Genomic DNA, 72,089 nt, shown 5'->3' on the forward strand with positions numbered 1-72,089 from the left:
CGTACAAGATGGGCCCAGGTGACGACTAAAACTTCCAATTTGCAGGCGAAGCCACACCCACGATGTGGCCACCCTAAACGAACGGCCGAGATCTCGAACTAGCATGCGACGCTGGCACGTGTGGCAGACTTACGCGCGCAAAAGCACCCTCTGCGTTTCTTTACCGTATTTAGGTCGGTTCGATTGTGGCTAACCCCAAAGGCCCTTGCCCTCCACTCGCTCTCGCTCGCTCGATCTCTCTCTCTCACCAAACTATCAAAAGACTGCCCTGTTTTCATTTCACAGCAGCAGAAATCTCTCTCTCTCTCTCTCTCTCTCTCTCTCCAAAAAGCTCTTACAAAAAATCGAAAAAAAGAAAAAAGGAAAAAGGAAGAGAAAAGAAACCTTTCCGCTATCGATTTCTTCCAATTTCTTCTTCTTCTCCGTCTTCCTGTATTCGATTTCTGTTTTTTTTCATCTTGTGCGTTTTTTCTTTTGGAGTTTTGCTATTGATGGGTTGAAGGAAAAGCAAACAGAAAAAGAAAGAAAAGTCATGGAGTGGGACAGCGATTCAGAAGCAAGCGGCTCGGAAGAGGGCTTTCTCCTCAACGATGGGGGCCCGCTCTCTTTCACCGTTGGGAGTCTGCTCCATTCAGCGCCGTGCGGGTTCGTCGTCACCGATGCGTTGGAGCCCGACCACCCGATCATATACGTCAACACCAGCTTTGAGCTCGTCACGGGGTACCGCGCCGAGGAAGTTCTCGGTCGGAACTGGTATGTTGAAATCCTTTATTCCTTGACTTGTTCGATCTTAGATTTTTGCTAATTTTTGTTTATTTCTAAATTGGGTGTTTCGATCTTCCATAGCTGTATTTTTTTTGGTTTCTTGCAAATTGTTGGATTTTTTTTCTAATCATGATATTGATTGGGGGAAGATATGATTTCTCTAGCTTTAGGGTCTTTTTTTTTTTTTCCTGTAATAGTAATTAGGTGCACGTTTGGATGCTCAATCGAACTGAATTGTATCAATTCAGCTCCATATAGAAGAGAACCGTAGGGGTCGTCTCAGCTTCTTATAGTGATGAACAAAACCTTTAATGTTGTCTTCCAATTGACCCTGGAATTTAATTGCGATTTGGGGGTTCTATCTTCATTAAGAATGGAGCGGCACTTCTATGCTTTTATCATTTCCACTTTAGTCAGTTGAGGTATTGCAATTCGAGTCAATGGTGCGTCTAAATATGGTCTAATGTGTTTTTCAAAAAACGCTTGACTCACACTCATTTCGATACCAATTAGAAAAAAAGCCTGTTCGGCTACACCTGAATTTAAATGGATTTTTGAGTGCGTGGGAAATTCTTTATTAATTGAGGGTTTGGGCGATGGCTCGATTCCAAAATGGTTTAAGAACCCGTGAACTTCTGTATATTCTTCTGCTGGATTACTTGTTTTGAATATGTTTCATTGTAATTCGGTTCTTCAGTTATGTCCTGATGATTATGGGTGGGTTTGGATGTACGATTGAGCTAGATTATGATAATGAAGTTGCCAAAAAGTGGATTTGAGTGAATAGTGAACTGTGTCTTTCCAGTTAGAAATGTCGGCCCTCTGGATGTTATTGCAATTGTTTTCATTTCAAATCCAATTTGAAATGACCATGATCACAATCTGGGTCTTAATACTCACTCCCAAAAACAGGAATAATCAAATTCTGAATATTACAGAGTTTTACTTCCAAATGTAGCCTAACACTTTGTTATATGAAACAAATGCTGAAGCGGCAACTTGAACTCCCGAATCCTGGGGAGGTCTTAACAACCATCGTAAAACTAAGAGTTTCTGAGTTGCATATTTAGTTGAATTACAAGGTTTCTTCTGGTGCATTTGAAAATTGGAACATAGTCAAGCACACTTGTTGTGTTTTAGCTTGTTTTCCATGCGAGGACCCAATCTTGCTTCTAGATTACATCACCTAATCAAAAGAGACTAGAGCAGGATATTTGAGGCTTGTCAGGGGACACTCGATAATGTTCATGTTGTGTATGGTTTTGTTATGGAGAGATGATGACATGCTTAATGCTACTTTTTATCAAGAGATGTTGGGTATGAGTGTTTGAAATCCGTTAGGGGCTTAAGGGGGCATTAAGAGAAGTTTGTCTATTATGTTTTGAGAGTGTATGCTAACGAATAGTTCTTGGGATAGAACATAGAAGATTTGGCTCCAATTATCACATGGACGGGGTTGCGAGTGTCAAATTTCATGTGTTAAACTATCTCATTGTTTGGAAACTTAGCTGTGTAACCTATTTATTAATTCCTTAAGCTAACTTTGCTGTAGTTCTTCCATGTGAGAACAATGCCTTGCTAATAGAGTCATCCTTAGATGGCTATCACCTGGTTATGGATGAATTAGCAAGGCATTTATAGGAAGAGGTCCTGTAGTGTGTCTTATTTGCAAATGACATGTTGTGATTGACGGAACGAAGGAGGGGGTAAAAGCAAAGCTCGTATGGAGTGATGCTTCAGAATCCAAATGCTTTAAAATCAGTTTGATTAAAACGGAAGGCTCAGTGGTAGATATTGTGTGTTTCTACTCTGATGTCATGGGTTCGAGAACTTGTGTGGTGTGTGTGTGTGTGTGTGGATTCACCTTTCAAAAAAAAGAAGAGAGGAGTATGTTGAATGCAATTTTGTACTGTTAGGATTGGAAATGATGCAAACGAGGAATTAGTGAAGATTGTGTTTTAATAATTGAATTAGTTAATATTGTTGACCAATAAGTACCCCAAAATGACCTTTTTTGATATCTTAGCTCCATAATTCATGGGAGTGGAGAGATTGAGAAGATGTTGCTCATAGAATTAGAGCTGGGTGGGTAAAGTGGAGATGTGCCTCTAGAGCAATGTTGTCAAAATTGTTATTGTATCATAAAACATAATAAGGTTGAATTGTATTGATTTCAAATCTTATCGCAAGTCGTAATATTTTAATGGTTTTCTTAAAAATTGAAAATTTTGAAAACACACACACACATATTAACTCACCAATCATCCATTTCAGTCCGCTTTCTCTACAATTAGCTGCGCAAGCAAGAATCTGATCCGAACTTCAATCTTTCTTTCATTTGGAAATATGAGCGCCCCAAAAAAAATTCTTATGTTTGGATGGCTGGCAGGGAAAAAGAAAATTCTGACCATAGACAATCTTAAGAAGAAAGGTATTGTCCTTCCCAATATATGTCTATGCTGTATACGCTCGGAAGAGACTGTAGATCACCTTCTGCTTCATTGTTAGTTCGTCCAATCCATCTGGGTAGAGATTATGAACATTTTTAACTTATTTTGGTGTTTCCCGGGAGGGACAAATCACTTCCTCCTAGCGTGGCACGGGATGTACTTTGGTAAGACGAAAACTACAATATGGAGAATGGTGATCCTAGCAGTTTGGCAGTCAGTGTGGGGGGAAAGAAACAATAGATGCTTTAGAAATCTCTCCAATTCGGCTGGGTTTGTAGCGTCTTCGGCTAAACGTCTTATCATTGAATGGGCTCTGAATGTTAAGGATTTGTCGGGTCCTGATCTTTTTCTTAGGCGTATAATCTAAGACCTGCTTTCTTAGCAGCCTCCCCTTTTATTTTCTCTTTCTCTTAATGAAATCTCTTCATCTTTCAAAAAAATAAAAATAAAATCCAACAAGCATTACCATATCATGATAGTTAGAGGATTCTTGTCTTCTTCTTCTTCTTCTTCTTTTTTTGATAGATGAAATAGGAAAACAAAAACAAGAACAAGCGGAGAAAACAGCAAACAACACAAAAACAAACACTACCCTACAATCTAATCCACCCTCCTATATACAAATTCACCCTACCCCCCCGCCCCCCCAAAAAAAAAAAAGAAAAAAGAAAGGGAATTCCTAACATTATGAAAGTATCGACTATTCCTCTCTAACCAAACCGACCAAAGGATAGCTAACATCGTAGCCCTCCATTTCGGGATCCTTAATGAACCTCTCCCTCGGTGCCAAATTCGATATACAGAACCTATCGAACGAGGCATCACCCAATAAACATTGGCTGATCGAAGAATGCCCGACAAAACTATTATGGAGAGAGCAGTGAATGAACAAGCAGTTGATGTAGGACAATTAACCACTCGCTCTAAAAGCTCGAACTGATAGAGCATGGCAAATTAATCCTTTTATCTCATAGCTTATGCCCCAAATCACATGGGTTAGGACCTCAACTGAACCCCCCTCGTGAGCCCCACTTCACATGAGTTCTGCTTCACATGAGCCACCTGCCTCACATGGGCTGCCTACCCCGAGTGTGCTCTGCATCCCATAGGCAACCCCACTCAAGCCTGGTATGAAAATGCCCCTGCATTAATTACCCCCGATGAGGAGTCCCAAATATGAGACCTCCCGCTTTGATACCACTTTGAGTATGACAATTAACCACTTGCTCTAAAAGCTCGAACTGATGGAGCATGGCGAATTAATCCCTTTATCTCATAGCCCAGGCCCTACATCACATGGGTTAGGACCTCGGTTGAACCCCCTCATGGGCCCCACTTCACATGGGTTTCGCTTCACACGAACCGCCTGCTTTACACGGTGAGGCCCGCCTCATATGGGCCACCCACCTCGAGTGTGCCCCTACATCCCACAGGCAACCCCACTTGAGCCCCGTGTGAAAATGCCCCTGCATTAGTTGTCCACTAATTTCTCTGCTCTTAAACAAGGGGGCAAGCATTTGGAATATAGAGGCCTTTTTTTTGGAGGTTGTCAATAGTCAAGATTCGGTTTCTCCCAACTAGCCAGCCACGCAAATGCTGCAACTTTAGGGGGGAGCCCTATAGAACCATAACTTTGCCATGTGGGATCCATCTCCTTAGAGGATTCTTGTCACTCCTTTATTTTTTATCTTTCATGAAATCTACCTTAAGAAAGATAACATAATCCTTTAATAATTTATGTTATTTTGCCTTTCTTGAGCCTAAATCACGTTGGAAAAAACGGCATATGATTTTGTAGACTGATGAAAAAAGGTACTTTGATTTTTAACCATCATTGCCTTTTAATTTTTTTAAATACCATCAATACCACACTACATGTAGGTCATCGTGATCACAACCATCTGTAAAAAACATTCCAGATTATTCATACATCAATTTGCTGTTTCAACCGGTTAAGTAGTACATAAGAAAATGCAACACAATTTAACGTCGAAGAATATCTATCATTTAATCTCTTATTAAGAATGAAATGAAATGAATGACCTCTGCTAAATGATTCTTAAAGCCCACACCAATGCAAAAACATAAAATGAAAGCTAAGTAAGGCTTAAAATAGAAGAGAACAAGTATAATTTCAATTGTAAATTGTAGGATTCAAATCATAGAATCATAGGATTCATCTAAAAGGGGATTCAAGCTGGGATTCAAATTGTTTTGCTTAAGATCCAACTGAAATAATAGATCATAGGATTTTAACAACTACCATCTAGAGTGTTTTTTTTTTTAATTTTTTTTTTTTAATTTTTAAATTTAAATAATCGCCACACCTACCAAAGTAAAGTGGGATTTTATAGGATGGCTATAATACCGACCATATGTTATGGGGCAAATGGTTGGGCTATCAATGAACATGTTTGTATGATGTGTAGCGGAAATGAGTATGTTGAGATGGATGAGTGGCAAGATGAGGAAGGTGGAATTAGAAATCAATGCATTTAAGGGGACATTAAGCATAGCACAAACATGTAAGATGCCTGGGAAATGAGGAAACCAGCAGCTGCCTCTTTCTTCATTGCTGTTATGCTTGTGTTGTTCAGTTATTATTTCTCTCCATTTTTCACATTCCCTGTGTGACACCCTGCTTGATTTCTAGCTTGCTCTTTGCTCGGCATGATTGCAGAGTAAGGATCTCATTATAGTTTGCTGTTTGGTTGCAATGGCTACTTTGCAGGGGTTTGGAAAGAAAGGAATAGCCACACCTTATGCAACATCTCCTCTTCCTCTTCTGGAGTTGCAGGCTTGGTTTTTCGGGACATCAAGGCATCGGCTTCTTGTCTTAGTTATGTCGATAGTTTGTTGATTTCTCATATGCTGGTCTAATTTGGTTGTTGCCTCTCCATTTGGCTTGGAGCCTCTGCTCCTGTTCTAGTTTAGTCTCTTTCGAAGTCCCTATTTGGGTTGTATAGTTGTTTTCTAGGTTTTTTTTTCATAATCGTTTTTTTTGTTTTGTTTTTGTTTCGGGCGGTCTTTCTTTGTTTTGTCTTGTTTTGTTTATTGGGTTGCTGTTGCTCCCTTCATAAATTTAATCTACAAAAAAGAAAAAAAAGAAGAAAAAAGGTAAGACGGTGAGGGAATAATAAGATGAGGGAAAGTAGACTTAAATGTTTTGACCATGTGCTGTGGAGACTAAGAACTATAATGGTGAGAAGTGAGTCATTTCAAGTTGAGGGCTCTAAAAGGCCAAGGGGAAGGCCCAAAGGATATGGATGGAGGTAGTAAGAAAGATTTGATGACCTATGGTTTAATCGGGAAATGATTGTTGATAGTGGAATGGTGGAATAGGATGCATGTAGCCGACCCCAACTAGTTAGGATAAGACTTGGATGATGTTGATGATCTTCTTAGGTGTTTTGTGGAAGTTTCTGATCACCTGAGTTTGAGACCAAGACCTCACCGGTTGATCCTTGGATTGAGGGGCAGTTGAAAATGTCATCTCTTGAGTTAATATAAGGTGAGATCGCCATGGAGCTTATGCTATAGGTTTGCAGAAATTTCTTGAACAATTAAAGAGTTTGAAATACTTTATAGAGTTTGGGCCTTTGGTTATGGAAGAAAGGCACAACCTAAGGCTTATGAGTTGGTTCGCTTGGGATCCACTCATCCAATCCAGTGTTCGCAATATCGATATTATCAGCCGATATTATTGTTATCGCCCCCCAGCGAGACGAAACCCGCACAATAACCCCCAGAAGATACCAAAACCTCCAAAATCCAGATATCGCATGATATATCATCGATCGCACGATGTATGGTCGATATCGCACGATTTCCTCCATTATTTTTGGATTTCGACAGACGCACTCGAAAAAAAGAGAAGAGAAATCGGAGAGTATCTGTAGGCTATAGTGAAGATTGGTGATCGGAGGTGGGCCATTGTGCAGATTTCTCGGAGATTTCGGTTGGAAATCAAGCTGAATTGAGGAATGGAACGAGAAATCATCGCCATCTCTTGCTCCGGAACCCTCGCGTGCGTGAAGGAGGGGCGCGAGAGGGGTGAAAAGGGGATCGGATTACGTGGTGGGTCACTGAGCATGCTCTTATCCTACTCAGTAAACTCAGTTGGGCCCACCTTTAATGTATATGGTCTATCCACGCCGTTCATCCATTTTCCCATCTAAATTAAGGGGTTGATCCCAAAATTTAGGAAGTTTAGTGGATCATACCACAGGAAACAGTGGTGATACTAATTTCCACTGTTGAAACCTTTCTCAGCCCTGATGTGATGTTTATTGGTCATCCAAACCGTTAATAAGATCATACAGACGTGGATGAGGGGAAAATACGAATATAAGATTGATCCAATCATCTAAGACTTCTGTGGCGCTCAAGAAATTTTCAACGGGAGATGTTCAATTCAAGTCTTTTCTACAGTGTTGCTCATTTGAACATTGTATATACTTTATTTTTGGGCTAAAGCCTTGAAATTATCCACTAAAATGGATGGATGGAGCGGATAAAATACATAAATCATGGTGGACCTCACATGAGTTTACTCAATACGCTAAGCGTAGTGAGTAACTCACTAGGCAATCGCATAAGTGGTGTCACCAAGTTCTGTGGGTCCCATGGTAATGTATGTGTCGTATCCACACCGTCCATTAATTTGGAAATATTTTTTTAGGGCATGACACAAACAATGATGTAGATAAAAATCTTTAGTGGACCTCACCACAGAAAAAAAGTGGAGAGAGTGACGCCCACCATTGAAACTTGAAACCTTCCTAGGGGCTATCATAATGTTTATTTGTGATCTAATCTGTTCATAAGTCCAGGAAGATATAGACTAATGGAAAACACAAATATCATCTTGATCATCCATCCCTTGTGGCCCTCAAGAAGTTTTTAATAGTGAACGCCACTCTCTCCACTGTTTTCTGTGGTGGGGTCCACTCGAGCTCTGGATTTGACTCATTTTTTGGTTCATGCCCTAAAATGATCTATTCAAATGGATGGATGGTGTGGATAGAAAAAATACATCATGGTGGGACCCATGTAACTTGGTGACGTCACTCGTGATTGTGAGGGGCGTGGATTTCCTACGAAAGCCTTTTGCAAAAAGTTCCTGCGCAAGGATCTGGGTGGGGCCCACCAAAATGTTTTTGAGATATCCACCCCATTCATTCGTTTTATGAGATCATTTTAGGATGTGCGACCAAAAATGAGGTGTATCCAACACTCAAGTGGGCCATACAAGAGGAAAAAGTAGGCATTCAGTGAACACCGTTGAAGCGTTTTTATGGCCATAAAAGTTTTGTATCAGGCTATAATATGGTGTTTTTACTTCATCCCATTGGGAATGACCTTGTAAAAGGTTTGGATATCATATAAACATCAAGGTGGAGCCCAATAAGGTTTCAACGGTAGAAATTTCTTGCCCCAATTTTCCCTCTCATGTGACCTACTTGAGTGTTGTATCCACCTCATTTTTGGTAGAATGTATTAAAATGAGCTCGAAATACGGATGGACGAAATGGATTTATAAAATACATTGCAGTGGGCCCAACCCAACATCCTCGCGTAGGAACTTCCTGCGAAAGGGTGGTGCACCACACACCAGATATATAGCGGAAACGGATTAGCTACTCCCCCTGACACCAGCCTTTCGCTGGTGGTCGGTGCTCTGTGGGCCCCACCATGATGTATGTGTTTCATCCATGCCTTTCATCTATTTTTATAGATCATTTTATAGTGTGAAACCAAAAATGAGGTATATCCCAATCTCAAGTGGACCACATTACAGGAAACTGTGTTGAATGAGCGTTGACCATTAAAAACATTTTGGGGCCATTAAAGTTTTGGATCAAGCTGATTTTTGTTTGGTCCCTTCATCTGGGCCCGTATGACCTAATCAATAGATTGGATGTCAAATAAACAGTACAGTGGGCCTTAGGAGGATTTTCATGGTGGATATCCAATCACTATTGTTTCATGTGGTGTGGTCCACCTGAGATTTATATCCGTCTCATTTTTGAGATCAAGCCATAGAATGATCTGTAAAAATGGATGAACGGAATGGATGAAACAAATACATCATGGTGGGGCCCACAGAGCACTGACCACCAGCCACGGGGCTGGTGTTGGAGGAGTAGCCAATCCGTTTCCTACAGCTGCTGTAGGTACGTAGGACGCGGATTGCGTCCTACCCCTGCCTATCTCTGGCCCCGAACGGGCAGTTCTGTGGGCGGGCCCACTGTGATGTACTTATAAATCTAAGCCGTCCATCCCTTTTTCTCAGATCATTTTAAGCATGAAAACAAAAATAAGGCAGATTCAACGCTAAAATGGACCACACACTCTTGCATTTAATACAACTAGCATTTGATGCTTTGTACATTTAATGCAACCAAGCTTATTATTTGGTGTGGTCCACTTGATCATTGGATCTACCTCATTTTTGTGTTCAAGCCTTAAAATGATATGAGAAAAGGGATTGACGTCTTGGATGTACAGATACAGCACGGTGGGCCTACCCACAGAACTACCCCATCATTGATATGTATATTTCTCAAATTTTACTTCTTCAGTTCTTCTTTTGCTTTTCAATGAATTGGTTGTGTTTTCATACATGATTATGATATATTTATAAATATCAAGCATTCAATTTAAATATCGTTGCATTAGTTCAGTTAAGCATCGCATAACTTAGGACCCTATATGAAGGAAATTTATTATGTGCATCTTTTTTTTTGAGATGTTATGTTTTAAAAGTATGTATTAAGGGCTTTTTTAACATTCCCCAAAGTTTCATTAAAAAATTCAACCATTTTCCTAATGTTTCCCCATGTTTCTCAAAAAGTGTGATAAATTATGTGATACAAATGATATATCCCGTCTCGTGTGATAACCGACATGTATTTGTATCCCAAGGGTGCGATACTGATATTTCGAACACTGATACAATCTACACTTTTTGCGTATTGGGATTGCCTCCCATTCACACTCTTAAGTTCGAAAGTAGTGGTATAGGTTTCTCTTGTTTTGTTTGCACTATTTTCTTTTTAACATATCCTATTTGCCTTTGAAAAAGAACCAATTCATTAACTATGTTGTTGTTGGTATGTACTTTGTAAGGATATTACTTGAGATTGTGATGGGATTGGTTTCTGGTTATAGGGAGCTTGATAGATGTTCATGGTGTATGAGCTTCATAAGTTCTTACTTTTGTAACTGTAAGTGATTAAAAGTGAAGTTGTTCATAAATGCATAGGCAGATGCACAGGGCAAGTCGAAAGAGGAAAAAGTTTCAACTTTCAAGAGATTAAATAATGAAAAATTTGGTTCCATTGAAGAGTGGAAGAGATGACTGACGTTGATGGTCATTGAAGAGTGGAAGAGAGCATGGCCTATTGCTTGATTGGAGGTTGGAGGGACCAGGTAAAATTTTATAGAAAATTCGAGCATGGTTGTTAATGCGGGGACATTTTCACACCGGGCTTGAGTAGGGTGGCTTGTGAGATGCAGGGGCACACTCGGGGTGGGCGGCCTGCGTGAGGCAGGTGGCTCGTGAGATGCGGGCCCCACTTGTGTGACTCGGGTGGCTCGTGTGAGGCGGTACCCATGTGATTTGGGGCCCACGATGGGGGTTCGACCGAGGGCCTAACCCATGAGACGTGGGGCCTGGGCAATGAGATAAATGGACCAATTCGCCATACTCTAACAGTTCGAGCTTTTAGAGCAAGTGGTTAATTGTACTACATCAAATTGGTATCAGAGTGGGAGGTCTCATGTTCGAGACTCCTCACCGGGGGCGATTAATGCGGGGGCATTTTCACACCGAGCTCGAGTGGGGTGGCCTGTGAGATGCAGGGGCACACTCGGGGTGGGCGGCCTGTGTGAGGCAGGTGACTCGTGAGATGCGGGCCCCACCCGTGTGACTCGGGTGACTCGTGTGAGGCTGTACCCATGTGATTTGGGGACCACGAGGGGGGTTCGACTGAGGGCCTAACCCATGAGACGTGGGGCCTGGGCAATGAGATAAATGGATTAATTCGCCATACTCTAACAGTTCGAGCTTTTAGAGCAAGTGGTTAATTGTCCTACATCAATTGTTTTGGGGTGGGGAGCCTCAACTAATCAAGGAATGGTGGGAAGGTTTTTAGGTGGAGGGTTTCGCGGGATTCAGACATTGCCACAAATTGAGACTCCTAAAAGATAAAATCAAATCATGGAAGTTGACATAGCTCGGTAAAAGGGAGCTAGAGACGAACTCCATCCTATCAGAGTTACAATCAATCGTCGCAAAAGGGGAGGAAGGTTCTCTCTCAATAGAAGATTTGTGCGAAAGAGTGCAACTGATCCAAAAGTACTCTGCAAGGGTATCGGAAGATGAAATTAAATGGAGGTAAAGATCGCGGAGTATGTGGATCAAAGGAGACAAAAACACCAAATTCTTTCATAATTTAGTAAGCGCACGAGCAATTATCAACAAAATCACAAGCATTTTGGTGAATGGAACTCGAATTGAAGATAAGCAAGGCATCTTGGCAGAGATTATCTGGTTTTTCAGCAATCTTGTCTAGGGAGAAGGATGGAATAGGCCTAATCTAAATCACTTGCAGTTTGAGAGGCTCTCCAATGAGGAAGAAAACACCATTGAGGCCCCTTTTTCTGTGGAAGACGTGAAAAGTGCGGTGGATGCCTTAGGAGGAGATAAAGCCCCTGATCCAGATGGATTCCCGATAGCATTCTTTCAAACTTTCCGGGATATGAGGGATGATGTAATGGAGTTTATGAATGAATTCTATGAAAGAGGGCGGCTCTCAAAGGAACTTGTCGCTTCCTTTGTGGCTTTAATTTCAAAGATCTCAGGAGCAAAGTTTTCGAAGGATTTCAGGCCGATTAGTTTAATTGGTGGCTCGTATAAGATTTTGGTTAAAAGTTTTAGCTTCTCACCTGAAGGGGGTCCTTGGTAAAGTTATATTTGAAAATCAAAGCACTTTCATCCTAGGAAGGCAAATTATCAATAGCACCCTCATCGCCCATGAATGTTTGGATTCAAAGCATAGATCGAGGTCTAAAGGTATTGTTTGCAAGTTGGATTTAGAAAAGGCCTATGATCATGTTGATTGGAGGTTCTTATTTTTATTTATTATTATTGTTTTTTTAACAGTATATGCTTCCGTGGCTTGGGTTTGGAGAAAAGTGGAGAAGGTGGATAGTGGAATGTGTGGGATCGATGCATTTCTCGATTTTACTCAACGGATCTCCAAAAGGTTTCTTCAACAGTTCCAGGGGGTTGTGGCAAGAAGATCGATTATCTCCCATTCTCTTCTTAATCGTCGGGGAAAGCCTTGTCAAGAATGTTGAGTAAAGGCTAAGCTGAAGGTATTATTGACGGTTTCAAGTTGGAAGGAATGGAATCTCCGATATCCCATATTTAGTTCACGGATGATACGCTTTTATTTTGCGACGCCGATCTAGAAAAAGTTAGTAATTTGAGAACTATTGTTCGGTGTTTCGAACTTGTCTCGGGACTCAGGGTGAACATGGCAAAGAGCAAGATGTTTGGGGCGAATATGGAGGAAGAAGAATTAGGGTAGCTTGCCAGGTCTTTTGGTTGTGTAGTGGGAGCTCTTCTGACTTCATGGGCCTTCCCCTTTGTATGGGAAAGCCCCCGAAGTAGATGTGGGACAAGGTGATGGATAGGTTTGAGATGTACATAGCTAGATGCAAGTGTAGATACTTATCTTTTGGTGGGCGCGTTACTCTTATAAAGGCAGCCCTCGAAGCTTCCTCTTTTCTTTATGTTAGTCTTCAAATGTCCGGTTTCAATACTGGCAAGACTAGAGAAGTTGAGACGTGATTTTCTTTGGCATGGGATAGAAGATACGAAGAAATTCCACCTGGTGGAATGGAGGGAGGTATGCAAGCACTATGAAGAGGGAGGGGCCGGCATAAAAGACCTCAAGAACATGAACTGTGCCTTATTAGGAAAGTGGATTTGGAGACTCGGGACCGAGAATGAGGCTCTCTGGAACAAAATTATCAAAAGTAAGTTTGAAAAATCGGAGTGAGGCTGGTGGACTAGATACTCTTCCTTCTATAGATCCTTGGCACTTAAAGGTGTGATATCTATCAAGGCGGAAGTTTCGGAAGGAGTATGTTTCTCAATTGGCAACTGTGAGAGTACTCGATTTTGGGAAGATATTTGGGTGGGAGAAGCTCCATTGAAAGACGAGTTTCTGTGAGTTTTCTGACTTGCTCCTAATCTGTCCGTTGTGGTGGCTGACTGTTTCTCTTTGATATGCGGAGAGGTTGTGTGGAATCCTCCTTGCAGAAGATATTTACGGGATGAGGAGGTCCAAGAATTTGCGGCCCTTCTTAATTGGATTCATCTTTGTCTGCTGGATCCAAGTTCTTTGGACAACTTAGTCTAGAGGCATCGCAAGTCTAGTGTTTTCTCGGTAGGGTCCTTCTACGATCTCCTTGGCAAGGATCATACGTCAAGATAAGAGACAACGACAAAACATGTGTGGGAATACAAAACTCCGAAAAGGGGGAATACAAAACTCCGCCCAAGATCGTAACTTTTGGATGGCTGGTAGGCAAGAAGAAAATTTTAGCAGTGGACAACTTGCAAAAAGGGGGAATGATCATCCCGAATGTCCGCCTCTGTTGTATGGGAAGCAAGGAATCGGTGGATCACCTATTTGTCCAGTGCAATTTCATTAGGTTGATTTGGTTAGATATCTTATCAAGATTCAATGTAGTCTGGTCTTTTCCTTCATCAGCGGGCGATCTTCTGAAGGCTTGGGCATGGAGTCAAATTCATCAAACATATGACTGGTTTATGGAGAATGTCCCTACTGGTTGTTTGGTGGTCAGTGTGGGAAGAAAGAAACGGTAGATGTTTTCGTGGAGAAAGTAAAGTGGTGGAGACTACATCTCAAAGGGCGAGGTTATTAATAATTGAATGAGCCTGCAATGTTGAATATTTTGAAGGATGTAATTTTCTTTTTCAAGGTGCTTAAATGGATTGCTATCTCAACGGTTCAGTCTTTTCCCTTGTAATTTTCTGTTTTGTTCTGTTTTGTTTAATTTTATTTAGTTATCTTTCCAAAAAAAATAAAATAACATCAGATAATAATAGTTCTAGTGTACTCCTTAACAGTAGGATTATTATGCTGCAAATCGAAGAGCTTGAACATTTTGGATTGATAACTTGATGACAAAAATCTTTGCTTCATCTTAGCCGTCATCTCAAGTTGCTCCAGCACTTCACAGTTTGGTTTGCCATGTAATTTCAATGCTCCAAATCTTACTTGATTTCCTCTGCCAATTGAAACCACTCAAAATAGTTTTCCATCAACTCCAACTGATTATGAAAAATGTTAGGGTCTACGCTACCACTACAGTCTATGATCTTTGCCGTCACACACCTAATTGGATCTTCTGCTTGATGATGATGGTGGCCTCAACATAATCCAGATACTCATGACAAGGCTGTAGGTGCTCAGGTTCCTTGTTGATGATATCAGAGCTGCTGATATCTCGGGTGGGTCTCGACTTACATCTGTGATTCATGCCATACTTTACCTGGTGTCAGAAACCTTGGTTGCTTTGGGGATTGATTGCCTAGTTCCACAAATTCTTCCAGATCGGCATTAACCCAAGGTTTAGCAACGTTCCTCCTGTTTTCTTCCAACATGGGCATGTGGCTTTTCAAATCCTTTATGCGATCTCTCAATTGTCAGATGACTTTTAACAACGCTTAAACTGTCACCTGTCACCTTGGAACTAAAGGAACTCCACTTCTTGTAGGCATGAGCTATTCAATAGTGTTCGAAATATTGATATCGTGTTACGTATCACATCCTTGGGATATAGACACGTATCGGTTATCGTACAAGATATATCGTTTGTATTGGGTAATTTATCACACTTTTTAGGAAACAATGGGAAAATGGTTGAATTTTTCAATGAAACTTTAGGGATTGTTAAAAAAGACGTTAATGCACACTTTTAAATCATAACATCTCAAAAATGAAGTGTACATAATAGGTTTTCCTTTGTATAGGGTCCTAAGCTATGTGCTGTCTGACTGAACTAATGCAACTATATTCAAATTGAATGCATGACGTTTAGAGTGTATGTGATGATCATTTCATCAAATACTAATAAATACTTTGAAATTAATCTCAATTGACAACTGGTTGAAGGGAAATTTCAAAAAAATTAATATTTTAACAATTTTTAATTAAAAAATGATTTTTATTTTTTGAAAATTGATAAGGACTTAACAAATCAGTAGATCAACCCTCATACATGCTTGATTTTATGTTTAGAGTGCAACATTGCAAGTAATTTGGGAGAAATTGGGAAAATTTCGAATTTTCCCTAATTGGGCCCACCTACACTCAAAATTTGAAGTTAGAGTTTATGTGATGATCATTTCATCAAATACTCCTAAATACTTCGAAATTAATATCAATTGACAGTTGGTTGAAGGGAATTTAAAAAGAAAAAAGAAAAAAAGGAGAACATGAGGAACAAATGGATATCAAAATCAAAGCTCCAACTCCATGATTTTTCATGCAAACCGTGAAAAACCAATGGATTCGTAACCATTTGACATTGATTTAACATAATTTGAACAAAAAAAAGGGATCGGAAATTGAAAATGCTCACCGGATCGAACATGTGGGATATATCGGCACTACCTGTGCGTTTCGTATTGCCTAGGTAGGATACAAGACATCGTGGGATATATTGACCGATATCGTCGATATTTAAAACATTGCTATTCATAATATTTGACTTGAATAGGGAAGATCTTTAAGTGAAGAAGAACTCGGGGTGGGTGGCCCGCGTAACCCATGGATTTGTGGCCCATGTGAGGCGGAGCCCATGGATTTGGGGCCCATGAGGGGGCAAAACCCATGGATTTGGGGCTCATGAGGAGGGTTCGGCTGAGGACCTAACCCATGGACTTGGGGCTTGGGCTATGAGATAAAGGGATTAATTCACTATACTTTAACAGTTTGAGCTTTTAAAGCAAGTGGTTAATTGTCCTGCATCAAATTGGTATCAGAGCAGGAGGTCTCGTGTTCGAGACTCCTCACCAGGGGTGATTAATGCAAGCTCGAGTGGGGTGGCCTGTGGGATGACGGGGAACACTCGGGGTGGGTGGCCCGCATAACCCATGGATTTGGGGCCCATGTGAGGCAGAGACCATGGATTTGGGGCCCACGAGGGGGTAGAACCCATGTATTTGGGGCTCACGAAGAGGGTTCGGCCAAGGAGCTAACCCATGAACTTGGGGCCCGTGCTATGAGATAAAGGGATTAATTTGCCATGCTCTAACAGTTCGAGCTTTTAGAGCAAGTGGTTAATTGTTCTGCATCAGTCTCTTTTGGCTAGTGGTTCACTGCAGATAGGGTAGACCAAGGACAGGGCTTGGGTTTGGATTTGGGGCTGTTTTAGGTGTAGATAAGGTGGAATTGGGTTGGATTTATGGGTTTTTAGGGACCAATCTCCACTTGTGATTAAGTGTGGTCCGACTGCTTGTGCATGTGTTTGGAATGAGCATATGTAGGGTAGTGTGTGATTGCATCTCTATGAGATTCCCGAGCTTTTTAAGAATCCGCCTCCTTGCATACCTCCCCCAAGTTATCATCTTCAAACCCTCTAGCTGCTCCTTGGGATCCAGAAATTGCTCCATTTCCACATTGCTCAAACCTCTTACAGAACACTAGCTCCCACATCACCTAGTTGTGACATTAGGACACAATAATCTCTCCCTACCACTTGGTGTGGCCCTGTTTAGGCTTGATTGAGAAGACTATTATTGCAAGCGTGTCCTCCCCGAAATTGCATCTCCACCCTACATACAGCCTTCCGCAAGCTTGACGATCTGTAAAGTGATTATGTCTTGGTGAAGCAATCCCCATCACTTCATACTCGCACACAATTATTTTCTACCATAAATTACCTTATTTAGCCGCAAACGTTCACAACCATTTTCCAAACAATGCACTATTCATTGCTTTTAAAGTCATTTCAATTGTTCTCTCCCTGATTTTTAGCTCACACAACCTTTCCCTGCAAGTGTATCCTTGATTTTCTTTTGAAAGATTGGAATTTATGATAATGACGACTCACCATTCCTCTCAAAGGTAGTCTTTTTGGATTCTTTCTAATGTATGAATCACAATTGTTGGACATTCAAAGAAGCATGGGGCATATGGACATATTAGGCAAGCGTGCTTCGGCCCCTAAGAGACTGATAGGTGCCTTTCCACACTGATTACTTCCAATCCTTTCAACTATATCATTCCATAGATGGGCTGAATCAATGTTACATTAAAGAAAGTTTTTTGAGAAACTGTTAGTGCTTTGAGTATGATCATAAGCAAAGATTGAGATTTAGAGGTGGATGGATTCTTTGTGGCTTGTTGTCTAGTATTTTTTTTTGGTTTTCTGTTGTTTCTGTTTTGTTTTGTTTTGGGCTGCTTTGGCTCCCTTCTTTAATGAATATATTCTATCTTTAAAAAAAAGAAAAAAAAGAAAGGGACTTTATTTTTATATTTTTTTGTGAAGCTTCGTTAGAAGAGTGGGCGATATGCTGTGATGGTTGTGCTATGATATTGAGTCAACGCGGTGCAAGAGTAACCATTGATTTTGGTTTGGCACTCATGCTATATACACCATTTGTTTGCAAATCCCCCTTTATAGGTGCGGTAGTTGTGCTGCGTGGGATTGGACTGTGTTGGCATGCGAGTTATGTTAGTGATGTATTTGTTGGTTCCAGGCTATTTTGTGCAGCCAACTACTCGACCATGACCTTTCATATGTATAGGTGCTTTGTGCTTTTAACAGTTTTCTGGTCAATTGCTCCTCCATGGAGGATGATCCTTCTTTGCTTGCTTGCCCTTTGGGGCATGCATGTGATTGTTGGGTTGGGGGTTAGTTCTTGGTGTTATTGTGTTGGCATGTGGGTGGTACCGTCAAGGTGTTCCATAATGGTAACGGCGGCCATAACGGCCACCACCGTTGCCTTTACGATACGGGGCATAACGGCTGTTACGGCCCCGTAATGGCCGTTACAGTCTCTCTTTTTCATTTTTTTTTATTTATTGAAAAAAGCCCTGAAAAACCTATATCTGTCCCGTAATGTTGATTAAAAAGTATGAAAAACCTGTATTTGTCCCGTAATAGACCATTACGGGGCTATTATGGCCTTTATAGGGCTGTAACGTGCTGTTAACAACAATTACAAGTCATTTTTTTCCATAACGGCTGTTATAGCTATTACAACCCCGTAACGTGTAACGATTGCTACCGTTACCTTTATGTAACGGCCTTTACGGCACACCATGGGTACCATACAATTGCCACTCCACTTAAAAAGCTAACCCAAATATTTGTTGCAAGCTTCTTCCAATTCGGGAGGAACTACTTCTTTGTCATCTTCTTCCAATTTGAGAGAAAGGTGAAGATGATGATAAGAATGATGACCTCTAAAGATTTGATGATATTTCTTCTTCTTCTTCTTCTTCTTCTTATTCCAATTTGGGAGAAAAGGCTAAGACTTCTTTGTCCATTTTGGGAGAAAGTCTTAGATGATGGTGGGGATGATGATCTGTAAAGATTCGATTATATCTATGGAGTTCCATGATCTTGATCTTCTTCCTCTTTTCTTGGGTTTGGCATATTATGAGGGTTGGTAGGGTGTAATTAATTTTGCAGAATTTAAGGGTGGTAAAGGGGTTGGATTGCAAGGGCCAAAAGGAAACTACGTTAGGATAGATGTGATGTGGTAGAGATATTGTTGTAGAATTTAAGGGTGGTAAAGGGGTTGGTTTGGAAGGGCATATATATGGTTAGGATGGGAAAAGAGAAAATGGCATTAGGATAGACATGACATGATAGAGTTGTGGAAGATACCAGGTGACGGGGAAAAAAAGGAAATGGTGTTAGGATTGACGGGGTGTGGTAGACATGTGGAAGATATTGGGTGAAATCAAGTTAGTCAACTAGTCTTTTGAACAAAGTTTCCTAGACAAAGTGTCAGATGGGCGGAGCGAAGCATCGTGATATCTATTTGCAAGGAGATAAAAGAAGTTGCACCGTCGTAGTATAGAACCTTATGAGTCATACCGTGAAGCTCTGGTAGAGGGTGGTGGAGCAAAGATTGAATGAAGGAACACTGGTATTTGAGAACTGGTTTGGCATTGTGCAAGGAAGATCTACCATGAGGCTCTTTTAGTACTGATAATTGATGGGAGAGTGTTGATAGAAGAGGAAGGTTCTAATGCTTTAGATACGGAGAATGCATAGAATCGAATGCCTAGAAAGTTTATGCGGTTGGTGTGGGCATCAAGGAGGAAAGGGTTCCACGAAATGCATCGATATTACCATATATATTTACAAGGATGTTGCCAATAGAGTGAGAACATGTGAGATGAAGGTGTTCCTTGTATCATTGGGTCTTCAGGGTCAACGTTAGGTCTATACATTTCTGTACTTGTGATAGATAAATTAATCACTAGTATCCAAGAAGAGGTATCACAGTCCATAGTTTGCGAATGATGTTCTGCTTGTTGATGAGACTAACAAGTTTAGAGGAAAGCCCTAAAGTATCGACGTTTAAAAACTAGCAAAACCGAGATTATGTGAATGCAACTCTAGTAGGAATAGTAATACAAGTGAGTCTTTCGTTCAAAACAAAGGCCAAGGGATTCCTTTAAGTGAATTGTTTCTTTTAACTGCATCTATTGTTGAAAAGACAGAGTGATCAATGAGGGTGTTTCCATTAATGTTGGGTGGATGAAGTGGAGGTTTGTTTGTGGAGTGTTGTGTGTTCACCGATGGCAATGAACTTAAGGGAAAAATTGTATGAGGTAGCTATTTGACTGGCTATGCCGTTTGGATAGTCTTTGGCAAATTGGATGCAAAATAAGCCAATGATGAGTGTTACTAAGATGGGGATTTTGAGATGGATGCATGGAAAGAGGAGGAATCATGAATTTGAACATCCAAAGCAGTGTAAGAGTAAGCTCCAATTGCTGATAAAATGATGGAGAGCCAATCAAATAGTTCATCCACTAGATGTGGAAGTCAGTGGTTCCCTAATAAGGTGAACTTTGATTAGTGCTGAAGGGGCCTGGTAAGGGGTCAAGTGGAGGACTGAAAGGGTCTTGGATCATGGTTTAAAGTATTGGTATCAGTGTGTGCATTGGCAGGTTATAGACCAAGTTATATTGACGATACTGATATGAATTGTTTGATACATGGTGAGTAAAAAGAAAAACCCCAAAAATATTTTGAAAAATTAGTAAAGTAGAAGAACTAAAGAAACTAGAAAACGATTAAAGATGTTCTTTTGTATCTTTTCCCTCTTGTGGTTGTTTGTCTTCTTCTCTCTCCCATGTCAATTCTCTCTCTCTCTGATGCAGGACATGAAATTCAAATACGATGCGCAAAATTTCAGGCTTAAGATCACGTTAGTTTAGAAACAATTACACAAATTTCATATCCCACACAATAGTTCAAACATTCAATCAAGGGGAATCTATACGGGTCCAAACCTACATATGTTAGGGCTAGATCAATAAAATTATGGACCAAATGATACTCAAAGGGAAGTAAAATCATCCACACATGCACAACAATATGTCCCTAGTCCAAGAGATTCACAGGTTTTAGTCCAGAGAACCCTAGGATTAGAAAAAAGGCAAACAAATTGAAAATAATGCAATTTAGGGTTATGGAAAATAGGTATGAGAGGGATGAAATAAGTAGGAAATCTGAACCTGGAGATAGTTCACGCATGCGGATAGCGGGCCAGACCTGATGCACGTGCGCAGGAGCCTGACCGCACGTGCGAGGGGACTCCGATTCCGAAAACCGACTCCTTGAGTTTGGTCGGCCAGGGGAGGGCTCCAACACCCCCGAGTTTCGGGCCGATGCGATGTGCGGTTTGTACGTGGTGCTCCGCCGAAGTTTCAGCCCTCCTGCAGGGCCCAGATTATAGAATTCTGATGTAAAGAGGAAAATTGCTGCAATAAAGGACGAATTTGAAGCGTAGATGATTGTATGAGATGAGAAGTATGGATGGTAGAAGATGGAAGCGAATCGGGATAGATGTGGCTTCGCACCACGGTAGTCAGCCCTTCGAGGAAGGGAGGGTTTCACACCCAATTGGATTTCCACAACTCAGAAGCTCAGAGGAGTAGAAAAACGCAGGAAATTTTATTAATCTTTAATGAGGAAAAAAACTACAAGGGGTGCCTATTTATTAGAAAATTCTATACTCCAAAACTCACGCCATGTGCGTAACCTATTACTTGGCGATGAAGTAATCACAAATTACAACTAATTAAAGTAATCTAAATTGTCCATGATACTCTTAATAACAATAATAAACGAAACCTAAAATACGAGATTAATTAGACTAGTGGGCCATGATCATGAGAACCCATGGTGGGCTTTACATGGCTATCGGGTCTACTCCAACCAACCAAAACACAGTTCTCTAACTAGGAGGCCCTCCCTGGATGTTGTCATCGATCTAGATCGATGGTGGGGTCCTCTTCCTCCTTGTGTACGTGCGTAAGGGGGCGTGCGTGTGCGCGTGATGTCCCCATCACTCTCTCTCCCACATCAACTCTCTCTTAGTCACTTTCACAAGTCAGTTTTCTCTTCCTCTCAGTCACACACCATTTCAACTCCCTCTCTCTCTCTCTCTCTCCATAAATACAACACCTTAGTGAAAAGACTCCCCATATTTCATAAACACACCATCCCCTCATGACACAATATTTTAGGCAACAAAGACTCTCCCCTATCTCTTAGTCACTTTCACTAGTCAAATTTCTCTTCCTCTCGGTCACTTCACATCATTTCAACTCTCTCTCTCTCTCTCTCTCTCTCTCTCTCCATAATTCATAAATGCACCATCCTCTCATGACACACCTTTTTAGTCAATGACTTGCCTTGACTTGTCTGAGTTTACACCAAATCAGGGTGAGTCATCCCATTTATGTGTTGAGGAGGTTTGTCTCAGGGGTGCTATTTACTAATGGTTTGACAACATTAGTTGATTAAAGGTTTTAGGAGGGTTTTGGATGTCTCACCTATAGTTTGTTGATGGTTTTTGTTGTATTGTTACCTTTCAATCACTTTATTAAAATTTTTTATCAGATCATTTTGTAGTTCGCTGTTCAATAGCAAATGTACCGAAGCAGTTTCAAGGGGACTGTAGAAGCATGAAGGGAAACAACAACAGATTCGGTCACGAGTGCAGGAAAATGTTGATAGATAAACAGCTAGGAGCTTCACATGGGTAGAAGGTTCATGCAACCTTTAAGAGTGCTAGAGTTTAGTTCGATTGCATCTCTGAATGCGATCTTCTGAGGAATATTCTTGACAATTGGGGCTTTCAATCTCCAAAAGATGCGGTTCTATGTTATGCTGAAGAAGTGAAAATTGACCATCTTTTGATTTGTTGGTCATGCATCAAAGGAGTGGCAGTTTCTCTGTGGATTGTTTTAGGAAGGAGTTGGCAATGCTTTTTTACTGTCTAAGAGTTTCTGAGTGCTGGTCACCATGCCCTTTGTCATGGAAATGAGGCATCCTTTAGCGGGTCTGCTGCCCTGATATGCAAAATTTGAGTTTTTGTTGTAGTTTTAGGACATCTAGTGTTGATGCTGTGATTGATTATATTTTGAGTGGAGGAATAATAAGATTTTCATTTGTGTGTATAATCAAATGATTTTGAAGTGGAGGTGCAGGCATTTTTGGAGAGCATTTGAATGTTTCTTTCCTCTTTGCCCACTTATTGCTGAAGAGGTTTCTTCAAATATTGCAAGAAGGGAAATTGAGTTACATTCTCCTCGAATACAAAAAAAAAATCTTGAGATGTTCTAACGCAATGCCAGGCAGAAACTCAAACCAAAAAAAAGGGCGAACTCTAGGAGGAAATTGTGCGTTTCCAGAGGCAGCAGATGCTGCCCATTCTTTTCCTTGTATTACAGTTGTTTTTTTTTTTTGGGGGGGGGGGGGGGGGGGACTGGTTGTTGCCTTATTAGCTGTTCTCTGGGCCGAAAGAAACAATTGATGATGTTTCTGCAAGAAAGGCATTTCTGCTGCTGGGGTCTTCAATTGGGTTTTGTTGTATATTAGGGACTAGGTCTCTTGAGGGTCTGTTTGTTCGGTTGGGACTGGACAGTCAGAGGGCTGCTTTGTTTTTTGGATTTTCTTTTTCCGTTTGTTGTTTTTGGTTATTGTTTTCCTTATTTACTGTTTTCTTCTGACCCTGGCCTAAATAAATTGCTTCATCTTTCAAAAAAAGAAAAAAAAAAGAAGGTTAAAGCTTTTTAATGCACTCAGATGTGTTGAAGTACAGTTGCTTTGAATTTTCATCGCTTTGCATTTTCGCCTTTGTAAGTACAATGGCTTGACACAACTGGCATGGAAAAATGACTTGATGTAACAGCTGGTTGAGAGGCAGTTTACTAGTGGCTCTGTTTTCTCTCTTCGATTTTTTCCCCCTTTGATGTCTCAGCCAGTCTTTACACCCCAACTTTTTGATTTATGCACTGTTTTCCCCCCATTTGGTCTGTTATTTAATCCTCTGGCTGCGTATGATGCATTGATGCTTGATACTCAGGCACTTAGAGATGGTACTCATGGCGTATGGTAACCCGAATTGAACCGGCTAAATTGTGGAACCCACTGTAACTAAGTTACAGTATAAAAATCAGTTTGGTTGAACAGCTCTAACCTCTTATAGGTGGAGTCCGTGGACATCCTTTTTTTTTGTAAATTTTTTAATTTTTTGAAATAAGACCGTTGGATAACTGTCCAATAAATGTTCAGCAATCTAAATATTTGTGATCAAATAAGAGCAATCTTTTGTTCATGATACATCTAAACTGGTGCTCATACTTTGGATGGTTTAGTTTGAATGATTTGCATGCCACGTAGGCAATTTTGGAGTGAGTACTAACTGCCTGTTTATCAACCATCGCACTCTGCGAGAGTTCTTTTTTTTTTTTAAAGACAAGATATCGATGTTAGAATAATCTATATTTTGTACATACTAGTCTAGGAGGCTAGGACTAATAGTAGAAAAATGGATGGAAATTTACTGAAAATAGAGGGTGCAAGTATCAATTCTCTGTCATTTTGTTTATAAAATAGTGGTTTTTGTGGTGAATTTCTTTGCTGGTTACATAGAAGAAAGCATGCTTTAGGTTTTTGGAAAAATTATTATGTTCTTGAAGTTTCTAGAAATTATATATTAATCAAACACATACTGAGGCTGTGCGGGCTTTTTCCAGCCGGTTCTTGCAATGCAGAGGGCCGTTTGCTCAAAGAAGGCATCCGTTGGTTGACTCTGCAGTAGTTTCTGAAATACGGAGGTGTCTTGAGGATGGCGTCGAGTTCCAAGGTGATTTGTTGAATTTTAGGAAAGATGGGTCTCCATTGATGAACAGCTTGCGGCTAACCCCAATATATGGGGATGATGATATAATTACTCATGTTATTGGCATCCAGTTCTTTAAGGAGGCAAATGTCGATTTGGGCCCACTGCCTGGTTCTGTGGTGAAGGAATCTGCAAGGTCCTCCGATCGCTTTCTTTCTGATCTTACCTTCTACCGCCCAATTTCAGCGAGCCATGGAAATATTGGTCGTGAATATTGTGGTATGATGCAACTGAGCGACGAGGTGCTGTCTCAGAAGATCTTTTCAAGGCTGACACCAAGAGATATCGCATCCGTTGGATCTGTGTGCAAGAGGCTATATCAAATAACGAAGAACGAGGACCTCTGGCGAATGGTTTGTCAAAATGCATGGGGCACTGAAACGACTCGCGTGTTGGAGACAGTGCCCGGGGCAAAAAGATTGGGGTGGGGCCGGCTGGCTAGGGAACTAACAACTCTTGAAGCTGCAGCATGGAGGAAGCTAACTGTTGGTGGTGCTGTGGAGCCATCTCGTTGCAATTTCAGCGCCTGTGCTGTTGGGAATCGGGTTGTGCTTTTCGGCGGGGAAGGGGTCAATATGCAGCCGATGAACGACACATTTGTATTAGATCTGAGTGCCAGTAATCCTGAGTGGCGGCATGTCAAGGTCAGCTCTCCCCCTCCTGGTCGGTGGGGCCACACACTGTCCTGCTTGAATGGGTCTTGGCTTGTCGTCTTTGGAGGTTGTGGAAGGCAGGGCTTACTAAATGATGTTTTCATACTGGATTTGGATGCTCAGCATCCTGCATGGCGTGAAATCTCTGGGTTGGCCCCGCCGCTCCCCAGATCATGGCACAGCTCTTGTACTCTTGATGGCACAAAACTGGTTGTTTCTGGTGGCTGTGCGGATTCCGGAGTACTTCTCAGTGACACCTTCCTGTTGGATGTCACGATGGAAAAGCCTGTTTGGAGGGAGATACCGGTAACATGGACCCCGCCTTCTAGGTTGGGGCACACTCTCTCTGTCTATGGTGGCCGGAAGATACTGATGTTTGGTGGTCTTGCTAAGAGTGGGCCTCTTCGGCTGCGTTCGAGTGACGTGTTCACGATGGATCTAAGCGAAGATGAGCCCTGTTGGAGGTGCATCACTGGGAGTGGAATGCCTGGTGCTGGAAATCCCGCTGGAATAGCTCCGCCTCCCCGGCTTGATCACGTGGCTGTAAGTCTCCCAGGCGGCAGAATTCTGATATTTGGCGGGTCTGTGGCGGGCCTTCACTCTGCATCCCAGCTCTATCTCTTGGACCCGACGGAGGAAAAGCCAACATGGCGGATATTAAACGTACCTGGTCGGCCCCCAAGGTTCGCTTGGGGACACAGCACCTGTGTTGTGGGAGGAACAAGAGCCATAGTTCTTGGGGGGCAGACTGGGGAGGAGTGGATGCTGAGCGAACTGCATGAGTTGTCACTTGCAAGCTCCGTCATATGATACAGAACAGAAAGCAAGCTGGTGTCCGTCGACTGTCTCTTATCTAGCGATGAAACGATGAATGCTTGATAAGCTTGAGTAGTCATGAAGTGGTTGTCTGTTAGATAATCAGTGCTGCTCTGTGGTATTGTTTGCTAGGTCTCCATTAACAGATTTCTGTAGATGGGGTTGATCTCTTTATGGTGGTCGTGGGTTCCGTTTATCTGACAACGGATGGTCATGACTGGGACCGATCTGTTTGTGGGTAACAGAGACTGATGGTCTGTATTGGCCAGGCATAGGTGAATTCTCCCTCCCTACCTCCTGTCTCTGTCTGTCTGTCTGTCTTTATATATATATAATACACACATACATGGAGATGCATACATATATATTAGTATGTGCTATGCTGTGGAATCATTATTAGGTCAGTATTATTTAGGGGTAATGTTATTTACATGGCAGAGTTTTTTAACTGTTAATTCGTTCTTAGCTTTATTGCGTTCGTTCTTGTTTGTATTTTCAAAGGAATGAAGGGTGCCTGTATATATTAGTGAGTATTTTACAGTACACTGAGCTTTATATGGTTAGCTGACCTCTTCCTTTTTTTTCTTTTGTATCTTTTGTTGGTTGTGGTCTGCATCAAGTAGAACTGAACTGTGCGTTTGGTCTTCTTTGGTAGTTTCTTTTTTGGACATGCTCAGGCACAGCCGATTCAAAGAAAATATTACATGGGTCAGATTCTAATCCTTGTTTGGATGGATGGTTTTAAATGTTTATGCTGCATGATATGGTTAGTTCCTATGATGTTTCTTGTGACATTGGATTCGTGTACAATGGTAAATGCTTTTCAAGTCGTTGGGCTTATTTGGGTCTTCTTGCATGAATTTGGGTTTGGTGCCGTTTGATGGATCGCTTTTGCCTAGTATTTGGGATGCCATAGGAAGTGGAAATCCAATTGGCTTCTGATTTTGATTTTTTTCGCTCGCTCTCGAATTCTAATTTCATTGAAAGGGAACCCTTCTGTTGGGATCTCATTGTGTTTTCTGTTTTAAAATGCTAATATCTTTTGCCGCTATAATGTGGTTGGGTAGATCCCACTAGTTTTCCCCCATCCTGTGCTCCGTGCATCGAATGGGGATTTGGTTGACATCATCTGTTTAAACAGAGTCCATTGTTTTTCCTAAAAATCCAGAACATGTGCACGGACTGGGCACACTGATGAGCGGCTTCAATCCCACATTCTTGCTTGGAGATCTGCATGAGAGGAATGCAGAACCCAAGCGAGTCAGGCAGCAAGTAGGTTAATCACTGCGCATGCGGAAAATGCAGAAGCAACCATTTCATAGTTGCTTGTATTGTCATCGGCTTCTATTTATTGGCTAAAATCACAATTCTCCCACAATGCTTGTGGATCCCAACATAACAGAATCACGTGTCAAGATCCGACTCTTCAATCAGTTTGGCTAACACCGGGTAGATCTTATTCCTCCAAATCCGGCCCGCTACAGTCTCACCTACCTTAAGAAGGTACTTCAGTCACTAGGTTGGGTTGCAGCAATGCTCAGAGAATATAGATACATGTGTTGGGCTCCACCAAATGAGTGGCCCAAATCCCAGACTCTTCTATCACTATCCTGGCGGTTGGAGAGTAACCCATTTTGAAGAGCAACGCATCTGGCTAACCTTTCATGCAACTGGTCATCACTTAAAAAATCTATTACAATCTAAGAACAATAAATCTCCCAAATTGGGATTCCAAGAAAGTAGAAAAAAACCCATTTCTATGAAACTATAAAAAAGTTATTACTGAGTCATCCGAGTTGTGACTTGACTCACGACCAAAAGACTCGGTAAAACCTTGGCTTGAACAGACTGGAGCCTTATGATTATTTTACTGCCCTTCAAATGAGCTAAGCCATTTCTATTTCATACTTCCTCAGGTTGTGGTATAATTGCAATCGATCTCTCAGTCGAATTTGTATCGCTTTCTGTCCACGCGGTGACAACCTCTTTGGAAGGCATCAGATGTTGGAACGGGTTTGGTGGAGCGATGATCTCCATTTCCCCTTCCAACATCTTCACCACACTGCTCATAGGAGGTCTAGTCTCCGGCTTAAACTGAACACACCACAAAGCAATCACAGCCATTCGCTTGGCTGTCAGTCTATCCTTCTCCTCGATCCCGTAAAGCTCCATTGCTCCCACCAAATCCCCATTTTCAAACTTATCCCACACCCACGTTGGAAACCACTTCTGGCTCTCCGTTGCCTTATCGTCGAAGTTCCGCCTTCTCCCGACAATCTCAAACAAGAACATCCCGAAACTGTACACATCACATTTATATGTGATTGGATAAGGGGCCCACATCTCCGGTGCTGCATAACCAGGTGTCCCCTTAAATCCGATATTCGTCAACTGCGATCGGTTCCAGCTACATATCTTCGACAAGCCAAAATCCGCTACCTTGGGAGTGAAATTCTCATCGAGAAGAACATTCTCGGGCTTAATGTCGTAATGAATTATCCTCGGTTTGCAACCCTCGTGAATGTACGCGATCCCCTTTGCCGTCCCTACGGCGATCTTATGCAACACGTCCAACCCGATTGGACGGTCCTTGTTGAACAATAACTTGTCGACCGATCCCTTCCCCATGTACTCATAAACAAGTGCTATCTTTGCAGCATCGAAGCAGAATCCATGGAGTTTGACTAGATTGATGTGGTGGGTCCTACCGATTGTTCCCACTTCCGCCATGAACTGCTCTTCTACTACTTCATTCAACCGCCCATTGAGGACCTTAACGGCGATTTGAACCCCGTTTGGGAATTCTCCTTTGTAGACTACCCCATAGCCGCCCGAGCCCAACCTTGTGGTGTAATTACGTGTGAAATTCGCGAGCTGGTGGCGTGAGAAGCGGATCAACTTCTCCCTTGCTATGCCATCGATGAATTCCTCCATCATGGCCATCTTGAGCTTCGAGTCTGGGATCACCTGCATGGCGACTTGCATTGGTGGCGCCGGAGTATTGTTAGGGATCCGTGCGTTGTAGTTTATCCATATCGACATCCCTGCCTGTCTCCACCTGATGACTATGAGCACCACTACTACCAGCGCCAGCAGACCGAGTAGAGAAAAAGCTCCAACATTCTGGAAGATCATGAGCACCATTACTACCAGCGCCACCAGACCGAGTATAGAAGCAACTGCAAAATTCGTGAGAAGGTCAGAAAACTAACGAATGGGGGCACGTTTGGATGTTCAGTTCAACTGAATCGCAATCCTGTCCAGGAGAGAGAGAGACAATTCCATTCAAGCCGGATCCAAATTTGGGGATCAAGACCGTCTATATTAAAGGCCACATCTTGGATTGGGGTTGCCTGAAAGTCAATAATTACCACATCTTGAAATGGTGTTATTGAACTCCCACAATTGGAATAGAGGATCTAAAAAATAGCCGCACAGTTGGCACTAGTTCTTGTGAGAACTTTTTGAGAACTCATAATAAGCTATGTTAGTCCAAAATCTGAATGGTCCACATGATGAAGCATCCCATGAAACCCACAGGGCTCAACATTTACATTGATCCAAAACCTTCGTGGGCCATGTCAAAAGAAAACAGTTTTCTCCTTTGATTTTCATATCACTTTTCTATGGCCAACCGGAGTTTTAGATCAGAGTGAAAATTAGTCCCTGGGGTTTTAATAGGATGTTTCATCACATGAACTGTTCGGATTAGAGTCCCATATCACGTGTGGAAAGGATCGCACGTGCGCACGTGCAAAGGTGAGCATGCGTACGAGTAACACCTAATCCACTCCCGTTTTCAAAACAGAAAAGGAAACATTGCGATCAAAACCTACCGTTCTGGGGAGAAGTAGAGAGGGAGGGCGGTCGTTGCAGAGAGAGAGAGAGAGAGAGAGAGAGAGAGAGAGAGAGAGAGAGAGATTGCAGAGAGGGAGGGCGGTCATTGCAGAAGGAGAGAGATTGCAGAGATGGAGGGCGGTCGTTGCAGACGGAGAGAGATTGCAGAGAGGGAGAGCGAGAGATTGAAGAGAGGGAGAGTGCATTTCTCCATCTTCCCCTCTTTTTAAAAATCCGACCGTTGAGCCTGTAAGTGGCTTATAAGGAAGTGACTTCTCACCCCCATCGCCCTGCAGTTTTTTGGTAGATTTGCCTGTAAGTGACTGACAGGTGAGTTTTCTCTTCCAAACACCACCTGTAAGTGACTTCCCTATAAGTCACTTCCCACTTACCCAACTTACAGGCATCCAAACAGGCCCTAAAGGAGCTACTAACACTAAAAAAAAAAAAAAGAAAAAGCTTTCTCTAGAACAACAGAGAGCAAGAAAGAAAAAGCAAAAGCTCCATATCTTATATCATGGGGAGGAGAACAACACTAAGAAATGTGACATGAGAGTTGTAAATCAAGTTTTCAGAATCTCACTGATTGAGTATATGAACGCCTTGCTGACTTGTTTTCGTCCTGAATTCGTAAAGTCGGAGTTCCCAAGCACGGTCGATCCGGACATCTTCTCGCAATCCAATTCGAATGGATGGGCAGATACAATGGAGATTATGAAGAAGGAAAGAAGCTAATGAAGAGATGATTATGGCAAGTCATAGTCTTCTATGAAAGGGATGTTCAGGGTCAACCCTTGTGGCTGAAATGGCCAGAAGTTACAAACCGTCTTATCTCATGGGACTTTACCGTGGTTACCCTTATCTGAAAAAACCAATATGATATGGATATTCCAGCATATGAAGGCTGTTAATGGGCCGGGCTGGGACTAAAATTTTAGACCCATAGGTGGGCCGACTCGAGCTGTCTAGGAGGGCATGAGCTTGGTCCATCCTTACCCTACAAAAAATTGGGTGGTCCGGCTTGGGCTCGAGCGCGACCAGAGTTGGGCATGTATAATTATTACCAGTCAGGTTAAGCACTATTTCTTTTGGTGCGTTATGGCTAGAGTTAGGCATGTTTGGCCCGATCTGGTGGATCCGACCCGATTTGAACCAGACCGACGGCTTGGATTGGTGAGGATTGAGTTGAGCCATCCAGGTCTGAATGTTTTTTTGGAGCGAGTTCGGATCGTGGTCAATCCGATCTGGAGTAGATAAACCACGTGCATTCACGGTGGGCTCCATAGAGTTTACTCAGTATGATATATAGCCGCTGCCTGCTGTAGGTATGAGTCGTGCGAAGACGAGTTCTGATGCTCCTCGATCTCTGAGTTGTACGAACGGTTCAAAGGAGATCAGAGTTATATGGGCCCCACAGTGATGTATTTATTATATCTACCCCGTTCATATATTTTTAAAGATCATTATATAGTATTATCCAAAGAATGAATAATATCCAAAGATCATCTGGACCACACCACAGATAATAATCGCGATAATGGTCCACTTTATAGTTATGGATGGACGGTTTGGATATAACACATACCCTATGATCGGACCCAAATAACTTGCTAACGTCAATCAGCAATGCACTGTACACAACTGCACTTTCGTGTCGTGCACGTCACTCCGCTTTCGTGTACAGCACGTCACGGTCGTGGATTTTTTCCTGCGCAAGTGTGCTGGGTGGGGCCCACAGCAATATATGATAGAAATTTATTCAGTCCATCGGTTTTGAGAGCTCATTTTAAGGCGTGGGACAAAACATTAGGTGGATAGAAGATTCAAGTGGGTCACACCAGAAAAAAAAATTGGGAAAAGAAATTTCCACCGCTAAAACCTTCCTGACTCTTATCTTCAACTTGTTAGATTCAAATTCAGGATTTACTTCCGCGGCCTCCTAATAAATGTTTTGTATTCAGTTCAAGATCTTACCGACAGAGATGGAATTGGATGATTTGATAATCCTCCACTAATCTTGACAATCTTCAAAGAAAGATTTAGTTTGCTCCTCTAATGATCTAGCAACGTCAGGAAACTCGTCATTGGACGTGAGATCACCGGAGGGGAAGACTTTGATTGACATCTCTGGATGGAGTGAGTTGAATCAGTTTCATTTATAATGTTTCAGGCCTGGCCGGGTTAGGTCAGGACCTGACCAACTAAATTTTGGGCTTGGGCTGTGGGTCGGGTCTTAAGCGGGGCCGGTCAGACCCAGCTCATTGCCCCCCTGAGGTTAGAGAAGTGGGCCAAAATATATAGATAAAATCATCATATGACTTGTTCCGGTCCACAAGTCAGTCTTATATTATTGATTTAAATGTCATTCCTGAAATCTACTCTGTGTCAACGGCAACATCCTTGTCTTGAGCCGGTCCAGAAAGGGAAATTCCTTTTTGTTTATTACCCTGGAAACTTTTAGGATCCAGACATGCTTACGTTTAACTGAGTGCACCATAAGTTGTCTTCTACCTAGTCGATAACTTCCTACTAATCATGTATGTGTGACATCCACCCCATCCAATAGGTTGGCCCCACCATGAGGATCATCTTGTGCAAAAATCAGATCCCTCCACTGATTAGGTGGACCACAACATAGAAAATAATATATAGCAGATGATAAATAACAAAATAGGGGTGTGGCCTGCCTGATGAGGGGATGGGTTTAATTTGGCTACTTGAGTTCATCCAAGAATCAAACCAATAAGCCAACAATTATCTAACATGTGTTGGCTCAAGCCAGTAGCAAGTCGGAATTGTGCTGGGCTTAGGCCCAAAGCCCAGTTCAATAACAATGTAGGTCCACCGTATTATTTACGGTGCAATATTTTATTACATTTGGTGCAACCAAACACAAGGTTAGGTGGATTTGTATGACTTGCTTAGTCCTGGACTCTTAGGGGGGCTTCTGGATGGTAATTTACTCATGCCTCTAGCTCATCTTAGTTTTTACTCATTCAACGGGCATTTTCCGTAACTGACATATTTATTAGCTTCTAGTGCAGGAAATTATATTTCTTTTTCAGCATCACGTAAGTAATTATCCATTAACTTTATTCGACTCATCCTTAATATCCATGGTTTATCATATAAGGCCTATCATTAAAATAAATTATTTATCATGTTGTTGAGGGTTAAATATTGCATATTAGACCCCATTTGCTACCTGATTTTATGAGCATAATACTGTTTAACACTCAGCTTTAATTATTTGTGATGCAAAGTGTATTTAGGAGCATGGACTGAAAAAATGTACTAAAAGAATGGATTTAATGCTCACAAATCATCAAGGCAAGGAAAGGACTTCAGGGGACCAAGATCAAAGAATTTACGTGTCTGAAAAAATCAAGCCACTCACGTTAAACAGGTCTGAAAATCATCTGGAATGCAAGATCACAGGATTCTCACCATCCATTCAGCTCGAAACTTTATATTTGGCCTGATAACCATAAATTAACCATACACGTCGAATTTCATCCCTCGGATTCCTGTAAAAGTAGTCCAACGGACAAATCAGCCCATAAACTATTGATTTTAGGCACACTTGATTTCTTGATATGCTTCAAACTTGGGCTAGACCCATTAAATTAGCTGAAAGAATGGTTGAATGGATTGGATTTCTCATAACCATTACTGCGGACCCCACCTGAGTTGCGTGTGCATTGTGCACATGTGAACCAGATGTGCACGGCTAGTAAAAGACGGTCAAACCGCCTTGGACCCGTAATTCATTCAAAAAAGTCAATTGCCATTTTCTCTAGCGTCAAACAGGGGCGCCGTTTGATCATTAGTGGCCTCCATCATGGCCTATGCAAACGATCTGAGCTGTCCATAGTGTATAGGGGCTAGATCTGGTAAAAAAATTCTGACCTTTGTCAGCCATGCACACGCACTTGTCGGCCACAACAATCACAAAAAGCCTATTTTGCAACGATCAAACCAGTGCAGTGTGATTTACTTCCTTGGGCCGCATCAAAGGACAACCAAAATCAACTATCCCGCGCCTAAATCTCACCACGAGTACAATGGACGGAGTAGATCTCAATTTGGACGCTGATCAGGGGCCCACCAAGCAACGCAGTAAGGTTCAGCCCCGTTTTCACGTCCGGACGCTGTCCGAGTTTTGCGGGTTGTTGTAGCCCACCAAGAAAGTCCGATTGCAAAATCCGAACCGTTCATCGTGTAGGCCTGCCCAAAATGTCCCAGGGGATGTTGTCCTTTTGGAAAGAAAGCAAGGAAGAGAAGAGTTTGAACGCTGCCATTTTGGCTGCGTAAAAACTCTACGCAGGGGAGTGCGTAAACGCACTGACTTCTCTCCTTTCGCACCGACTCCTCTCCAGCCCGACCGACTTTGCTAAGCTTATAAAAGAGAGGAAGAGAAGGATGTGAGAGCATCAGCTGTGCCGTGGAGGCACCATCAGAGGGGCAGTAATCTACTTCCCTTTTCTTCTTAAGTTTTTTTTTTCTTTCCTGTGATGTTTGTTAAGAATCAGTTAATCATATCCATGGCCAGCTAAACCTCTTAGCTAGGGCTAAGAGGTGAAGCTGTAGTGTGACGGGTAGGTTCCTATTGCTTTGATTCATGCTTAGACTGAACTGATGTTGATTCGGGTTTGATTGTAAGGAATGCTTCTAGTTTTTAATGGTCTGTTGTGACTGAAATTATAATAGATCTGTGATGGTGTAACGCTCCGAATTTCAAGGGTCGGGTAAAGGCTCAACTCCTGAGATCCGTTGCACCACTTATGCAACACAGATAATGATGATTAAATATTGTCCATATTAGTACATTAAACATGAATGAGATTACACTAAATTGGCATATCATACTCAAGAGAGATAAATTAAGCAAGCGGAAGATTGTGATAGATATATAAAGTATATACGTGTTTCATAACCTCTAGAGTATGAGTATGTTACTGGGTTGAATATATACATGTTTTGTTCCAAAATATACAAAATGACAAAATGTGAATGTCCGACTAAATCATATAATCCCTGTAATTTCGACGATCAGTACATGGTCTACATAGACCCGCCTGATAGCTGTACATAGGAGAACTCCTCATCGTCATAAAAGTCTGGCTTAGCCTCGTAAGCCGTATCATTATCTGCAGCTAAAACAGAGTTTGGTTGGTGTTTTAAAACATCGACCCAGAGTGGGAGTGAGTGATCAACTCAGTGGTACTATAAGACAAAGGTTAATATGTTATCAATTCAGTCAAGTAGTAATAATAAAGTAATACAACAAACATTCCCTAACTACTCTAGTTAATGCAAGGATGATATGTGGTAATGATGCATGCCCTCACCTGCACTCCCTCAGCGACACCATCTCACGGTCGCACATGCTACTCCCACCGTGCTTCCATCGCCTAAGCACATGCAGCGCAGTGCATGATCGTGTTAGCCGAGTACTTGATTAGGCCTATTCATACAGCAGATTTGGGAAGCTAAGGTACCTCCCTTTATATCATTTACCCAAACAATGATCCATCTAGGGTTGTCAATCCTAGTCAATCACATATGATAGGTAGTTATAGGGTAACATCACCCCTAATTTAAAAGCAGTGGATAGGCAAGTTCATGAGTTTACACTCGAGGTCACTACGGGAGGCTCGTCACCATCCACGTAGGCCTATTTTATACACGAGGTCACTACGAGAGGCTCGTCACCTGATCGTAAGCCGACAGCTCGAATACAGTATCCCATACCACCGTATTTGACTCACGAGTTTGGGTTGCTCACTGGCCACTACAGGGAGTCTCGTCACCCTAGCGTAGGCCGACAGCTCGACCACTATGTCCCATACCACCATGTCCAGCTCATGAGTCTTAGCGGATCGTGATACCAAGGTTAAACGGCCTTTACATTGATAAACGGTACCTTAGGTTCAAGCAGTAGCATTCATACATGGTAAACATGCAATAGATCAATCGGGTTACTTGACAAGTTCGATTGGTACGAGCGCACACTAAATTAATCGACATGGAACACATATACACTCCTCGTGGCCTAACCACCGTCGATAATCACCGTACGACTCGGATTCATCGAACGTATCTGTTGTGGTAAGATTAGTTCGGCCACTCGATTGGAAACAGTTACCGATTGCCTAGACTTCGTATTAGTCCCAATCATACTCAGATATAATAGGCATTCATATGTGATAGTCAAAACAACATTTAACAACCAATTCAAATACAATTCTCATTTGAGCATTTTAACAACCATATTACACATGTTATCATACATATGCATTTCATCCATAAATCACGTAGTAACTGTTGAGACTCAAATATTGTCTTAGTTTTATGAACATGAATTCGCTTAATGTTCTATTTTACTCATGTATGTGTTGTAAGGTGAATTTAAGAGATTGAATTGAAAAAGAGTGCTAAAAAGCATGAATTTGATGCTTAAGAATCACCAAGGCAAGGGATGGATCTTAGGAGACCAAGATTGAAGAATTCACATGCCAAATATTCAAGAAAACTAAGTGAAGAATGAAGAAAATTGAAGATTTGAAGTGATATATCGAAAACATCGTAACTAAGATCATATGGCAGCAATCAAGTCAGACATAAATCATTGCTGACATTGAAAGCCTTGAAAACCATAACCTAAACATTTATAGTCTGCACCTTTCGTTAGTGTGCTCGTTACGAACTTGGTTTGTACACCACGTCTTTGTCTACGGCACAACAACTACCTAAACATTGAAATAGGTTAACTATTTCACCGGTTTCTCTATTTGGATTCCTAAAACAGATTAGGGTTAGGATTTCTTACCTAAAAATGGAGTTGAAACGAGTTGAGTAGCTAGACGTAAAGGCGATTCGATGAGTGGAGTTGTAGAACAGGAGTACTGTAGCAAACCTCAAAGGTTTCCCTTTAATCTCCACTCTTTTCTCCTCTTTTCTCTCTTCTCTCCCCTAGGGTTAGAGAAAATTTGTATGGAATGAGAGAGGGGTGGGTTTAGGGCATTATATAGGCCCAGAAGTGATGTCAATGGCTCTAGGGCCATGGTATACTTAGGTTATAGTTAAAAGGCGTCTGTTTCGGGCCAACGGAGCTCATCTGGAGGTCCATTGCTCACATACAGTCCATTGCTCATATGAAAATTTTTCTAATCCAAGGGTGTAGTTAGGTCAGAATCTGATGGTCTGAAACTTTAAATTTGGCCTGCAAGCGAACAGCCCAATTCACTTAAGTTGGAGTTCGTTTTCTAAAGATATTCGCGTTTCTCACATACTTCGCTCCAGGCTTAAGTTGTGCCTTTCTGGATACTATTTGGACTCGATTCCCGTGATAGTTGTTAAGCCCAGTAAGGTGTTCATAACCTTATAGTTTCGCAGTCATCGGACTTTCGACGTGTGGTCCAAGCCCGATACGGAGTTTCAATGTGCTCCCGAGAGCAATTTGGTTTTGAGATTGATCCTAGGTTTCTAGGTAATGTTGGGTTAGCGATTCTAATGGTTTTGGGTCTTACAGTTTATATAGAAAGTGGTTCGAGCTAATTCTCTGATTTATTTAGTTTAATACTTAATTAATTTTCGCCTAATTTCCACAGAATTTGATCCTTAGTGATTTCCACTTGAGGTGATACTCGGGTCTTTGTACGGATTTTTCCGAGACGTTAGAGATGGCTTTGAATATTTCTTTTTCATTATTTTGATTGTGAAGTCAGGAAGCCCTGTTGTTCACCATTGCCCCTTGGACATGATTGGATGATGGAATCCTTCCTAACATTCATACATCTCTTAGATTGGTTGTAGATTGGTTAAATTCTGTTTTTGCTTTGTCTCATGGGCATGGTTTTGTGATAGAATCAAGACTAATTTATATCTTTCTTATTTCTTAAAGACTGGATCAAAAGAAGTTTATAGTTGATTTTAATGAATTATCTTCCTACTGGATGAAGATAGGATTTTGATTCCAGTTGTGTTCTTGAATCGAATATAGATCTCCCTAATCCTTACAAGTGGATCCTTGGCACCCTAGTTTCTCACCTTTAGATTTTTCAAGTTTTAGTTAATAATTCACCATTACTCTCTTAAGTCTTTCTGATTTAAATTACATATTCGCCTAGTTCTAGTTCTAGTTACTTTCAGATTATGTATAAGGTTCAGTCCTTGTGGGATTCGACCTTAGTCTTACCAAGATTATTACTACATCGCAACCCTATACTTGGGGTGTGAACACATGTGTGGCTCACCTTCAATGTCCATCACTCATCATGTAGAGTCCATCTTTGATGTCGACCATCCATCATGTAGAGCCTACTTTTGATGTGGGCAATTCATCATTAGGGGCTTACCTTTGATGTGGACAATCAATGGGTCATCCATAAGATGTGGACTGCTTATCACGTGAGTCCTCTTTTAAACCATTCATCACATGGAGAGAGATAAGTAAAAAAAATAAGTTGAAAATTTAAAAACGAAAAAATAAAAACTTATAGGAAAAGTGACTTCCATCATATAAGTTACTCTTTGCCGTGCTTATCAAATTAACTTAACTTAAAAAGATAGTGTAGACACTGAAAATCGGTGCCCATGCTGATTCGCACGTTTGTGCATTTTTGGTGAGGGTGATTAGGCTGATTTCTGAATGTTGGAGTCGCCACTAGCTGAATAATCTCAGAATCCCGCGGTCAGCTAGAACCATGGAATACGTAAGGTTAGAGAAATCCAAATACTCTTCTACCTTAGGTTGACTCCTGGTCTGCGGGATTCCAGGTAAGGGATCCCAGTTACAAAGAGGGAAGGTGTTAGGCAACCTCTCTGCTCGTATGATTGTACGGTCTCTACTTAGTGTGGTATGGGAATCTCAAGGGATGAATGATGCAGTCAAGATAGGACTAGGCACATGTGGATTTCTAATGCGGCAAGATCCAAGATTTCGGTAAGGCACAGAGCATACGTCCAACAACATGTCTAGAAGGCGGATGTGATGATGCTTATGCAAAAAAGGTAATAAAAAGTAAACTAGATCACTAGGAATTTCTGATGTGACAGGATCCGATGTACGACAAGTCACAGAGCATACGTTCACTAGAGATCTAAAGAAGCAGGGGGGTTGAGAAGGGAATAGATGTCATGATGAATGCTTGCATGTAAAATGAATGGATCTTTGGCTTGATCTTGAGTAGGCTAAGACATGAACTGAGCCATGATCAATCTGGGATAGACTTGGGGATCAAGATGGTTTGAAGGTAGGGAGTCGGCTAAGGGGATAGCTGAAAAATCTGGACTTGGAGGCTTTAGAGCTCCTCCTCACTCTCACTCTCTTCCTCCCTCCCTCTCTCTATCTCTCTCACTTAGCTTTGAAAATGAGAAGTGGATGCTTGAAATGTGAAGAGGAGAGGGCTATTTATAGCCTTCTCCAATGGTCTTTCGATAATTTTTGGGTTTGAGGAGGGTAAATGCTGATGTGGCAGGTGGTGATTGGTTGGGGAGAGAGAGACGCGACATGTCGCACTCTCATTGGTTATTGGGATTGGTAGAATGGTAAATAAGCTTGAATAGGGGATAATTTTATGAGAAATTTGACTTTCGGACGTTGGGACAGCTGTCCTCAGAGGTTCACACGCGGGCTGAGAGCGGTGGCAGTCTGAGTACCTCCGGCAGTAGTCAAACTACTGCTCGAGCTGCACTCGGGCCGGGCTTGAGCATGTGGGCTTTGTTTGACGCATTGGTTTGTCCGATGGTCTCCTCTTGGGGTTTTTGCGGCTCAGATAGGTGGGCTTAGGTTTGGGTAAAGGGTTCTAGTCTGGATATATGGTACAGGAGGGGACTATATGTGGACCGAACGGTTTGGATTACGGTTTCTGGTTGCGGATTTTAAGGTTTCGAGCTAGGGTTTAAGTTTTAGGCTGGGATTAGGGTTTGGTTTAGAATATGATCATGGTCCCTGGATTGTCTTAGCCTTCTCAAGAAGTTAGCTTGGGTGGGGTGTCCACAGATGCTCCTCTTTGACCGAGGTTGTGGGCAACCAAAGGTCAAAGCGAGTGGACACCCCACCCTTCTGGTCAGAAAGGATAGTGACTCAAATCTATTGTTTACCATTGTATCATTGTCAGTTGACTGTTTGAAAAAAGATGACTTGCACATATCACGAGGGTTGAGGAAAACGTTGTGATTGTACCTTGCGCATTCGTCACGGCTTTACGGGTCACCAATCACAACCTTTTCTCGTCGGATTATCAATAGCATTAGAGGGTAAGTCTGAAAAGTAGGGCCTTTGCGCATTGGTGCGGCTTTACGAGGATTCCCGTATTGTTTAATTTGTCGTTCCTTTGCTACGTAATCACCCTATGAGTATTCGTTTTGTTTGATTGTCAAAGTGGTTAGCTACCTTGCGCATTGGTGCGGCCTTACGGGGAACTCACTATGCCGACTTGGACTCGATCAACTTTTGTGAATATCCCGGACTAGGTATGTGCAGGTAATTCTTTGTCGTGCAAGTAATTCTTTGCCGTGCAGTTTGCTGATTTTGAAACTTTGGTTACAATGTATTGTTGTCACTTTGAGTTTGATTTTTCTTCCCAAAGATAGATCCAATCATTTTTTACTAGCATTCGTACGATTGTCTAGATATAGAGATCGGGCCAATCGTACATGTATCATGTACGAATTCGATCATCCTCCGGGGAGACTGGAAGGGATCGAATATTTATTTAGCTGTTTGCACTGACTGCAACTGGAGAATATGGAAGATTTCTCAGTGTACTGCGTTAGATTACTGTCCTGGTGGGGTAAGACGCAATCTGCCTCCCTGAAATGAGCTGGAAAAACATACGGACAGCTTGGATATATATATATATATATATATATATATATATATATATATATATATATATATATATATATATATATAGGGAAAATTTCCGTTTGATTTCGCGGGTGGGCGTCGTCGTTCGGTTTTTATTTGCGAAAATTGACAGATGACCTCTACTAAGAAATTAATGGGACTTATGGTTTGAAAATATTTTTTTTGGATTTTTGAGAGATCCGTCCGATCTCATGGATGGTCATGATCGTCCAGTTTTTATTACAAGGAAAGTTAGATGGCCCCCACTAATAAATTAATGGGGCTTTTTATTTAATTTAATTTAATTTAATTTTTTTTTGGATTTTTTGAAAAGATCTGTCTGATCTCATGGATGGTTGAGATTGGCCGATTTTTATTAACTAATAGATGGCCTCCGCTAATAAATTAATGGGGCTTTTCACTACCATTCACTTGCATTTTTCCTCTTTTGTACTTTTCAACAATTGTTGAGATATTACTTTATTGAACTTCTCATTTTCTCATGAGAAATTGAACTTATCATGAGATTTTGAAAGAGAATCTTTGCTCTTTTTTTTTTTTAAAAAAAAATCTTTTTCCTTTTTTGTCTTTATGTGGAGTTATTACCAACGGATCAGAGAAGGATCCGGTTGGTCCAACTCATCATGGGGGACAGGTGCGCTGCCCCATGCACTTTAGGTCGGGGGCGGCAGTCCGACTGCCACCAACGGTAGTCCGATTACTGTCGGTCCGTTAAATGGTCCACTGGTCCGAGCCGTGCGTTGGTCCGGACGGTGGTCCTTCATCCTCTATTTGAAATGAGTTTCAGGACGTCCAGGGACTCCATTGTGGTCCCTGGAAGCTATCTTGGTGGAGTTTTCTTGATTTTTTGCTTGTATTTGCTCTTGTGAGAGACTCTCTCATTTTCAGGTGATTTGACCATCTATTTGAGGAATTTCGTTTGGATTTTGCTGGATCACCATTTTCTTTTGTTTGAGGGAACCATTGATGGGTTTGGATCTTCTCTTGGACTTTTGGGAGGACCACGATCAGGACCATTGATCTATTTTGAGTCGATCTTAATCATTGGATTTTGCTGGATTTTCTATTTTGGGCCAAATTGTTGGCTGGATTTTTTTTTTATCCTTTTTTTTTGTTAGAGTGGGGTGTGATAAGAAAGGGGCCCCACCTTTAAAAAAAATCCTCTTGTTTTGTTGTTGTTGTTGTTTTTTTTTTTTGAATGATCTGGACCGTTGGATGATGATTTGGGGTCCACTTGAGTGTTTTAATAGTGTAGGTTTTGATGATTGGTCATTTTTGTGGATGATGGATGGATGAGATTTTTCAAGTGGGCCCTATATCATGATCTTTGATGTGGCCAGATACATTTATTTGGGCATGTGGTATCAAAAATGAATTTATGAAGGCGGGCCTGAGTTATGGACATGTAGATATGGAGGGTGGTCCTTGAAAGTGGGCCTTGGAAGTGGGCTTTGACATGGGCCTTTAATTGGGCTTTGGTGAATGGGCCTTGAAACGGGCCTTGAAAGATGGGCTTTGTGAAGTGGGCCTCTTAAAAATGGGCTTTTTGAAAATGGGCCTTTAAAAATGGGCATTGGAATGGGCCTTTTGAAACGGGCCTTGAAAGATGGGCTTTGTGAAGTGGGCCTTTGAAAGTGGGCTTGGGCCTTATGGGCTTTTTGAAAATGGGCCTAGGCTGTTGACTTGTACTTTTAGACTGGAGCCTGCTGTCCTCGTGGTGAGAAGGATACTACCTATGAACCTTGTTTGTGCAGCATGCCTTGCCGTGGTAGGAATGAGGCTGGTCCCTCTCGCCAGTTGACCGATCCTTGTTATATTCCTCGCAGTGTTCGAGTTGTTGGTATCGCTACAAGTTTCATTGGCCAGAGATAAAGATATAATATCGTTATCGCAGATAATATCGCCGATAACCGGAATTGCAGGAAAAAAATGGGGAAACATGGAGAAAATGATGGAATTTTTCAGTGAAACTTCAGGACATACATGAATACATATTTACATATTCAAGAATTGAAAAATTGCAAAAAAAATACATTACATAATAAGTTTTCGTTTAATGTGACAAAAAAAGTACGCGATGCCATAAAAAATTGCTTTAATAACAACTAAAATGAGTTTATATATTACAGATGAAGTTGGCATATAATAATTAAGACATGTAAAAGTGAATGAACTCAAAGATGCCAAATCAAGGATGTATTGGATTATCCAATCAGTATGGTTTTTTGCATGATAGAGATGTACGTCACAAATCCACTCCTACCATCTGTTTTGAAAGGCCACAATAGGATAATGTTCTAAAAGTTAGGCAGATCCAAAAATCTGGTGGTGGGCCATACCACTGTTTTTAATGGTGGGCATTTAATAACCACTGTTTCCCTTAGTGTGGTCCCCCTGAGATGCAAATCTGTCTCATTTTGGACTCATGCCTTAAAATTATCTATCAAAATAAATGGACGGCATTGATAAAATATTTATCACCCACAGAGCATCGACCCATCAATCCAAAGATACAAACAAGTGACACATGCGCACCATATAAATTAGTATGCTTATCGTATATGTGGGGCCCATTGTGATTTATGTATTTTATCCACCCCATCCATCCATTTTACAAGATAATTTTAAGGCTTGATCCCAAAGATGAAGCATATCCAATGCTCAAATGGACCACACCACAAGAAACAATGTGAATTGAACATGCCTACCGTTGAAAAATCATTAGGGGCCACAAAAGTTTTGGATCCATGTCATTTTTGTATTTTAACTTCATCCATCTCTATGTGATCTTATGAACAACTTGGACGACAAATAAATACCACTGTGGGCCATAGCTCTTAGGAAGGTTTCAACTTGGATGACAAATAAACCTCCTTGGTCCAGCATGATGTTTATATACATTCAAACAGTTCATGGTCCCATTCTTGCTGGGATGAATTGAAAATAATAATAATAATAATAATAATAAATAAATAATAGCCCCCTCCCACCCACTTAGTGGTGCAAGGGAGTAAAGTGGATTATGTGCAACCTTAGCCTTCAGTAAGACAATACAACACTTATGGTGGGGCCCAGCTTGATATATTTATTGTATATCCATCTTGTTCATCTATTTTTAAAAATCAATTTAGAGTATAATCTAAAAAATGAAGCAGATTCAAATCTTTGGTGGACCTTTACATAAGAAACAGTGGTGATAGACCATTAAAACCTTCTCATGGATTACAGAAGTTTTGGACCAACCTAATATTTGTTCTTTTCTATATAAAGGTTCACGAGACCTTATCAAAGGGTTGGATGACAAATAAACATTACAAAAACATAAAAACATTAATGCAGGCTCAAAGAAGTTTTTAATGGTGGAGGTTCAACCACCACTCTGTCTTAAAACATGGCCCAGCTTAGATATCGATATGCTTCATTTTTTGGGCTAGTGTCTTATAATAATCTGAAAAAACCTATGGATGGCGTGCATAAAAAATAAATACATCAATGTGGGCCCCGCCGTGAGAGATGCACCACTGTTTGTAAAGCCTCGTAATTGCACCGAGTTCATTCTCCAAAAGGGAGCTTTCGTCTTGGCTGGTGTACCAAGTATCTGGGTGTATTGACGTTAGCAAGTTCTATGGGTCCCATCATGAGGTATGTGTTATATCCAAACCGTCCATTCATTTTATGAGCTCGTATTAAGGCTTAAGCTGAAAAATAAGATAGATATAAAGATCATGTGGACCACACTGCAAAAAGTAGTGGGGGATTAAACGTATACCATTGAAACCTTTTTTGGGGTCACATAAGTTTATATTATATGTGTTTTTCCTCTTAATCTAGGTATTTTTGACCTTATGAATAGATTGAATTGAAAATAAAATCATTACCCACTGCTATTTCTGGTGTGGTCCATTAGAGATTTGGCTATAATTTATTTTTTGATTCATGCTCTAAAATGATTTTGAAAAATGAATGAACGGTATGGATGTAATAAATACATCATTTTGGGGCCCATTTAACTTTGATAACCTTTGAACCATTCGTACAACTCGGAGCTCGAGGAGCTTCAGCGCACGTCATCGCATGACACGTACCCACGCTGGCAGTCAGCTTGCTTCCTTTCTTCTGGACGCGGATTAGATACTGACAAGTTGAATAGCGAGTCCGCTACTGAAGTGACGTCACCAAGTTATGTGGGCCCCACTATGATGTATGAGTTGTATCCACACCGTCCATCCATTTTGAGATGTCATTTTAGGGCATGAGCCAAGGAATGAGGGAGATAAAAATCTGTAGCGGATCGCACCACAGAAAGCAGTGGGGAGAGTGATTCCCACCGTTGAAACTATCCTACAGCCCACCATAATGTCTATTTGAAATTCAACCCGTTCAAAAGTTAAAAAATACCTGAAATAAGTGAAAACATAAATATTAGCTTAATCTAAACCTTTTGTGGCCTTTAGAGGTTTTTAATGGTGGACGTCACTGTTCCCACAGTTTTCTATGTTGGGGCCCACTGGATCTTTGGATTTAACTCATTCTTTGGATATTGCCCTAAAATGATCTCTCCAAATGGATAGAAGGCGTGGATACAAAACATACATCATGATGGGGCCCACGGAACTTGGTGACGTCACTTTAGTAGCTAGTCTAGCTACTCAACCTGGCAGTAGCTAATCCGCGCCCCTTTCGTCTCATCTTCAACGAAAAAGCTTCCATCGTTTTTTCCGCCTAAAAAAAATTCCAAATTTCTTTCCCCAAATTTCTCTCCTTTTCAAATCCCAACTCAAATCCCCTTCAACCTCGCCGAAATTGGTTTTCTTTCAAACCTATTCTTTTCAAAGAAAAAAAAGAAGAGATTTCTTACCTCTGAAAATCCGGCGCTATCACCCGTGATTGGCCCACCAAATCCATTCGAAAGCCACTCCCACGGGCAGATTTTGAGGAAAAAATGGTAAGAGATTTTTTTCTTTTCTATATCTGTTTTGTTTTTTTTTTTTTTTTAAATAATAGGGAGAGTTGTCGCTGATAATTATTTTTTCCCAATAAAATTGAAAATATCGCCGATATTTCGTCGACATTAAGAAGAGAAATGAATTTTTGGTGTTTCGGTGTCGCTGGTCCAGTGACACCGATAATATCGGCGTTATTATTGATTTTTCGTTGACAATGGAAACATTGATTCCTTGAGAGGGCCGACACCTTTCTGATATAGCCTGGGAGGGTGGCGCACCTTCGATCTTGAGGGGACGAGGTATCATGACTCACTGGCCAGATTGGTTCCATGATCCGCAGCCATTGTTCTTCGAGGTGTTGGAGTGCACTCCATTTGCTCACCTATTTCGGATTCGTCTGAGCAAGACGAAAATGTCCCTCTTATCCGCTTTGGCCGAACGATGGCAACCTGAGACCCATACCTTTCAGCTGCCTTTTGGGGAGTGGGGCATCACTCCTTATGACATATACATGCAGCTGGGTCTTCGATACGACGACGGATCTGTTCCTTTCGAGGAGGATCTACCAGTACCTTTCGAGGATGACTAGATGGAGTTGCTAGGGATGATGCCGGATGCTGCAGATTTCTCCGGTCATCGATTCAAGCTGCTTTGGCTGTCCTCAAACTTTGCCAGGTGCGTACCTGAAACCGAGGCCGCGGCGTGGTGAAAGCTCGTGCTCTGATTTTATACACCATGGGAGCAATAATCTTCTGTCACGGGAATGAGTTAGTGAGTTCCCATCTATTATCATTTATGGCTGATATCACCTTTCCCAAGCCATGCAATTGGAATGCGGCCCTCTTTGCCCATTTGTATGAAGGGCTCGACAAAGCTATCCGCTGCATCAGCCAATCTTTGACTGGTTTCTATCCAGTCATCGAGGTACCTTTCACCTATCCCTTTTGCATTATTCTCCATGGGGATGGTCTGGTGTGCCTTCTCTGATTGTGGTCTTGCACATGTCTACTTTTTTGATCATTTTCCTCATCTAGCACCCACTTTGATCGATCATTCACCTCCATTTCCTCACATGATGCTGTGTTACAAGGATGACCGCAGCCATACACGCATGTTTTCTGATCTCGCTTGTAGGTCAAATATCGATGCCCTCATTCCTGATGATGTGAGTGGTTATCTTGCCCTATGCTGCCCATACGTTGCCTGTTTTCTGCTCATCTTCCTCTCCCTGACCTTTCTTTCTTCTTGCAGTTCCGGACCAGGCCGTATCTCCGATCGAATGCGGCTCTTACTCCCGGGGCTCAGGAGGCTTTTCAGGCCTCACGACGACGTCACATCTTGGAGGACCCTCGTGTGACGAAGTGGTACCTTGAAGAGAGGCTCTTTTAGCAGCTGACCGGCAGCCCATTGGTTCCACTTAGTCCACTGTCTAGTCCATCTGATTGGAGGTCAGTGCCTAAATGGGAGTTGACCACTACCCTGGAGGGTTTTGATGCCAGCGTCTTCGTTGACCCAGAGAGAGAGAGTATAACTCCTGGTGCGAGCAACACGGTATTAGTTTGATTTTACAGCCTGACTATGCTCTAGGTGGCGGCACACGTTTTGCTGGAGGAGGGATCTTGGGGCCTCACTTTCATCGTAAGGATACGAATGCCTATCTCCCTGACGATGATTAGTTCCGTTGTATCATGTAACCATGCACCATTAATTGTGTAATCCTCTGTTTATATGAAACTTTAATCACTCAATGTTGCCTTCTTGGATCATTTCTTGATCATTTTTGCAACCTAATTTGCGCATTTGGATGTACATTCCATGGTCCTGGCCTTCTGAAGTGGACCCTGCCCTGATTTCGCCGGAAAGTGGGCCTGGGCGGTAGTCAGACTACCGCCCGCTGACTTTTGCCTGTTCTGCTTGTTCTGTCAGGTGCCGCAGTGATTCAGGGATGTCAGTTTCTGCAACGGTACTTCGAGTACCACTTCCATCTTTTCTTCCAGCAACCCTCTTCTTCTCTGTTCATTCTTTCTGTCCCTTTTTTGATACTCTTGTCTGCTCAAGCCGTCCGATCCTCCCTTTTGTTCCCTCCTCCTTTGTCTCTTTCTTCCTTGTATTCTTCTCCTTTTGTCTCTTCCCTTTTGTAGCTTTTATGGCTGGCCTTGATGAGGGGATTGATGGGTTTATGAGTGAGGTTGTGGGTCCATAAATGATGGAGGGGATCCTTTAATGGTGGTTGGTGGTGAGGAAGTTAATGCCATTTATGACATGGTTCCTACCACCATTGGTGAAGGACATGAGATTGGGTTGGATGGGATGGATGGGCTTGATGGGTTTGATGGACTTGATGGTTTTGATGTTTTCATGCTTGGTGGGCTATTGGATATAATTGACATGGGTGGGCCATTAGATGGAGATGGTGTTGGAGGGATGGTGGATGGTTCGGATTTTGGTGGGCCGCTTTTGGGTGTTGGGGATGATATGTTGATAGGAGTGAATGGTGTGGATGGGATAGATCGGGTCCAGATGGGTGGTGGACCCCATCTTGGTGATTCGAGTGGTTTGGATCTGACGGATGATGGATTCCTTGTGGATGGATTGGGTTAGATATTTGGCATGGATTTCGGGGCAATGCTGGGACAGTCAGCTACTGTCGGGATCCCGGGCACAGATCTTATCGGCTACTAGGGTTCTCTGAGTGCTGCAGCTCCAGGGGTTTGTGCATTTCAGACTGCTCCTGATGTGGCGATTGTCGGCGGCTCAGGCCCACCTGTTGTAACTTTTCAGGATACTTTGTGAGATGCGATGGGTGAGTCTGGCTTCTTCCGTCATCATGAGATAAACTTGCTGGACGAGGGGATACCTATTTTTGATGATTCGCCTGCAGACCCTGGGTTCCAGATTATTGAGGGTGTGCCTGTACAGACTTGTCGGTTGCAGCCATGTGACACCTGTTCTAAGCGACTACACCTCTAGATAAAGAGCTTGAGTGAGTCTGAGATCTTTGAGCTGGGTTGCTTGGGCTTCCGGGAGGTCCTCCACTTCCATCAAGTTCGCCTAGACTGGCGGCAATTGAGTGCGGCTTTGTACGATTGGGTTCCGACGCTGAATCTATTTTCCTTCAATGATCTGTAACTGGCCCCATCATTGAAGGAGTTTGCATGCTTATCTGGCCTCCCTCTCACCCGTGAGCCTTATGTTCCTTCATCTGAGCCCGATCGTCCCATTGATCTGATCTCCTGGTTTGGATTTCTTACGGCTCTTCCTACTACGGAAGGTAAGGTTGGTGAGCTTTCACTTGAGCTCTTGTATGATTGTTGTTCCATTTCCCGAGGAAGTCCTGGATCAAATCGCTAGCTTCAGTGTTTGATGCACTGATATTTTGTGTTTTGACCGACCTGCTTTTCTTGGGGTGGTGACAGTCATCACTGGTGGTTTTGTTGGACGTATTCCGCCTCGTCTTGCATCATAGGAGCATTGTTTCTGTGGTGCTGGCGGAGCTCTTCTTGGGTTTGACCGAGTGCTCGCTTGGGCAGGGGTTGCTGTTCATTCTTTCAGGTACTCTTTGCTCTAGTTCTTTCCTTTACTTTGTTTTCCGCTTGCAACTTGAGCTTGACTTGCACTTTTTTCAGGTGTGGCTGTGGGAGCATCTTTATATGACTCCTCTGCTTGTGTGGCCCGATTCCCTTTGCGGTGATGTGATGTCTTTGTTGCTTGATGGCCTTCCCCTTGGTGCTGAGGCTATTGAGTCGCTTTATCGTCGCATGCTCTCCCAGCTTCGAGGATGAGAGATTAGTTGGGAGGCTCTGTGGCTTTGTCGCTCACCGTTGATATGCAGCGTGGCTCGTACTCCATTATTGTTGCTGGGCCTTCGGGGGTATTGCTCTTACCATCTCGTGCGATTTCTTCATCAGTTTGGTTTTTGGCAGGATATCCGGAGTTCGCCTTTTCTGGATTTGGGCATGCCCCTCTTCCTTTTGATTTGACTACTCTATACAGACGAGTCTGAATTTCCTGGCAGGGATCTTTGGATGCGACGATTCTGGCACTCGAGTCTTGGGCTCCTCCCTTGGCTACAATGCCATACCAACGATGGGTGGCAGAGCAGTCACGTTATCGTCAGGTTCCAAGCTAGCATTTGATGGACGAGGCTGCTGATCAGGACATGGTGGGCGATACTGCTTCGTCTTCCTCATGTGTTGACGACTCGTTCGAGGCCTTCGAGGAGCGGCCTTTTATTAATCTGTCTTTCTTGCTTGCCACACATGGTCACCTGATCTCTGAGATTGCTGTCCTCCGTCACACATGTGAGGATATGGCCCGTCGATTGGCAGTGGGACGACGGTACGATGAGAGCATGTTCGCGGTGCATCGCTTGGACAGGGATAAGGCCTTCTACCTACGCATGGAGATAGAGCGGCTTAGGTAGAGATTATCAATGTATGAGAGATAGGAGCTTACCTGTGGTCCCCGGTGTTGATCAACTGCTTAACATGTATGCTTGAATTTTTTTTTGGTTTTTTTTGAGAAAAAGGAAAAGAAAAGCAATGTACTTGTAAAATGATTTTAAAGAAATGAAAGATTTTGTTTGTGCCAAATTTGGAGGTGTTTGCTTGTGTTTGGATTTATGCTTTGGATGATTGGGATCAGAATTTTGGGCTCAGCCCACGTTGCGTGCAATAGTCTGGATTGTGTTCTTAGGATCTTGGTTCCCTGAGAGTGTGTTCAGGATCGTGTCCTTTGGATTCGAACAGAGTTTGATAGAGCACCGATCCGAGGTTGGTCTTTTCTTTACATCTCTTCATTGTACTTCTTGTCTTGGCATCTTCTGTACCTGCACTTTTATTTTTATTTTCTTTCCTAGCCATTTTTGCCTGTAGTGCCTTTTCAGGTTTTCACCATGACTGGCTTTCTCGTCATTTTTGCCCATGGCGTCCTTTCAAATTTTCACCATGTCCCGAGTTTTTGCTCTTGCCTACCCCTTGGCAGCTGTGCTGTTTTTACCCTTAGTGCCTTTTCAGGTTTTCACCAAGTCCATTACATGTCAGCAGTTTTTACTCGAGGCGCCCCTTCAGGTTTTCACCTCGCCCATTTTGCTTAGACATGTCTTTCTTTCTTTTTCCTTCTCTTTTTTTTTTTATTTTTTTTAAAAATTTTTGGAGTGCTAGAGAGACTTCCTTCATAGCTGGCCAATTGGTTACCTTCCTGTCCTTGTCTTTGAGTACAATCGTAAGCTGCTTTTGGGCAGATTATTTGGGAATGATAGGCTTATTTTCTTCCCTTTCTAAGTTTTCTTTTTGAGATTTCCCATCTTTTTCTTTCTCATTGTTTTCTTTTTGCTTCCCCCTTTTTTTGTTCTCTTTTTTTGTGCTTTGTTTTCTCTTGTTTCTCTTTTTCCTTTTTTTTTTATGTGAGAAATGATGGGTGTTTCTGATCAAAGAGATGGCAGGTATATATATTTTTTATTTTTGGTAGGAAAGTAACGGGTACAACTTTGCGATTGTAATCATTGACAAGGTTAAGTGTGGTTACCTGTGATAGATTTTCATGTTATCACCGTTGATGGGCTCGGGAAGATCTTTTCCTCTCACGTTGGTGAGCCGAAGAGCGCCTCTTGGGAGTACTTCTTGAATGATCAGTGGTCCATCCCACAAGGGTTTGAATTTTCCTCTGGGATCTGACAAGTGCGTCGGTAGGATGATTTTATGACCATGTCACCGATTTTGAAGCTTCTCTTTCGGACCCTCTTGTTGTAGGCTCGTGCAATCCTTCTTTGGTAGCATTGGGAGTGGTTTAGCACTCGCATGCGCTTTTCGTCTGCCAGGTGTAGTTGATCATACCTTGCTTGTTGCCACTCGTCTTCCTCGACTTCGCTTTCTAGCAGTATTCAGAGTGATGGGATTTCAATTTCGACCGGCAGCACTGCTTCCATTCTATATACGAGTTCGTATGCAGTTGCACCTGTAGCAGACCTTACAGACGTTCGATAGGCCCAGAGTGTGTAAGGAAGCATTTCTGACTAATCACGATATGTCTTCACCATCTTCTCCAGTATGCGTATGATAGTTTTGTTTGCAGCTTCGACCCCACCGTTCATTTGAGGATGGTAGGGGCTTGACCTATGGCGTTGAATCTTGAACTTGTCGAGAAAATTGCCCATCCTTTTATTGACGATCGGAGTTCCATTGTCAGTAATAATGGCTTGAGGGATCCCGTAGCGACTAATGATGTTGTTCTTCATAAACTTGACCACATGAGGTGTTGTGATGGTGGTTTAGGATGCTGCCTCTATCTATTTGGTGAAGTAATCTACTGCCACCAGGATGTATTCGTGCCCATTTGAAGCTTTGGGGTTGATCTTGCCGATGATATCCAGCCCCTATATAGAGAAGGGCCATGGTGCCGTCAAGTTGTAGAGCTCGAAAGTAAGCGCATGGATTTGGTTCACGTGCTCCTGACATTTGAAACATCTCCTGACGTGCTTACAACAGTCTGTCTCCATCGTAAGCCAATAGTAGCCGAGTCATAGGATCTTCTTTGCCATCATATGTCCATTTATGTGTGGGCCGCATAGTCCTTCATGGATTTTTGACATGATCTGTGCCGCCTCTGTTTCATGCATATAGCGGAGAAGGACTTGGTTGAAGGATCGCTTGTAAAGGATACCCTAATGATCACGAACTGTGTTGCTAGCCGTTGGATGGTACGATGATCAACTGGTGTTACTCCTTCCGGGTACTTCTGATGTTCGAGATATTCCTTGATGTTTGTGTACCACAGCCGATCATTTGAGGGAGGTTCATCTTCGTCAATCTGTAGGTAGAATGCGGATTCTTCCTGGAGTTCGACGATGAGTTCCCATTCAGCAACTCCTTTTTGGATCTCTATCACTGAAGCGAGGGTAGTCAGAGTATTTATAAATTGGTTCTTGACTCGAGGCATGTAAGAGAATGTGATCTCCTTGAACTCTTCGATTAAATTCTCCAGATAGATGTGGTACAGGATCAGCTTCTCATCTTTGGTCTTCCAGTCACCGTTTGCCTGATTGATGATGAGTTGCGAGTCTCCAAAGACCCGTAGCTTTTTCACATTGAGGATTATAGCTTCTCTTAGACCAACAATACATGCTTCTTACTCAGCTACGTTGTTAGTGCATTGGAATGTTAGCCTCCTAGATATGGGAATTGAGACATCATCAGGAGAGTAGAGTATGGTGCCTACTCCACTTCCTTTTGAATTTACAGCCCCATCGAAGAAAAGTGTCCACTCTCCTGCCTTTCTTTCTTCTTCTTCCTTAATTAGGAGGATATCCTCGTCAGAAAAGGTCTTCAGTGGCTGGTAATCAGGTAGTGAGTGTGCTGCTAAGTGATCGGCCAGTGCTTGCCCCTTGATTGCTTTCTAAGTGACATAAGTGATGTCGAACTCTGAAAGTAGTAATTGTCATTTTGTGATCCTTTCGATTAGTGATGGTTTCTTGAACAAGTATTTCAACGGGTCCATACGAGCGAGCAGAAGGGTTGGGTGAGCGATCATGTACTGTCGTAGACTTTGTGTTGCCCAGACTAAGGAGAGACACATTTTCTTTAAGCTGGAGTACTTGGCTTCGTAGCTTGTGAACCGTCGGCTTAGATAATAGATCGGTTGCTCCTTTCTTCCTATGTCGTCGTGTTGGCCGAGAACACATCCAATTACTTCTGCTGCGACCGAGATATGTAGCAGTAATGGCCTACCTGGAGTAGGTGGCATGAGCACTGGAGGATTTAGAAGATACTTCTTGATCCTGTCGAAGGCTGCTTGACAGTCGTCATTCCATTCCTTTGGTGAGTTCTTCCGCAGAAGCTTGAATATGGGTTCACAGACCGGAGTGAGCTGTACGATGAATTGGCCGATATACTGGATCCGTCTAAGGAAACCCTGAATTTCCTTTTCTGTCTTGGGTGGCGGCATTTTGATGATTGCCTTAGTCTTGGTCTCATCTACCCAGATACCATCTTCGCTGACGATGAAGCCTAACAGCTTGCCTCCGGTTGCACCGAAGACATATTTTTGCGGGTTGAGACGGAGCTTGAACTTTTCTAGGCTGTCAAAGAGCTTCTTGAGGTCTTCGAAATGTCCTTCGATCGTGTGAGATTTAACGATCATGTCGTCTACATAGACCTCCATTTCTTTGTTTATCATGTCGTGAAACAAGGCGGTCATATCGTGAACCCGATAGTAGAAAGTTCCCCATGGTGTGATGAAGAAAGTCTTCTCTCGATCTTCGATGGCCATCTTGATCTGATTGTAACATGAGAAACCATCCATGAAGGAGAAGACCTTGTGTCCTGCAGTATTATCTACTAGCGTATCGATATGAGGCAGAGGAAAATTATCTTTAGGACTTGCTTTGTTGAGGTCTCTAAAGTCGATGCACATTCTGACTTTGCCGTCCTTCTTTGGAACTGGTACGATATTTGCGAGTCTTTCTAGATAGTTAGAAACTACCAAGAATCCTACATTGTATTGCTTGATGACTTCGTCACAGACTTTCAGGGCCCATTCTGGCTTCATTCTCCGTATCTTCTGCTTAATGGGCTTCATGTCTGGCTTAGTGGGCAAGTGATGCACCACTAGATCTTCATCGAGCCTTGTCATGTCCTTATAGGAGAAAGCAAAGTTGGACAACCTCGACTTCAGGAATTTCATCATCCTCTGCTTGTATTCCAGGGATAGCGATCTTCTGATGCGCACCTCTCTAGGGAGTTATGCTCATCCTAAATTCACAATTTTAAAGTCATCTTGCACAACATTGGCCTTTGTTTCAAACTTTCGAGAGAGTCCTCGAGTTCGAGAGCTATATCATCATTTCCCTCATCCAGTGCTTCGTCTAAGCCCATGAGTTCGAAGTCCAACTCTAGATCAAAATCATATGAGTCGACCTTGAACTCTAGTGCTGTGTGTGAAGTGTTTGGCACAATGATTTTTGAAAAATTTTCTATTGTTTTTGTATTTTGAGAATTTTCTGATGTTTTGTGATTTTGAGGAATATCTGATTTTTTTTTTGTGTTTTTTGGAATATGTGATATTTTTGTGTTTTGAAAATATTCTGATTTTTTTATGTCGCCAAGGGATCCGAAATAGGAGGGTGTTGCGAACCATGATTGGTCATGTCCTAATTCGGGGTACCAACTACTATTTACGTTGACATTTTTTTTGGGACCGACATTCACGGATGGCCTACCAGCTGATTCGATCGTCAGGGGGATGGCTGACCAGCTTGGTTCTTCCCCCATTTCGATCCTGTTGTTTTGACCTGTTTGTTCCTAAGGGTCATCTGTCTTGATGACCATGATGTCTGTTGGGCTGGGCTCAGAGTCAGAGTCTGATTTGATCTCTCCACTCAGAAGCTAGAGCTCTTTAGGCTCCTCGGATTCACCTTGCGGTGGGATCCTGATGTTTGTCCAGTCAAGGGAAGGCCACTTCCCTTTATCGATCCAATGGATGGGCTGCTTCTGGCCCCCGTGCTGCTGAGCTGGTGGTGGGGATGTATCTCCTTGACTGTGAGTGAGGATGGATGCTTCCCCATTCCTAACTGTATCCTTTGTAAGGGGCACCTTTGGTCTCGGGTCCTCCATGGGTGGACCTGTTTCCATGCCCCTAGCTTTATGTGATGGATCCAGGGGTTTTGCCTTCGGCATTGAATGTGCTTTCGATGTCTTGAAGATCTTATCCCATCGTATAGGCAGCTAAATGGATTCCTGGTTGGAATGTTCTGTGAGTTTGAGCCGCTGGAGGTGATCCTCAAGAGAAGTCATCGTGTCACCGTAGACTATTCCGGCCTTAATAAACTCGATGGGTGTGCATTTGAACAGTTGTCTCTTTTTTGACCTTGCGGCCTGATCTTCTGGTGTTGGTTAATATCCTAGTCCCTATCTCTACACGTTGGCACGTGCTGGCTTTACCACTATACCTTTTTCATGGAATTCAGTTTGGTAGTTCAAAATTAATCGCTCAGCTGGGGGAATGACATATTCAGCAGTGAGAGGGCGTGGATTGGTAATTGAGTTCACAATTTTGAACTCGAAACAGTGATACGATATGTCACCCTCGAAGTGTTGAACGTCAATCACGGGATGTTAGTTTCTAGGATATTGACTGTCATCGGTAGGATGGTTTCTGGGTCGGCCATTACTGAGATGATTCGATTTCCTGAAGGGAATTTAACCCTTTGATGGAGGGTAGATGGGATGACTCTAACAACATGGAGCCATGGCCACCCCAACAGAAGGTTAAATGAGGTAGGAATGTCGATGAGCTGAAATGTGACAAGGGTCATGTCTGGTCTGATTTGCAACTCAATGTCGATTTCTTTCTCAACTTGCCTTTGGGAGTTATCGAAGGCTCGGATGCTCATAGTACTGGGTCGGAAGGAAGACAATTTAATCCCTAATCGTTCAACAGTCCTTAAAGTGCAAACGTTAAGGCTCGATCCGTTGTCTATGAGTACAAGTGGAATTTTGAAATTCTTGTAACAGACATCTATATTTAATGAGCGTCCATGTTTGTGACCTTCGGGTGACAACTCCTCATCGAAAATAGTGATGGCTCGTGGTGCGAGGAGTTGTCCGATCATACTTGTCATCATTTCAGGAGGTACGTCAGGGGAGATATGTGCATCATTCAATGTTTTCGCAAAGATTTCTTAATGCGATCTTGACGTACATAAGAGTTCCCAGATGGATATTTGTGAAGGAATGGATTTGAGTTAGGCTGCTATGTCATAAGCAGCATCGGTTTTATGGGTAGTTCCCGACAAGGCGCCCTGGGTTTCTTTCAGGTTTTGGTTATTTCTCCTGAAATATCTCCCGTTGTTGCTTACTTCTGCGCATTCAGGATAATATCATGGGACTGCTTTTGAGTTGTAAGAGGGAACTGTTCTTCCTTCCAGGTATATTAGTGGTTCTTGAGGTTGAGAGATTATGGCTAGAACTATTTATGATGGGCTTGATGATTTCTCTTGAGGTGTTACCAAATCTTGACCAGTTTTGGCAATGAAATTTTCTCCCCCTTTCGAAGTGTGGGAGGGGTCCTTTGGGCATGTGCCAGTTGGTGAGGCATTAAGAAACTTGGTGTTTGAACTGAGGGTGCCCCTTGCAAGGTTATCGAGGCTAGATCAGGGAGGCCTATTGGGAGAGTGAGGGGTTCGAAATCCGACCTGTTTAGATTTGCTGAGGTTGGGGCTGAAAGTACCCCTTGGGGAGTGCGATGTTGAGGATGTGACCTAGGGATGCTGGGGGTGCCCCTTGAGGGATGACAGGTTAAGACCTGTTGGGTGCTGCCTCGAGGTAGATGAGAGGTTGCACTGTAGGTGTTGCTTCAAGGAATATGAGAGGTTGAGTTGTTGGCGCTGCTTCGAGGAGTACCTGTGGCTCAGGCAATGGCGCCTGTCGGTGTCCCCATGTTTGGTTTGTTGTGCCGGGCATGATTGCTTGTATAGAATGATGTGGAGAGAAGTACCCATAACACCCTCCCTTAATATGATTGATAGTAGAAATGCTAGGTGTGCTGGGTCTCGCTTGATGTGATGGCAGAGGATTTTGGAGAATGTTGGCTTGAGCCGTATTGTTAGCCTGCGGGGTGATCACAATCTTCTGGCTTTTGATTAAATCTTGGACCGCATGTTTTAAAGCGAAGCAGAGATCCGTTAGATGACCAGGAGCTTGGTGATATGCACAGTATTGGTTTTCGTTATAGCTAGGCGGCAAGGGATTAGGTGGAAGTCGAGGCTAGAGTGGTGTAAGAAGTTGCTTTTGCATTAACATTGTCAAAACTTGACTATATGTTTGTGCTAAATGGGTGAACTTCCTACCTAACATTGCCTGTTTGTATGGGCCTTGCATATTCCCCCTAGGCTGTTGTGGTTGTTGTTGAGGTGGCTGTGCCTGATATCCCTGTTGGGCTTACTGTGGTTGATACTGCCTATTTGAGTGTGGCTAGTATTGCCTGTCTTGCTGTGGCTCCGGTTGTGGAGCATACTGGTTGCCTTGAGTGTTGGTGACGATATTGTTAACTTCCGTTTCCATTCACGTATCTAATGGGCTTCCCCTCAACTTTGTTTCTTCTAATTATGGGGGCCTGGTGTGGCCATGGGGAGATGGTTTCAGCTCTGATCCCAGCTTCCACTTATTCCTTAGCCCGGATGAGCTGAGAGAAGTTTATATAAGGATACGAGATTAAATATCCTGAAATGTTGGGATTTGATGAATGTACGATCCTGGATATATATTCTTCATCATCGATGGGGTTTCTCATTCGAGCTGCCATGGCTCGGCATCGCCCTATGTATGCTGATAGGGACTCATCACTTTTTTGTCTCAAGGCAGCCAGGTCAGACCTTCTTAAAGCCATGTTCAAGTTATATGAAAATTTGTCAATGAATGCCTGAGAAAGTCTTTTTCAAGTTTTGATTTGATGACTGTCTAGCGAGGTGTACCAATCCAAAGCGTCACCCTTGAGAAATTTCTAGAAGAGCCGGATCAAGGCTCCATCGTTCCCTGCTATCGCATTGAGTTCCCCACAAAAGGCTTTTAGATGTGCTATGGGGCACCCACTACCGTTATATCTTTTAAATTTGGGTACCTCGAAGTTGGGAGGTACTTGGGCATCCGAGAAGGGACAGAGGTCCCTGAATTTGGTGGACGGGTGATCCATTCCTTGCTGTCTCTAAAGCTGATTTTGCACAATTTGCAGCTGCTTTGCTGTAGGGCTTGTGCTGCTTCGTCTTCGTATAGATCAAGAACGGGGGGTTGCTGAAAAGAAGATGGACTCCTGGTGACGGGAGGTAGCTGCAATTGGACATCGCTCCCTTTTGAAGGAGGGTGTGATGTTTGGAAGTGGCTCCCGCCCGGAGTATCTGCCAATTCTGGAATGTTACTCCCGTTGGGGGGGGGGGGGGGGTGAGTTGGACTCAAAACTGGCCCCCTTCATGGGCATCCGCCAGTTCTTGTCTGTGGTTCCCGTTAGGGGGAACTTATGTTGTAACCTGATTGTTGTGATGTACTGAGTAGAGGGGTGCGGGAGGGTTGCTCCTGTTTGCTCGTTACTGTAGATCTTGTGCTGACTCTTTTGGGAGAGAGAGCACGAGATTTGCTAGAGGAATGAGGGAGAAGGCGAAAAGGGTTTGAGGGAGTCAACTATTATGTACACTAGCCTGGGTTGCCTGTATATTCGATATGGCACTTGGCACTAGGCGAAGTAGTAACTCTTGCATCGTTCGAAGTAGTAGCTCTTCCGTGGTTGTATTGGCCTGTGGGTCTGTTGGAGCTACTGGTAGCAACACGGATGTTGGTGTAGGTGCGGGTGCTGATGTTTTGGGAGCTGGTTGAGCTGCCGGCTCTTCTTTATGGGTAGCTTGAGAGGTCATAGCTGCGGGGGATCCGGTGGTCATGGTTATGATCTGTGCCTAAGAAAGTATAAGACAAAGTTTTTTTGTGAATGCAGTGGTGATGTCCCTTGCGATTAAAATATCACACGTTTTCGAGTTGGGTCTCAACTAGTGCGAACTAGCAAGTCCCCAGTGGAGTCGCCATTCTGACACAGAAAATTGGCGCCCACGGTGATTCGTATGTTTGTGCATTTTTGGTGAGGGTGATTAGGCTAATTTCTGGATGTTGGAGTTGCCACTAGATGAATATCTCAAAATCCTGCGGTCGACTAGAACCGCGAAATACGTAAGGTTGGAGAAATCTAAAGACTCTTCTACCTTAGGTTGACTCCTGGTCTGCGATCCGGGATTCCGGTTAAGGGACCTCAGTTACAAAGAGGGAAGGTGTTAGGCACCCTCTTTGCCCGTACGATTGTACGGTCTCTACTTAGTGTGGTATGGAAATCTCAAGGGATAAATGATGCGGTCGAGGTAGGACTAGGTACATGTGGATTTCTGATACGGCAAGATCTGAGATTTCGGCAAGCCACAGAGCATACGTCCAACAACGTGTCTAGAAGACAGATGTGATGATGCTTATGCAAAAAGGTAAGGAAAAGTGGACTAGATTACTAGGAATTTCTGATGTGACAGGATCCGAGGTACGACAAGTCACAGAGCATACGTTCACTAGAGATCTAGAGAAGTAGGGGGTTGAGAAGGAAATAGATGTCATGATGATGCTTGCATGTAAAATGAATGGATCTTTGGCTTGATCTTGAGTAGGCTAAGACATGAACTGAGCCATGATTAATCTGGGATAGACTTGGGGATCAAGATGGTTTGAAGGTAGGGAGTAGGCTAAGGGGATAGCGGAAAAATCTGGACTTGGAAGCTTAAGAGCTCCTCACTTTCACTCTCTTCCTCCCTCCCTCTCTCTCTCTCACTTAGCTTTGGAAATGAGAAGTGGATGCTTGAAATGTGAAGAGGAGAGGGCTATTTATAGCCTTTTCTAATGGTCTTTCGGTAATTTTTGGGTTTGAGGAGGGTAAATGGTGATGTAGCAGGTGGTGATTGGTTGGGGAGAGAGAGACGCCACGTGGCGCACTCTCATTGGTTATTGGGATTGGTAGAATGGTAAATAAGCTTGAATAGGGGAGTAATTTTATGAGAAAGTTGACTTTCGGATGCTGGGACAGCTGTCCTCAGAGGTTCACACATGGGCCACGAGCGGTGGCAATCTGAGTACTGCCGGTGGTAGTCCAACTACTGCCCGGGCCGCGCTCGGGCAGGGCTTGAGCGTGTGGGCTTTGTTTGATGTGTTGGTTTGTCCGATGGTCTCCTCTTGGAGTTTTTGCGGCTCAGATAGGTGGGCTTAGGTTTGGGTAAAGGGTTCTAGTCTGGATATATTGTACAGGAGGGGACTATATGCGAAGTGAACGGTTTGGATTATGATTTCTGGTTGCGGATTTTGAGGTTTCGGGCCAAGGTTTAAGTTTTAGGTTGGGATTAGGGTTTGGTTTAGAATATGATCATGGTCCCTGGATTGTCTTAGCCTTTTCAAGAAGTTAGCCTGGGTGGGGTGTCTACAAGATAGGTTATTAACTTATGTAAGTTCTAAAAATTACTTGTTGGGATACCACCATATAAGTTACCTTTTCTACTTACAACAGTAGATAACTAACTTATTTGAGATGAGCAAAGTTGGGTTTAAGATAAATTATAAGTAACTTTTTTACTTAAATTTAATCACTTTCGCTTAATAAGTAGAAACCAATATAATCTACTTAAGGCATAAGTAGTGTTTACACCTATTTTTGAAGCCATCCAATAGAAAACCACCATGTAGTGACATTATGTGTTTGGCACATACGGAAGACATACTCACATTCGAAGAGATGTTCGCTTGGTTAGCTAGCTCGACTTGACTCGAAAAAACTCGACTTACCTCGGCTCGAAATTGGATTCAGCTCGAGTCGAGCTGGTTTTTGGAGCTTGAAAAAATTTCGAGTCGAGTTCGAGCTTGCCCAAGTTCGACCCAACTCGGATTGAACCTTAACTCAAATCGACTCAGATCGAATGAGTTCGGTGACTTGGTTGTTTTGATATTGATGCTGCTCGCTAAGTGTTTGATGAAATGGCTCGACGAAATGTTGTTTCGGGTGCATGCATTCTCCGCGGGATCAGCTAGTGGTGAGGAAGGAATGAATACGAAATTAATCATGACAAAAAAAAACTTCATATTTTATGACTACCCTCATATCTTGATTTTGATATTACTCGCCAAGTGTTTAATGAAATACTTATAAAGTGCCATTAATGTTTTGCATACCATGAGAAATTGAAGATACGTTGTGTGTGTTTGAGAAAATGTCGCATAGGCTCGAACTCAGCTCGAACTAGCCTGAGTTGCTGACCGAATTGACCTAAACTTCCAGAACTAACTTTTTGGCCATATGGTCTAGTTGAACTTTTAGAACTAACTTTTCGGTTCCTCTTGCTCATCCTTGGGGAATAAGGATCCTCCGTCGAATTTGATGTCATGACTAATGATGATTTTTCATATGATCCGGTCATACAGGCTATACCCCTTCACACCATGCACCATCATAGCCAACAAAGATATATTTTTTAGTAATTTGGTTTAACTTATCTCTCTCAACTGACGGTACTTGAGATTAAGCTTCACAACCAAACACACGCAATCGCAAGTAGTCTATCTCCTGACCACTTTATACTTTCACTAGAATTTTACAATTAATGTCCGTAGAAGGAGACTGATTCACTAAGTAACAAGCCGTATTAACAGCCTCTGTCCACAATTCCTTACTTAACCTATGCTATTGTAAATAAAGGATGGCCAAAATTTGTCAGCAAATTCAATATGTACGATTGCTAATTCTAAACAACACGACAGTTTAGGCCTGTTGCTAATTTCCAAGTATTTTGATAGTGGTGATAGCTTGCATGTAAAAACAATCAATAGTTAATTTGTTGCATTTTAATTTTCTTATACTTGAGAGAAAAATAGTCGAAGCAAAACATTACAATTTGCAATATTAAAAAATTGCTTGCAAATGGCAAATATTTGAAACTTGTACTTTTTTTTTTAATTGTAAAAGGTTTCAATGTAGTTGCCCTGAAATATAGCTAAAGCAATCCCAACCCACTGCTTTCTGTAGTGTGATTTACTTGAGCTTTGGATTTACCTCATTGTCAGCCCATGCCTTAAAATGATCACGAAAAATTGGATGGATAGTGTGGATATAATATGTATCATGGTGGAGCCCACGGAGCTTGGTGCCTCCGACACACCATGGAGGCCAGTGGTGTGTGGCACACTACGCAATCTTGTGTAATTGTGTGATTTGTTTTCTACTCCAATTGTGATTATATATATATATATATATATATATATATATATATATATATATATATATATATATATATATATTGGGTGTAATCAGAATTAGGGTGTGATTAAGGTGTATTAGGGCTTTTTAAAATGTTCATAAGGGTTCAAGGGCATAGCTAAGGTTTGAAGGAGATTCAAGGCTTGTTTGAATCAGTAAAATCATTTATCTCTTGTAATTATACTTTTATAGTGCATTACTCGTAGCTTTGTGCTGTGGTTTTTTTCCAAGAGAGTTTTTTAATGTAAAAATTGTTGGAATATTGGGTTGAATTAAATAGACTATTAAAATCGAGAACAAAAAAAAGGAAAATAAAATTTTTGAGAAAGAGGACTTATTGAATTGAGTCGAGGCGTGACTGAGTCACTCGGCTTGAAATCAAATTTACTCCCCTTGGACAGCGTCCCAAGTGCAACATGTTTCCAGAGCAATCGACCTCCAGAATACAACGACTATGACCCGATCACAGCGGTGCACTCATTGTACACCGGCTCGAACCACTTACAGTTTAACCCAAAAGTGCTGAGTGACTTAGCGATGAACTCAGTAAAATTCTTGAAACCGTATTAGAGAGAGTTTTATAAGAGAGATAATATTTTCGTATATATGAAACTGGAATCAATAGTCTTTATATAGACTCCGAAGTGGTGCATAATAACCCTTTACAAAAGGTTAGGTTTATTGGGTTTAAACCCAACATGTACGACTAACCAGAACGGATGCATCTCTCTGGTTTAAAACGAAAAGGCGCAAGTGCGAGTACACTCTCGCAAATAAAGTCTCGCGAGTACCCATACACACACACCCACGCGAGTACACTCACACCGTACCCGCACCCACGCCCACACCTAGCCCAGCCCGTCCCGTTCGGTCACGTCGCACACGCACACGCGCACACGGACTCGGCTCGGCATGTGCGCGTGCATGTGGTTAATGACATATATTAGAGCTATTGGCATAGCCCGCCCCACAAGACCAAATTCATATGCCCCCTGAATGAGGCTCAAGCCCAAGGCAAAAAGACTATCTTATATATAAGATGGTTTTCTTTGTCAAATCTGATATGGGACAAAACTCATAACTCAAAAGCACCAAAACTTTTCAAATGTGGAGGGAAACAGAAAATTTGAAAATCAAAATTTTAATATTTATTTTAAAACAAAATACAAGAATCTCCCACATGTTTAAAAATAAAACTCTTTCGGGTTAAAGCGTAATAATTGTACAATGGTGTCGGTGTCACCATAGACTTGAACCGACATTAGAGTAAGCAAGACATGTATATAGGAATCAGGTGACACCATAGTCTTGAACCTGAATCCTTTTAATGTAGATCGCAAGTACATGACATTCATACAATTCTTCCTCTGCAAGTGATTCTACGGTTCGGTGCGTTTCAGACATACACCATTATCTGAATTTCATGAGTACTTTAGAGAATTCGCCTAGATTCTCATAGGAAGCGGCCTCCACCTCCACACTCATATAGGTGAATTCCATCAAGTGTATGCAGCAACTGTATACACCACCAAATATATAGTTATGGATCCATTATGAGTTCTAAAAACTCATCCTTCTGCATTGCTGCTCGCACCGTACACCATAGAAGGGGCTCATATAACTCAGTGCAATCGTCTACCTCGTGTCTTGTTGTTTATCCATTGAACCTATCTCATGAGATCTCCACTTGTATAGGTTGGGTTGCCGACACTGGCAGCTCATATATTAGGCTCATCTCCATTCCCTTCGATGTATTATTGATTAACCTTCTAGATAGTCCTTTGGTCAGAGGATCTGCTAGATTCTTTTCTGACCTTACAAAGTTAATAAATATGACTCCATCACGCAACATGTGTTTCGCTATGTTGTGTCTGAGTCTAATATGCCTGCTCTTTCTATTATATGTTTTACTCTTTGCTTTTGCTATAGCTGCTTGACAGTTACAATGAATAGACACGGCCGATACAGGCTTTGGCCTTAATGGTATATCAACTGAGAGATTTCTAAGCCACTCGGCTTCTGATCCATCTTTTTCTAAGACAATAAAGTCGGATTCCATAGTCGATCGAGCGATACATATTTGTTTGGTAGACTTCCAAGAGACTGCTTTTAACACTCCATACCTCCTTTACTCAGGTGTTACCTTTTTAAAAGCCGCAACTATTGAAACACAAAATCGATCTATCAAATGACTTAACTTAATGCATACAAGGTAGGAGTTATAAGCAACGTTGAAATGATCCGCCATGACCCTGGAAGCTAAATTCATCCCCCCCACCAGTCAACGGGGTAAGCATGTTTGAATGAGTTAAGCCAGAACAATTCCTACGACAACTAGTGATAGTAGTATTTCAAAACTAATCCATGGGGATCAGTGAGTAGCCAACAAGGTACTCTTGTCTTTTAAATACGCATTTAGCCATTGAAAATAAGTACCGAACCCATTTAACCGTCAGATCACATCATAGGGGCCAAATACTATTCTAGGGGGGGTGTAACGGTCCGCCTGGGCCTCACCAATGGCCCAAATGCGCCAGTACCTCCAGATAAGGCCTCCAAAGCATTTGAACGGAATGGATTTAAGGAGACCATCGCAGTGGACCCTGTAAATGTGCACCAATAATCTCTCCTGTACACAGTGCATGTGCACCAATAATTTCTCCCGTACAAGATGCACCAAACAACAACCATCTGTCAAAGGAACCATCCCGCCATTTCAAAATTTCAAAACAGGGGGATTTTCAAACCCCAAAGTGGGCCACCCTGGCCACTTTTCGGTCGATCCAAACCGGCCATTTCACTCACGTGGGCCCCCTGATTAAAACTGTATAGGTGTTTTGGCCTGTGCATAGGAACGAACGAGATATGTTTGGGCCGTCCATTCCCTTAACATGTGGCTAGGATGCGAGAGAGAGGACCACCTAATGGCTTCTCTTGCAAGGCAAACCTCCCACTGACCGGTGGACCCAAGCCTTCCATGAGCACCGCTGGGAAGGTCCTTTCATGGCAAAAAATGGCTAGGCAGGGCCATTAAGGATGGAACTGAGGCATCCCTCTTTTGGGTTGAGAAGGCCGGCGACGCAACCACCATCCGCGGAGGCCGCATTAAACTCAACCGTCAGCTCCTCCTCCCCCTTTTGCCTATAAATAAACACCCTGGCCCTCAGGGTTTACATAAGAAAGAAAGTTGAGGGAAAGAAAAGAGAGAAAAAAAAACAAATCAGAGGGAGAGTGAGAACGGGCGTGAGCACGCCGTCCAGTCAGGTAAACTCACCTCATTTCCTTTTTGCTCTTTTCCTTCATTCTCAGGTTGATATCAGCCCTGCATGAGCCACGTTTGGGGGCCCAAAATTCGCCCAAAATGGAGCTTGAAAAGGGCTGGATGCAGCCCCTGTTTTATGGCTAAATACGACCTGAAAATGCCTTTGTTTGAGGCTGAACGAGGCCTGAGTTCAGGCCCTGCTTGGGGGCGAACAAAGGCATCTAAATGGCCCCAGCTTGGGGCTGAAACCCAGTCCAGGCACAGCTCACAAAACGAGCTCTGTTGAGCTGCAACACGGGCTGATAGCAGTCCGAAAATTGAGGCAAAAACGACCCTGTTTCGGGCCGTTCTTTGACGGTGAAAGTGGCAGCCACCGTGCCTTTGGTTGAACACTGATGTGGGTTGAAAAACGGCCAGGGACGGGCCATGTGTGAGCCAATAAACAGGCCAGAAAATGGCCTCCAAAACAGCCTGCAACAGAGGCCGTTTTTCACCTTGGCAGCTGATGGACTGCTCAGACCGTGGGCCTCACCAAAATGCAGGTGGGCTGCACTGTGTTGGGCCTCACCAAAATGCTTGTGGGCTGCACTGTGTTGGGCCCACCTTGATGGTGTTGTATCTGTACCATCCATCTATGTGCGACCCAGATCCAACAGTTATATGGACCGCACCTCAGCAGCACGTGGTGTACGTGGCCTGGACGTTAACAGCTAACAGCAGTTGTAATATTATAATAAAATATTACTATATATAATTATACATATATATATATATACACACACACACACACTCACGTATGTGATATACCATATGTGGTGGGCCCCACGTGGGACCCACCTTGATATATGTATTCCCTATCCGCACCGTACAGATTACTGGATGGTGGGTACCCACCGAAGTATGTGATTTGTCCCAGCCGTCCACTGTCTGGACGGTGGGCCAACATGCCACTATAGCAGCAGGTTGCTGCATCCACGTCAGCAACTCTGTGGGTCCCACACACTGTATGCGTTTCATCAATACCATCCAAAAGGTGGGCCGCACCCTGCATCTACAGGTGGGCCACATATGAGATCCCCCACCTTGATGTTGGGGTCATCCAGGCCACCTCATGTATATACTCTATATCTGGGCCATCCATCTGTTGGGCGGCCACTGAACCGTGTGATCACCTGCACCGTCCATTGCTGGACGGTGCCATATAAGGCCCTACCTTGATGTATGTTTTGTATTCCACGCCGTCCATTTGGACGGGCCGTGGGGACCTCACCTTGATGTATGTGATTCATCCTAATTGTCCAAACGGTGTGACCCACTGCCCCTGACGTCACCAGTCCTGGGGGACTGATATCCACAACCGTCCACCTGTTTTGTCAGCTTGGGACCCACCTTGATGACGGGTGGTACATCTGCTCCGTCCATGGGACGGTGGACACCACCGTGATGCCTATTTCATCCACACCATTCAGATTGTGCTGGAAAATGTTTGGGCAGTACTGATTTACATGGACAATGTTTGGGCAGAGCTAATCATCATTGGTAAACCATGTGCCCCGTAAAAATGATAGTGTACAGTGATACACATGCTACACTTGCAACTATTGAAATAATTTTCGATACAGCCCAAGCCCTCACTAGGGCCATCCATAAGGCCCACCTAGTGTATATAAGGTCCATGTGGGAGGCCGGTACAGCCCATAGTAATAATGAGCTTGGGCCCAATAGGGCCACCTTGTTTGGGTAAGCATACGGTGGACCTGTTCGCTCTAGCACAAGCCTAAAAGGCCATGTTAATTGGACGAAACCATGAGAATACTTGACAAAATTTAAACTGTGATTTTAGGGAATTCCTTGGATGACTTTGGGACGCAAGAGAACTTGGACCAAATACGCGAACGCGACCCGGCAGGTGATGATTTCCTCCCCTTGAGCTTTCTATCACTAAACTAGATTAAGGGTAGCCTTCTTAGGGTTGGATAATCATTCAAGGTGTTGGGTTAGGATACATGTTTTGTCAATTAGTGGACTCATTTATTACTTTTAAAATTTAGAAATGGTCAAATATCATATTCATTTTGCCACATGATATGGGACTAAATATTTAAGCTGCCTAATCTACTATATGCCTTGATTTCTATTAAACTGTTGCATTGCTTAGAAACATGATCTATGTTGTCTATAATACTTGAATTCTCACTTGAGACATACACTTTAGAATATGTGATTTTGAACCAGTTGTACACATGAGTTTTACTTTGCACATTAAAGCATGTCTGAATTGTATTTGTGAAACACACATTACAGAAATCTCTTTATGGAAACTCCTATTTAAAGAGAGTTCGTACTTGGGGTGTAACAAGATTAGTTGTGACAAGATAGACCCTCAACATGGAGGTTATGACATGAGGAACCTGAATTATGGGGACCACCATCTATGAAGTGATTTCGCTTACCTGACTATGGAATAGACCACATATGTTTTACCTAGCTATGCGTACTCATTTTTGATCCATACATACCGCTTTACTTTAACCGCTGAATTTAACAATTTCTAGATCCATTCCTAGTCAGTATACGGTGGTAGTTCCCTAAACATTGAGAATTGATTGACCACTCGTTGATGGGTTCTATACACACCCTAAGGCGGTAGTCTCATGAGCCGGGAATGGTGGTATGTGACCTATGCCCTAGCTGTTGGCCTACGCTAGCAACTAGCCCCCGTAGTGACCTTGAGCTTATTTAAAACTGGCTGATTGTAACTGGACTAATAATGGATTGACCAATCATGCATACATGGCACAGACCAGCGTCTATCGCTAGGCTGTCGTTACGCCGCACTCAGTATGTTTTCGTTGATAAATAGCCTTTGTCCGACTGGATGTCTTTCCCAGGTTGATGATCGCATTCCGCACGGTTGACCCTGGGCGTTGATTGCCTATTTGCATGAGTGACGAGCCCAAATTCTGCACGGATGTACATCCTCGGGGCATGACTGCATTCACGCATCCATGTACATAATAAGACTGCATTGCTATGTTTTGGATTGCATGTATGTTTTATGCAATTCTTGTCTAGGGTAGTGGTGTGTAATCTTGAGGGGAGATTACACTGAGTTAGCCACTCATTCATCAATGTTCAACTGTACAGATGAGACAGGTATGAGAGCTGTTGAGCATGTGGTAGATCCGGAGCCAGCCCTTAACGAAGAAGAGATTTATGACGAGGAGACGCACCAGGAAGTGGCTGCCTACTATGGCTTAAATCAATAGGCTAGTTGTTATGGTCATTTGAAACAATCACTCTTTTGAAATTTTGTATATGGGCCCCAGCTGAGTAGCTTAGAATATTTATTTTGCTATGGTTTGAGATACATTTATACTACGCTTTGCTTCCATTAATCGCACTTTAATTCATTTGAGTTATTTATTGATCACCAGATAGCACCGGATTTTTGGAAAATGGGTTGTATACTCGGTTCTAAAAAATCGGGGCATTACACTGCTCCTCCACCCAAAGTGAAGACATATCCACTAGTGGATTTTGTCTTATCTGAATCACTGATCTAGTTAGCATCACTATATCCTTCTAATACAACAGGATAACCATTATAATGTAAACCATAGGCCATACTACCTTTTAGGTATCTCAAAATCCTAGACAAGGCATTCCAATGCTCTTTTTCAGGGTTATGTGTATATGTACTTAGCCTTCTTACTGTAAAAGCTATGTCTGATTTAGTGTGGTTTGTTAGATACATATGACTACCAATTATTCTGGAATACTCCAATTGAGACACACTATTTTCTGTATTTTTCATGAGAGTTACACTATAATCATAAGGAGTACTGACAGGTAAACAGTCAAAATGGTTAAACTTTCTCAATATTTTCTCAATGCAATGAGATTGTGATAATATAATAACACCATCTTTCCTGGTTACTTTAATACTCAAGATTATACTAGCCTCTCCTAAGTCTTTCATGTCAAACTTAGATGACAAGAATTTCTTAGTTGCATTAACTAATTTAATATTAGTTTTAAAAATAAGTATGTTATCAACATAAAGGCATATAATAACATAATCATTTCTAGAAATTTTACTATATACATATCTATCTACATCATTTATATGATAATTATTTGATTTTAAAACACCATTAAAATTTTCATGCCATTGTTCAGGAACTTGTTTTAAACCATATAGTGATTTAATTAGTTTACATACTTTATTTTCTTTACCTAATATCTTATAACCCTCAGGTTGCTCCATATATATTTCTTCATCTAAGTCTCCATTTAAGAAAGCTGTCTTAACGTCCATCTGGTGTACCACCAATTTATATATGGAGGCTATCGCTATTAAGACCCTGATAGTTGTAATTCTAGTTACAGGGGAATATGTATCAAAGTAATCTATTCATTTCTTTTGTTTAAAGTCTTTCGCTACTAACCTAGCTTTGAACTTATCAATAGTTCCATTTGGTTTTAATTTCTTTCTAAACACTCATTTACAGCCTATTGATTTGTTTATAGGTGGTAGATATACAAGTTTCCAAGTGTTGTTAGATATTATAGATTCCAACTTATCATTTATTGCTTCATTCCAAAAGATTGCATCTAGAGAGTTAATAGCTTTTGAATAGGTTGTAGGATCATCTTCTACTAAGAAAGTGAAAAAACTATCTCTTAGGTTAGTTTCTCTTCTAACCCTAGTACTTTTTCTTAGTTGTATCTCTTCTATTACTTTCTCGTAAGCACTTTTACTTGTAGATGTAATATCTGATTCATTAACTTCCTCTTTTTCTAAAGATTTATATTTCATAGGGAATATGTTTTTAAAGAATTCTGCATCTCTAGCTTCTATAATTGTATTAGGATCTATAATATTATCCTTAGTTTTTAACACTAGAAACTTGTAAGCTACACTGTTTTGTGCGTAACCTATAAATACACAGTCGGTTGTTTTAGCGCCTAACTTTCTTTTCTTAGTTTCAGGCAATCGTACTTTAGTAAGACACCCCCATACTTTAATATATTTATAACTAAGAACATGATTCTTCCAATATTTATAAGGTGTTTGTTCAGAATATTTAGAAGGAATTCTATTTAGGATATAACAAGCAGACAGAATTGCTTCTCCCCACATATTTGAGGGTAAGCCTGAACTATTTGACATAGCATTCATCATTTCCTTTAGAGTTCTATTCTTACGTTCTGCTATTTCGTTTTGTTCTGTTGTATAAGGAGCTGTAGTTTCGTGAACTATTTCATTCTTTTCATATAATTCTCAAAATTGAGAAGATTCATATTCACCTCCTCTATCTGTTCTAAGTCTTTTAATTTTTATATTTAACTGATTTTCAACTTCAATTTTGTATTTAGAAAAAATATCTAAAACTTCATCTTTATTTCTTAACAGATAGACTCTAGTGAACCTAGAGTAGTCATTTACAAAGGTTATGTAATATCTTTTTTCACCTCTAGACATGTGATTTCTAAAATCACCTAAGTCACTGTGTATTAACTCTAATAGAACAGATGATTTTTCTATTCATTTAAAGAGTTTTCTAATGAATTTTGATTCTACACATGTTTCACATTTTTCGAATTCTTCATTAGATATATTAGGTAATAAACCTAATCTTTTTATTTTCTTTAAAGATACTATATTCACATGACCTAATCTACTATGTCATAGATAAAAAAGTTCAATGATATAAACAGAACTAGATATCTTCTTATTATTATCATTGGATGCATTTACAATGAATAAACCATCGCTACAGTATCCCTTACCAACAAAAGTTCCATTCTTAGTCATTACAACCTTATCTGAATCAAATATTAATTTAATACCAGCCTTATTGAGGAGCAAACCAGAGACCAAGTTTCTTCTAATGTCGGGCACATGTAGGACATCATTCAACATCAGAGTCTTTTCAGAAGTGATTTTCAAAAGAACTTTCCCTTTCCCTACAACTGGAGATGTTCTAGCATTACCCATGAACACTTGTTCATCATCTCCTGATACTTGGTAGGAGGTAAACATGCTACGATCCTTGCACACGTGCCTAGTTACACCAGTGTCTATTACCCACTCCAAGTTGTTTACAAGAAAAACTTCGGACACCACAGCTACTACCATGTCAGACTCATTACCTGCTTCTGTAAGATTAGATTGTAAC

General features: G+C 42.1%; 2 protein-coding genes across 2 annotated transcripts; one reads left to right on the forward strand and one right to left on the reverse strand.

Annotated features, from left to right (window-relative positions):
• Window positions 1-229: 229 nt before the first annotated feature.
• LOC131256723 (adagio protein 1-like) lies at window positions 230-26,894 on the forward strand. Its single transcript, XM_058257737.1, has 2 exons — window positions 230-753; window positions 24,560-26,894. The coding sequence occupies exons 1-2, from the start codon at window positions 533-535 to the stop codon at window positions 26,166-26,168; spliced, it is 1,830 nt and encodes a 609-aa protein (XP_058113720.1). The 5' UTR covers window positions 230-532; the 3' UTR covers window positions 26,169-26,894.
• Window positions 26,895-27,823: 929 nt separating this feature from the next.
• LOC131256724 (rust resistance kinase Lr10-like) lies at window positions 27,824-29,245 on the reverse strand. Its single transcript, XM_058257738.1, has one exon. The coding sequence runs from the start codon at window positions 29,214-29,216 to the stop codon at window positions 28,077-28,079; it is 1,140 nt and encodes a 379-aa protein (XP_058113721.1). The 5' UTR covers window positions 29,217-29,245; the 3' UTR covers window positions 27,824-28,076.
• Window positions 29,246-72,089: the final 42,844 nt, after the last annotated feature.

Source organism: Magnolia sinica, chromosome 9 (genome assembly GCF_029962835.1).
Source record: "Magnolia sinica isolate HGM2019 chromosome 9, MsV1, whole genome shotgun sequence".
Lineage (NCBI taxonomy): Eukaryota > Viridiplantae > Streptophyta > Magnoliopsida > Magnoliales > Magnoliaceae > Magnolia > Magnolia sinica.

What these genes read in the sequence shown, in the direction of transcription:
- LOC131256723 (XM_058257737.1), top strand. Translation starts at nt 533, where the DNA reads ATGGAGTGGGACAGCGATTCAGAAGCAAGCGGCTCGGAAGAGGGCTTT. An exon ending in GAAGTTCTCGGTCGGAACTG is followed by an intron (nt 754 to 24,559) that starts GTATGTTGAAAT and finishes GGCTTTTTCCAG; the next exon opens with CCGGTTCTTGCAATGCAGAG.
- LOC131256724 (XM_058257738.1), bottom strand. Translation starts at nt 29,216, where the DNA reads ATGTCGATATGGATAAACTACAACGCACGGATCCCTAACAATACTCCG.